The sequence below is a fragment of the Tachypleus tridentatus genome, chromosome 5, assembly GCF_004210375.1.
Source record: "Tachypleus tridentatus isolate NWPU-2018 chromosome 5, ASM421037v1, whole genome shotgun sequence".
In the NCBI taxonomy this organism is placed as follows: Eukaryota; Metazoa; Arthropoda; class Merostomata; order Xiphosura; family Limulidae; genus Tachypleus; species Tachypleus tridentatus.
The window spans coordinates 8,496,116-8,568,204 of record NC_134829.1 but is presented as its reverse complement, the minus strand read 5'-3'; the positions used below and the strand labels follow the sequence as shown (position 1 = coordinate 8,568,204).

The window sequence follows — 72,089 nt, the reverse complement described above, 5'->3', positions numbered from 1 at the left end:
TGTGCAATGAATAAAAGGTTCTATATTAGTAAGTCCAGTTTGATACAGGTGTGTAATTAATAAAAGGTTCTATATTAGTAAGTCCAGTTCGATACAGTTGTGTAATGAATGAAAAGTTCTATATTAGTAGTTCCAGTTTGATACAGGTGTGTAATTAATGAAAGGTTTTATATTAGTAAATCCAGTTTGATACAGGTGTGTAATGAATAAAAGTTTCTCTATTAGTAAGTCCAGTTTGATACAGGTGTGCAATGAATAAAGGTTCTATATTAGTAAGTCCAGTTTGATACAGGTGTGTAATGAATAAAAGGTTCTATATTAGTAAGTCCAGTTTGATACAGGTGTGTAATGAATAAAAGGTTCTATATTAGTAAGTCCAGTTTGATACAGGTGTGTAATGAATGAAAGGTTCTATATTAGTAAATCCAGTTTGATACAGGTGTGTAATGAATAAAAGTTTCTATATTAGTAAGTCCAGTTTGATACAGGTGTGTAATTAATAAAAGGTTCTATATTAGTAAGTCCAGTTTGATACAGTTGTGTAATGAATGAAACGTTCTATATTAGTAGTTCCAGTTTGATACAGGTGTGTAATGAATGAAAGGTTTTATATTAGTAAATCCAGTTTGATACAGGTATGTAATGAATAAAAGTTTCTCTATTAGTAAGTCCAGTTTGATACAGGTGTGCAATGAATAAAAGGTTCTATATTAGTAAGTCCAGTTTGATACAGGTGTGTAATGAATAAAAGGTTCTATATTAGTAAGTCCAGTTCGATACAGTTGTGTAATGAATGAAACGTTCTATATTAGTAAATCCAGTTTGATACAGGTGTGTAATGAATGAAAGGTTCTATATTAGTAAATCCAGTTTGATACAGGTATGTAATGAATAAAAGGTTCTATATTAGTAAGTCCAGTTTGATACAGGTGTAATGAATGAAAGGTTCTATATTAGTAAATCCAGTTTGATACAGGTGTGTAATGAATAAAAGTTTCTATATTAGTAAGTCCAGTTTGATACAGGTGTGTAATGAATAAAAGGTTCTATATTAGTAAGTCCAGTTTGATACAGGTGTGTAATGAATAAAAGGTTCTATATTAGTAAGTCCAGTTCGATACAGTTGTGTAATGAATGAAAGGTTCTATATTAGTAAATCCAGTTTGATACAGGTATGTAATGAATAAAAGTTTCTATATTAGTAAGTCCAGTTTGATACAGGTGTGTAATGAATAAAAGGTTCTATATTAGTAAGTCCAGTTTGATACAGGTTGTGTAATGAATGAAAGTTTCTATATTAGTAGTTCCAGTTTGATACAGGTGTGTAATGAATGAAAGGTTCTATATTAGTAAGTCCAGTTTGATACAGGTGTGTAATGAATAAAAGGTTCTATATTAGTAAGTCCAGTTTGATACAGGTGTGTAATGAATAAAAGGTTCTATATTAGTAAGTCCAGTTTGATACAGTTGTGTAATGAATGAAAGGTTCTATATTAGTAAGTCCAGTTTGATACAGGTGTGTAATGAATGAAAGGTTCTATATTAGTAAATCCAGTTTGATACAGGTGTGTAATGAATAAAAGTTTCTATATTAGTAAGTCCAGTTTGATACAGGTGTGTAATGAATAAAAGGTTCTATATTAGTAAGTCCAGTTTGATACAGTTGTGTAATGAATGAAAGGTTCTATATTAGTAAATCCAGTTTGATACAGGTATGTAATGAATAAAAGTTTCTATATTAGTAAGTCCAGTTTGATACAGGTGTGTAATGAATAAAAGGTTCTATATTAGTAAGTCCAGTTTGATACAGGTGTGTAATGAATGAAAGGTTCTATATTAGTAAGTCCAGTTTGATACAGGTGTGTAATGAATGAAAGGTTTTATATTAGTAAATCCAGTTTGATACAGGTATGTAATGAATAAAAGTTTCTCTATTAGTAAGTCCAGTTTGATACAGGTGTGCAATGAATAAAAGGTTCTATATTAGTAAGTCCAGTTTGATACAGGTGTGTAATTAATGAAAGGTTTTATATTAGTAAATCCAGTTTGATACAGGTGTGTAATGAATAAAAGGTTCTATATTAGTAAGTCCAGTTTGATACAGGTGTGTAATGAATAAAAGTTTCTATATTAGTAAGTCCAGTTTGATACAGGTGTGTAATGAATAAAAGGTTCTATATTAGTAGTCCAGTTCCAGTTTGATACAGGTGTGTAATGAATGAAAGGTTCTATATTAGTAAATCCAGTTTGATACAGGTGTGTAATGAATAAAAGGTTCTATATTAGTAAGTCCAGTTTGATACAGGTGTGTAATGAATGAAAGGTTCTATATTAGTAAATCCAGTTTGATACAGGTGTGTAATGAATAAAAGTTTCTATATTAGTAAGTCCAGTTTGATACAGGTGTGTAATGAATAAAAGGTTCTATATTAGTAAGTCCAGTTTGATACAGTTGTGTAATGAATGAAAGGTTCTATATTAGTAGTTCCAGTTTGATACAGGTTGTGTAATGAATGAAAGGTTCTATATTAGTAAGTCCAGTTTGATACAGGTGTGTAATGAATGAAAGTTTCTATATTAGTAGTTCCAGTTTGATACAGTTGTGTAATGAATGAAAGGTTCTATATTAGTAAGTCCAGTTCGATACAGGTGTGTAATGAATGAAAGATTCTATATTAGTAAGTCCAGTTCGATACAGTTGTGTAATGAATGAAAGCTTCTATATTAGTAAATCCAGTTTGATACAGGTATGCAATGAATACAAGACTCTATATTAGTAAGTCCAGTTTGATACAGGTGTGTAATTAATAAAAGGTTCTATATTAGTAAATCCAGTTTGATACAGGTATGTAATGAATAAAAGTTTCTCTATTAGTAAGTCAAGTTTGATACAGGTGTGCAATGAATAAAAGGTTCTATATTAGTAAGTCCAGTTTGATACAGGTGTGTAATTAATAAAAGGTTCGATATTAGTAAGTCCGGTTCGATGCAGTTGTGTAATGAATGAAACGTTCTATATTAGTAGTTCCAGTTCGATGCAGTTGTGTAATAAATGAAACGTTTTTTTTTTGTAGTTCCAGTTTGATACAGGTGTGTAATTAATGAAAGGTTTTATATTAGTAAATCCAGTTTGATACAGGTATGCAATGAATAAAAGTTTCTATTAGTAAATCCAGTTTGATACAGGTATGCAATGAATACAAGATTCTATATTAGTAAGTCCAGTTTGATACAGGTGTGTAATGAATGAAAGGTTCTATATTAGTAAATCCAGTTTGATACAGGTATGTAATGAATAAAAGTTTCTCTATTAGTAAGTCAAGTTTGATACAGGTGTGCAATGAATAAAAGGTTCTATATTAGTAAGTCCAGTTTGATACAGGTGTGTAATGAATGAAAAGTTCTATATTAGTAGTTCCAGTTTGATACAGGTATGTAATTAATGAAAGGTTTTATATTAGTAAATCCAGTTTGATACAGGTATGTAATGAATAAAAGTTTCTCTATTAGTAAGTCCAGTTTGATACAGGTGTGCAATGAATAAAAGGTTCTATATTAGTAAATCCAGTTTGATACAGGTATGCAATGAATACAAGATTCTATATTAGTAAGTCCAGTTTGATACAGGTGGGTAATTAATAAAAGGTTCTATATTAGTAAATCCAGTTTGATACAGGTATGTAATGAATAAAAGTTTCTCTATTAGTAAGTCAAGTTTGATACAGGTGTGCAATGAATAAAAGGTTCTATATTAGTAAGTCCAGTTTGATACAGGTGTGTAATTAATAAAAGGTTCTGATATTAGTAAGTCCAGTTCGATGCAGTTGTGTAATGAATGAAACGTTCTATATTAGTAGTTCCAGTTTGATACAGGTGTGTAATTAATGAAAGGTTTTATATTAGTAAATCCTGTTTGATACAGGTATGTAATGAATAAAAGTTTCTCTATTAGTAAGTCCAAGTTTGATAAAGGTGTGCAATGAATAAAAGGTTCTATATTAGTAGTTCCAGTTTGATACAGGTATGTAATTAATGAAAGGTTTTATATTAGTAAATCCAGTTTGATACAGGTGTGTAATGAATAAAAGGTTCTATATTAGTAAGTCCAGTTCGATACAGTTGTGTAATGAATGAAAGGTTCTATATTAGTAAATCCAGTTTGATACAGGTGTGTAATGAATAAAAGTTTCTATATTAGTAAGTCCAGTTTGATACAGGTGTGCAATAAATAAAAGGTTCTATATTAGTATTTCCAGTTCGATACAGTTGTGTAATGAATGAAACGTTCTATATTAGTAGTTCCAGTTTGATACAGGTGTGTAATTAATGAAAGGTTTTATATTAGTAAATCCAGTTTGATACAGGTATGTAATGAATAAAAGGTTCTATATTAGTAAGTCCAGTTCGATACAGTTGTGTAATGAATGAAAGGTTCTATATTAGTAAATCCAGTTTGATACAGGTGTGTAATGAATAAAAGTTTCTCTATTAGTAAGTCTAATTTGATACAGGTGTGCAATGAATAAAAGGTTCTATATTAGTAAGTCCAGTTTGATACAGGTGTGTAATTAATAAAAGATTCTATATTAGTAAGTCCAGTTTGATACAGGTATGTAATGAATAAAAGTTTCTATATTAGTAAGTCCAGTTTGATACAGGTGTGTAATGAATAAAAGGTTCTATATTAGTAAGTCCAGTTTGATACAGGTGTGTAATGAATAAAAGGTTCTATATTAGTAAGTCCAGTTTGATACAGTTGTGTAATGAATGAAAGGTTCTATATTAGTAAATCCAGTTTGATACAGGTGTGTAATGAATAAAAGGTTCTATATTAGTAAGTCCAGTTTGATACAGGTGTGTAATGAATAAAAGGTTCTATATTAGTAAGTCCAGTTTGATACAGTTGTGTAATGAATGAAAAGTTCTATATTAGTAGTTCCAGTTTGATACAGGTATGTAATGAATGAAAGGTTTTATATTAGTAAATCCAGTTTGATACAGGTGTGTAATGAATAAAAGTTTCTATTAGTAAGTCCAGTTTGATACAGGTGTGCAATGAATAAAAGGTTCTATATTAGTAGTTCCAGTTTGATACAGGTGTGTAATTAATGAAAGGTTTTATATTAGTAAATCCAGTTTGATACAGGTGTGTAATGAATAAAAGGTTCTATATTAGTAAGTCCAGTTTGATACAGTTGTGTAATGAATGAAAGGTTCTATATTAGTAAATCCAGTTTGATACAGGTGTGTAATGAATAAAAGTTTCTATATTAGTAAGTCCAGTTTGATACAGGTGTGTAATGAATAAAAGGTTCTATATTAGTAAGTCCAGTTCGATACAGTTGTGTAATGAATGAAACGTTCTATATTAGTAGTTCCAGTTTGATACAGGTGTGTAATTAATGAAAGGTTTTATATTAGTAAATCCAGTTTGATACAGGTATGTAATGAATAAAAGTTTCTCTATTAGTAAGTCCAGTTTGATACAGGTGTGCAATGAATAAAAGGTTCTATATTAGTAAGTCCAGTTTGATACAGGTGTGTAATTAATAAAAGGTTCTATATTAGTAAGTCCAGTTTGATACAGTTGTGTAATGAATGAAACGTTCTATATTAGTAGTTCCAGTTTGATACAGGTGTGTAATTAATGAAAGGTTCTATATTAGTAAATCCAGTTTGATACAGGTATGTAATGAATAAAAGGTTCTATATTAGTAAGTCCAGTTTGATACAGGTGTGTAATGAATGAAAGGTTCTATATTAGTAAATCCAGTTTGATACAGGTGTGTAATGAATAAAAGTTTCTCTATTAGTAAGTCCAGTTTGATACAGGTGTGCAATGAATAAAAGGTTCTATATTAGTAAGTCCAGTTTGATACAGGTGTGTAATGAATAAAAGGTTCTATATTAGTAAGTCCAGTTTGATACAGTTGTGTAATGAATGAAAGGTTCTATATTAGTAAATCCAGTTTGATACAGGTATGTAATGAATAAAAGTTTCTATATTAGTAAGTCCAGTTTGATACAGGTGTGCAATGAATAAAAGGTTCTATATTAGTAAGTCCAGTTTGATACAGTTGTGTAATGAATGAAAGTTTCTATATTAGTAGTTCCAGTTCGATACAGTTGTGTAATGAATGAAAGGTTCTATATTAGTAAATCCAGTTTGATACAGGTGTGTAATGAATAAAAGGTTCTATATTAGTAAGTCCAGTTTGATACAGGTGTGTAATTAATAAAAGGTTCTATATTAGTAAGTCCAGTTTGATACAGTTGTGTAATGAATGAAAAGTTCTATATTAGTAGTTCCAGTTTGATACAGGTGTGTAATGAATGAAAGGTTCTATATTAGTAAATCCAGTTTGATACAGGTGTGTAATGAATAAAAGTTTCTATATTAGTAAGTCCAGTTTGATACAGGTGTGTAATGAATAAAAGGTTCTATATTAGTAAGTCCAGTTTGATACAGTTGTGTAATGAATGAAAGGTTCTATATTAGTAGTTCCAGTTTGATACAGGTGTGTAATGAATAAAAGTTTCTATATTAGTAAGTCCAGTTTGATACAGGTGTGTAATGAATAAAAGGTTCTATATTAGTAAGTCCAGTTTGATACAGGTATGTAATGAATGAAAGATTCTATATTAGTAAGTCCAGTTTGATACAGGTGTGTAATTAATGAAAGGTTTTATATTAGTAAATCCAGTTTGATACAGGTATGTAATGAATAAAAGTTTCTCTATTAGTAAGTCCAGTTTGATACAGGTGTGCAATGAATAAAAGGTTCTATATTAGTAGATCCAGTTTGATACAGGTATGTAATTAATGAAAGGTTTTATATTAGTAAATCCAGTTTGATACAGGTGTGTAATGAATAAAAGGTTCTATATTAGTAAGTCCAGTTTGATACAGTTGTGTAATGAATGAAAGGTTCTATATTAGTAAATCCAGTTTGATACAGGTGTGTAATGAATAAAAGGTTTCTATATTAGTAAGTCCAGTTTGATACAGGTGTGCAATAAATAAAAGGTTTTCCAGTTCGATACAGTTGTGTAATAAATGAAACGTTCTATATTAGTAGTTCCAGTTTGATACAGGTGTGTAATGAATAAAAGGTTCTATATTAGTAAGTCCAGTTCGATACAGTTGTGTAATGAATGAAAGGTTCTATATTAGTAAATCCAGTTTGATACAGGTGTGTAATGAATAAAAGTTTCTATATTAGTAAGTCCAGTTTGATACAGGTGTGTAATGAATAAAAGGTTCTATATTAGTAAGTCCAGTTTGATACAGTTGTGTAATGAATGAAACGTTCTATATTAGTAGTTCCAGTTTGATACAGGTGTGTAATGAATGAAAGGTTCTATATTAGTAAGTCCAGTTTGATACAGGTGTGTAATGAATGAAAGTTTCTATATTAGTAAGTCCAGTTTGATACAGGTTGTGTAATGAATGAAAGGTTCTATATTAGTAAGTCCAGTTTGATACAGTTGTGTAATGAATGAAAGATTCTATATTAGTAAGTCCAGTTTGATACAGGTGTGTAATGAATGAAAGGTTCTATATTAGTAAATCCAGTTTGATACAGGTATGTAATGAATACAAGTTCTATATTAGTAAGTCCAGTTTGATACAGGTGTGTAATTAATAAAAGGTTCTATATTAGTAAATCCAGTTTGATACAGGTATGTAATGAATAAAAGTTTCTATATTAGTAAGTCCAGTTTGATACAGGTGTGCAATGAATAAAAGGTTCTATATTAGTAAGTCCAGTTTGATACAGGTGTGTAATTAATAAAAGGTTCTATATTAGTAAGTCCAGTTCGATACAGTTGTGTAATGAATGAAACGTTCTATATTAGTAGTTCCAGTTTGATACAGGTGTGTAATGAATGAAAGGTTTTATATTAGTAATTTGATACAGGTGTGTAATTAATGAAAGGTTTTATATTAGTAAATCCAGTTTGATACAGGTATGTAATGAATAAAAGGTTCTATATTAGTAAGTCCAGTTTGATACAGTTGTGTAATGAATGAAAGGTTCTATATTAGTAAATCCAGTTTGATACAGGTGTGTAATGAATAAAAGTTTCTATATTAGTAAGTCCAGTTTGATACAGGTGTGCAATGAATAAAAGGTTCTATATTAGTAAGTCCAGTTTGATACAGGTGTGTAATGAATGAAACGTTCTATATTAGTAGTTCCAGTTTGATACAGGTGTAATAATTAATGAAAGGTTTTATATTAGTAAATCCAGTTTGATACAGGTATGTAATGAATAAAAGGTTCTATATTAGTAAGTCCAGTTTGATACAGGTGTGTAATGAATGAAAGGTTCTATATTAGTAAATCCAGTTTGATACAGGTGTGTAATGAATAAAAGTTTCTATATTAGTAAGTCCAGTTTGATACAGGTGTGCAATGAATAAAAGGTTCTATATTAGTAAGTCCAGTTTGATACAGGTGTGTAATTAATAAAAGATTCGATATTAGTAAGTCCAGTTTGATACAGGTGTGTAATGAATAAAAGTTTCTCTATTAGTAAGTCAAATTTGATACAGGTGTGTAATGAATAAAAGGTTCTATATTAGTAAGTCCAGTTTGATACAGGTGTGTAATTAATAAAAGGTTCGATATTAGTAAGTCCAGTTCGATGCAGTTGTGTAATGAATGAAACGTTCTATATTAGTAGTTCCAGTTTGATACAGGTGTGTAATTAATGAAAGGTTTTATATTAGTAAATCCAGTTTGATACAGGTGTGTAATGAATAAAAGTTTCTCTATTAGTAAGTCAAGTTTGATAAAGGTGTGCAATGAATAAAAGGTTCTATATTAGTAGTTCCAGTTTGATACAGGTATGTAATTAATGAAAGGTTTTATATTAGTAAATCCAGTTTGATACAGGTGTGTAATGAATAAAAGGTTCTATATTAGTAAGTCCAGTTCGATACAGTTGTGTAATGAATGAAAGGTTCTATATTAGTAAATCCAGTTTGATACAGGTGTGTAATGAATAAAAGTTTCTCTATTAGTAAGTCCAGTTTGATACAGGTGTGTAATTAATAAAAGGTTCGATATTAGTAAGTCCAGTTCGATGCAGTTGTGTAATAAATGAAACGTTCTATATTAGTAGTTCCAGTTTGATACAGGTGTGTAATTAATGAAAGGTTTTATATTAGTAAATCCAGTTTGATATAGGTATGTAATGAATAAAAGTTTCTCTATTAGTAAGTCCAGTTTGATACAGGTGTGCAATGAATAAAAGGTTTTATATTAGTAAGTCCAGTTTGATACAAATGTGTAATTAATAAAAGGTTCGATATTAGTAAGTCCAGTTCGATGCAGTTGTGTAATGAATGAAACGTTCTATATTAGTAGTTCCAGTTTGATACAGGTGTGTAATTAATGAAAGGTTTCATATTAGTAAATCCAGTTTGATACAGGTATGTAATGAATAAAAGGTTCTATATTAGTAAGTCCAGTTCGATACAATTGTGTAATGAATGAAAGGTTCTATATTAGTAAATCCAGTTTGATACAGGTGTGTAATGAATAAAAGTTTCTCTATTAGTAAGTCAAATTTGATACAGGTGTGCAATGAATAAAAGGTTCTATATTAGTAAGTCCAGTTTGATACAGGTGTGTAATTAATAAAAGGTTCGATATTAGTAAGTCCAGTTCGATGCAGTTGTGTAATGAATGAAACGTTCTATATTACTAAATCCAGTTTGATACAGGTATGCAATGAATAAAAGTTTCTCTATTAGTAAGTCAAGTTTGATACAGGTGTGCAATGAATAAAAGGTTCTATATTAGTATTTCCAGTTCGATACAGTTGTGTAATGAATGAAAGTTTCTATATTAGTTGTTCCAGTTCGATGCAGTTGTGTAATGAATGAAACGTTCTATATTACTAAATCCAGTTTGATACAGGTATGCAATGAATAAAAGGTTCTATATTAGTAAGTCCAGTTTGATACAGGTGTGTAATTAATAAAAGGTTCGATATTAGTAAGTCCAGTTCGATGCAGTTGTGTAATGAATGAAAAGTTCTATATTAGTAGTTCCAGTTTGATACAGGTATGTAATTAATGAAAGGTTCTATATTAGTAAATCCAGTTTGATACAGGTGTGTAATGAATAAAAGTTTCTCTATTAGTAAGTCCAGTTTGATACAGGTGTGCAATAAATAAAAGGTTCTATATTAGTAAGTCCAGTTTGATACAGTTGTGTAATGAATGAAACGTTCTATATTAGTAGTTCCAGTTTGATACAGGTATGTAATGAATAAAAGTTTCTATATTAGTAAGTCCAGTTTGATACAGGTGTGCAATGAATAAAAGGTTCTATATTAGTAATTCCAGTTTGATACAGGTATGTAATGAATGAAAGATTCTATATGAGTAAGTCCAGTTTGATACAGGTGTGTAATTAATTAAAGGTTTTATATTAGTAAATCCAGTTTGATACAGGTATGTAATGAATAAAAGATTCTCTATTAGTAAGTCCAGTTTGATACAGGTGTGCAATGAATAAAAGGTTCTATATTAGTAGATCCAGTTTGATACAGGTATGTAATTAATGAAAGGTTTTATATTAGTAAATCCAGTTTGATACAGGTGTGTAATGAATAAAAGGTTCTATATTAGTAAGTCCAGTTCGATACAGTTGTGTAATGAATGAAAGGTTCTATATTAGTAAATCCAGTTTGATACAGGTGTGTAATGAATAAAAGTTTCTCTATTAGTAAGTCCAGTTTGATACAGGTGTGCAATAAATAAAAGGTTTTCCAGTTCGATACAGTTGTGTAATGAATGAAACGTTCTATATTAGTAAGTCCAGTTTGATACAGGTGTGTAATGAATAAAAGGTTCTATATTAGTAAGTCCAGTTTGATACAGTTGTGTAATGAATGAAAGGTTCTATATTAGTAAATCCAGTTTGATACAGGTGTGTAATGAATAAAAGTTTCTCTATTAGTAAGTCCAGTTTGATACAGGTGTGCAATGAATAAAAGGTTCTATATTAGTATTTCCAGTTCGATACAGTTGTGTAATGAATGAAACGTTCTATATTAGTAGTTCCAGTTCGATACAGTTGTGTAATGAATGAAGGGTTCTATATTAGTAAGTCCAGTTTGATACAGTTGTGTAATGAATGAAAGTTTCTATATTAGTTGTTCCAGTTTGATACAGTTGTGTAATGAATGAAAGGTTCTATATTAGTAAGTCCAGTTTGATACAGTTGTGTAATGAATGAAAGGTTCTATATTAGTAAGTCTAGTTCGATACAGTTGTGTAATGAATGAAAGCTTCTATATTAGTAAATCCAGTTTGATACAGGTACGCAATGAATACAAGACTCTATATGAGTAAGTCCAGTTTGATACAGGTGTGTAATTAATAAAAGGTTCTATATTAGTAAATCCAGTTTGATACAGGTATGTAATGAATAAAAGTTTCTCTATTAGTAAGTCAAGTTTGATACAGGTGTGCAATGAATAAAAGGTTCTATATTAGTAAGTCCAGTTTGATACAGGTGTGTAATTAATAAAAGGTTCGATATTAGTAAGTCCGGTTCGATGCAGTTGTGTAATGAATGAAACGTTCTATATTAGTAGTTCCAGTTCGATGCAGTTGTGTAATAAATGAAACGTTTTTTTTTTGTAGTTCCAGTTTGATACAGGTGTGTAATTAATGAAAGGTTTTATATTAGTAAATCCAGTTTGATACAGGTATGCAATGAATAAAAGTTTGATTCTATATTAGTAAGTCCAGTTTGATACAGGTGTGTAATGAATGAAAGGTTCTATATTAGTAAATCCAGTTTGATACAGGTATGTAATGAATAAAAGTTTCTATTAGTAAGTCAAGTTTGATACAGGTGTGCAATGAATAAAAGGTTCTATATTAGTAAGTCCAGTTTGATACAGGTGTGTAATGAATGAAAAGTTCTATATTAGTAGTTCCAGTTTGATACAGGTATGTAATTAATGAAAGGTTTTATATTAGTAAATCCAGTTTGATACAGGTATGTAATGAATAAAAGTTTCTATATTAGTAAGTCCAGTTTGATACAGGTGTGCAATGAATAAAAGGTTCTATATTAGTAAATCCAGTTTGATACAGGTATGCAATGAATACAAGATTCTATATGAGTAAGTCCAGTTTGATACAGGTGGGTAATTAATAAAAGGTTCTATATTAGTAAATCCAGTTTGATACAGGTATGTAATGAATAAAAGTTTCTCTATTAGTAAGTCAAATTTGATACAGGTGTGCAATGAATAAAAGGTTCTATATTAGTAAGTCCAGTTTGATACAGGTGTGTAATTAATAAAAGGTTCTGATATTAGTAAGTCCAGTTCGATGCAGTTGTGTAATGAATGAAACGTTCTATATTAGTAGTTCCAGTTTGATACAGGTGTGTAATTAATGAAAGGTTTTATATTAGTAAATCCAGTTTGATACAGGTATGTAATGAATAAAAGTTTCTCTATTAGTAAGTCCAGTTTGATAAAGGTGTGCAATGAATAAAAGGTTCTATATTAGTAGTTCCAGTTTGATACAGGTATGTAATTAATGAAAGGTTTTATATTAGTAAATCCAGTTTGATACAGGTGTGTAATGAATAAAAGGTTCTATATTAGTAAGTCCAGTTTGATACAGGTGTGTAATGAATGAAAGGTTCTATATTAGTAAATCCAGTTTGATACAGGTGTGTAATGAATAAAAGTTTCTCTATTAGTAAGTCCAGTTTGATACAGGTGTGCAATGAATAAAAGGTTCTATATTAGTAAATCCAGTTTGATACAGGTGTGTAATGAATGAAAGTTTCTATATTAGTAGTCCAGTTTGATACAGGTGTGTAATTAATGAAAGGTTCTATATTAGTAAATCCAGTTTGATACAGGTATGTAATGAATAAAAGGTTCTATATTAGTAAGTCCAGTTTGATACAGGTGTGTAATGAATGAAAGGTTCTATATTAGTAAATCCAGTTTGATACAGGTGTGTAATGAATAAAAGTTTCTATATTAGTAAGTCCAGTTTGATACAGGTGTGCAATGAATAAAAGGTTCTATATTAGTAAGTCCAGTTTGATACAGGTGTGTAATTAATAAAAGATTCTATATTAGTAAGTCCAGTTTGATACAGGTATGTAATGAATAAAAGTTTCTATATTAGTAAATCCAGTTTGATACAGGTGTGCAATGAATAAAAGGTTCTATATTAGTAAGTCCAGTTTGATACAGGTGTGTAATTAATAAAAGGTTCTATATTAGTATTTCCAGTTCGATACAGTTGTGTAATGAATGAAAGTTTCTATATTAGTTGTTCCAGTTCGATGCAGTTGTGTAATGAATGAAACGTTCTATATTACTAAATCCAGTTTGATACAGGTATGCAATGAATAAAAGGTTCTATATTAGTAAGTCCAGTTTGATACAGGTGTGTAATGAATAAAAGGTTCTATATTAGTAAGTCCAGTTTGATACAGGTGTGTAATGAATGAAAAGTTCTATATTAGTAGTTCCAGTTTGATACAGGTATGTAATTAATGAAAGGTTCTATATTAGTAAATCCAGTTTGATACAGGTGTGTAATGAATAAAAGTTTCTCTATTAGTAAGTCCAGTTTGATACAGGTGTGCAATAAATAAAAGGTTCTATATTAGTATTTCCAGTTCGATACAGTTGTGTAATGAATGAAACGTTCTATATTAGTAGTTCCAGTTTGATACAGGTATGTAATGAATAAAAGTTTCTATATTAGTAAGTCCAGTTTGATACAGGTGTGCAATGAATAAAAGGTTCTATATTAGTAAGTCCAGTTTGATACAGGTGTGTAATGAATAAAAGGTTCTATATTAGTAAGTCCAGTTTGATACAGGTGTGTAATTAATGAAAGGTTTTATATTAGTAAATCCAGTTTGATACAGGTATGTAATGAATAAAAGTTTCTCTATTAGTAAGTCAAGTTTGATAAAGGTGTGCAATGAATAAAAGGTTCTATATTAGTAGATCCAGTTTGATACAGGTATGTAATTAATGAAAGGTTTTATATTAGTAAATCCAGTTTGATACAGGTGTGTAATGAATAAAAGGTTCTATATTAGTAAGTCCAGTTCGATACAGTTGTGTAATGAATGAAAGGTTCTATATTAGTAAATCCAGTTTGATACAGGTGTGTAATGAATAAAAGTTTCTCTATTAGTAAGTCCAGTTTGATACAGGTGTGTAATGAATAAAAGGTTCTATATTAGTAAGTCCAGTTTGATACAGGTGTGTAATGAATGAAACGTTCTATATTAGTAGTTCCAGTTTGATACAGGTGTGTAATGAATAAAAGGTTCTATATTAGTAAGTCCAGTTTGATACAGGTGTGTAATGAATGAAAGGTTCTATATTAGTAAATCCAGTTTGATACAGGTGTGTAATGAATAAAAGTTTCTATATTAGTAAGTCCAGTTTGATACAGGTGTGCAATGAATAAAAGGTTCTATATTAGTAAGTCCAGTTCGATACAGTTGTGTAATGAATGAAACGTTCTATATTAGTAGTTCCAGTTTGATACAGGTGTGTAATGAATGAAAGGTTCTATATTAGTAAGTCCAGTTTGATACAGGTGTGTAATGAATGAAAGTTTCTATATTAGTAAGTCCAGTTTGATACAGTTGTGTAATGAATGAAAGGTTCTATATTAGTAAGTCCAGTTTGATACAGGTGTGTAATGAATGAAAGGTTCTATATTAGTAAGTCCAGTTTGATACAGGTGTGTAATGAATGAAAGGTTCTATATTAGTAAATCCAGTTTGATACAGGTATGTAATGAATAAAAGGTTCTATATTAGTAAGTCCAGTTTGATACAGGTGTGTAATTAATAAAAGGTTCTATATTAGTAAATCCAGTTTGATACAGGTATGTAATGAATAAAAGTTTCTATATTAGTAAGTCCAGTTTGATACAGGTGTGCAATGAATAAAAGGTTCTATATTAGTAAGTCCAGTTTGATACAGGTGTGTAATTAATAAAAGGTTCTATATTAGTAAGTCCAGTTCGATACAGTTGTGTAATGAATGAAACGTTCTATATTAGTAGTTCCAGTTCGATACAGTTGTGTAATGAATGAAAGGTTTTATATTAGTAGTTCCAGTTTGATACAGGTGTGTAATGAATGAAAGGTTTTATATTAGTAAATCCAGTTTGATACAGGTATGTAATGAATAAAAGGTTCTATATTAGTAAGTCCAGTTTGATACAGGTGTGTAATGAATGAAAGGTTCTATATTAGTAAATCCAGTTTGATACAGGTATGTAATGAATAAAAGTTTCTATATTAGTAAGTCCAGTTTGATACAGGTGTGCAATGAATAAAAGGTTCTATATTAGTAAGTCCAGTTTGATACAGGTGTGTAATGAATGAAAAGTTCTATATTAGTAGTTCCAGTTTGATACAGGTGTGTAATTAATGAAAGGTTTTATATTAGTAAATCCAGTTTGATACAGGTATGTAATGAATAAAAGTTTCTATATTAGTAAGTCCAGTTTGATACAGGTGTGTAATGAATAAAAGGTTCTATATTAGTAAATCCAGTTTGATACAGGTATGTAATGAATAAAAGATTCTATATTAGTAAGTCCAGTTTGATACAGGTGTGTAATGAATAAAAGGTTCTATATTAGTAAATCCAGTTTGATACAGGTATGTAATGAATAAAAGTTTCTATATTAGTAAGTCCAGTTTGATACAGGTGTGCAATGAATAAAAGGTTCTATATTAGTAAGTCCAGTTTGATACAGGTGTGTAATTAATAAAAGGTTCTATATTAGTAAGTCCAGTTCGATACAGTTGTGTAATGAATGAAACGTTCTATATTAGTAGTTCCAGTTTGATACAGGTGTGTAATTAATGAAAGGTTTTATATTAGTAAATCCAGTTTGATACAGGTATGTAATGAATAAAAGTTTCTATATTAGTAAGTCCAGTTTGATACAGGTGTGCAATGAATAAAAGGTTCTATATTAGTAGTTCCAGTTTGATACAGGTGTGTAATTAATGAAAGGTTTTATATTAGTAAATCCAGTTTGATACAGGTGTGTAATGAATAAAAGGTTCTATATTAGTAAGTCCAGTTTGATACAGGTGTGTAATGAATGAAAGGTTCTATATTAGTAAATCCAGTTTGATACAGGTATGTAATGAATAAAAGTTTCTCTATTAGTAAGTCCAGTTTGATACAGGTGTGCAATGAATAAAAGGTTCTATATTAGTAGTCCAGTTTGATACAGGTGTGTAATGAATGAAAGGTTCTATATTAGTAAATCCAGTTTGATACAGGTGTGTAATGAATAAAAGGTTCTATATTAGTAAGTCCAGTTTGATACAGTTGTGTAATGAATGAAAGGTTCTATATTAGTAAATCCAGTTTGATACAGGTGTGTAATGAATAAAAGTTTCTATATTAGTAAGTCCAGTTTGATACAGGTGTGCAATGAATAAAAGGTTTTCCAGTTCCAGTTTGATACAGGTGTGTAATGAATGAAAGGTTCTATATTAGTAGTTCCAGTTTGATACAGGTGTGTAATGAATAAAAGGTTCTATATTAGTAAGTCCAGTTTGATACAGTTGTGTAATGAATGAAAGGTTCTATATTAGTAAATCCAGTTTGATACAGGTGTGTAATGAATAAAAGTTTCTATATTAGTAAGTCCAGTTTGATACAGGTGTGCAATGAATAAAAGGTTCTATATTAGTAAGTCCAGTTTGATACAGTTGTGTAATGAATGAAAGGTTCTATATTAGTAGTTCCAGTTTGATACAGGTGTGTAATGAATGAAAGGTTCTATATTAGTAAGTCCAGTTTGATACAGGTGTGTAATGAATGAAAGTTTCTATATTAGTAGTTCCAGTTTGATACAGTTGTGTAATGAATGAAAGGTTCTATATTAGTAAGTCCAGTTTGATACAGTTGTGTAATGAATGAAAGGTTCTATATTAGTAAGTCCAGTTTGATACAGTTGTGTAATGAATGAAAGGTTCTATATTAGTAAATCCAGTTTGATACAGGTATGCAATGAATACAAGACTTCTATATGAGTAAGTCCAGTTTGATACAGGTGTGTAATTAATAAAAGGTTCTATATTAGTAAATCCAGTTTGATACAGGTATGTAATGAATAAAAGTTTCTCTATTAGTAAGTCCAGTTTGATACAGGTGTGCAATGAATAAAAGGTTCTATATTAGTAAGTCCAGTTTGATACAGGTGTGTAATTAATAAAAGGTTCTATATTAGTAAGTCCAGTTCGATACAGTTGTGTAATGAATGAAACGTTCTATATTAGTAGTTCCAGTTTGATACAGTTGTGTAATGAATGAAACGGTTTTATATTAGTAGTTCCAGTTTGATACAGGTGTGTAATTAATGAAAGGTTTTATATTAGTAAATCCAGTTTGATACAGGTATGTAATGAATAAAAGGTTCTATATTAGTAAGTCCAGTTTGATACAGGTGTGTAATGAATGAAAGGTTCTATATTAGTAAATCCAGTTTGATACAGGTGTGTAATGAATAAAAGTTTCTATATTAGTAAGTCCAGTTTGATACAGGTGTGTAATGAATAAAAGGTTCTATATTAGTAAGTCCAGTTTGATACAGGTGTGTAATGAATAAAAGGTTCTATATTAGTAGTCCAGTTTGATACAGGTGTGTAATGAATGAAAGGTTCTATATTAGTAAATCCAGTTTGATACAGGTATGTAATGAATAAAAGATTCTATATTAGTAAGTCCAGTTTGATACAGGTGTGTAATGAATAAAAGGTTCTATATTAGTAAATCCAGTTTGATACAGGTATGTAATGAATAAAAGTTTCTCTATTAGTAAGTCAAGTTTGATACAGGTGTGCAATGAATAAAAGGTTCTATATTAGTAAGTCCAGTTTGATACAGGTGTGTAATTAATAAAAGGTTCTATATTAGTAAGTCCAGTTCGATGCAGTTGTGTAATGAATGAAACGTTCTATATTAGTAGTTCCAGTTTGATACAGGTGTGTAATTAATGAAAGGTTTTATATTAGTAAATCCAGTTTGATACAGGTATGTAATGAATAAAAGTTTCTCTATTAGTAAGTCCAGTTTGATACAGGTGTGCAATGAATAAAAGGTTCTATATTAGTAGTTCCAGTTTGATACAGGTATGTAATTAATGAAAGGTTTTATATTAGTAAATCCAGTTTGATACAGGTGTGTAATGAATAAAAGGTTCTATATTAGTAAGTCCAGTTTGATACAGTTGTGTAATGAATGAAAGGTTCTATATTAGTAAATCCAGTTTGATACAGGTGTGTAATGAATAAAAGTTTCTCTATTAGTAAGTCCAGTTTGATACAGGTGTGCAATGAATAAAAGGTTCTATATTAGTAGTTCCAGTTCGATACAGTTGTGTAATGAATGAAACGTTCTATATTAGTAGTTCCAGTTTGATACAGGTGTGTAATTAATGAAAGGTTTTATATTAGTAAATCCAGTTTGATACAGGTATGTAATGAATAAAAGGTTCTATATTAGTAAGTCCAGTTTGATACAGTTGTGTAATGAATGAAAGGTTCTATATTAGTAAATCCAGTTTGATACAGGTGTGTAATGAATAAAAGTTTCTCTATTAGTAAGTCCAGTTTGATACAGGTGTGCAATGAATAAAAGGTTCTATATTAGTAAGTCCAGTTTGATACAGGTGTGTAATTAATAAAAGGTTCTATATTAGTAAGTCCAGTTTGATACAGGTATGTAATGAATAAAAGTTTCTATATTAGTAAATCCAGTTTGATACAGGTGTGCAATGAATAAAAGGTTCTATATTAGTAAATCCAGTTTGATACAGGTGTGTAATGAATAAAAGTTTCTATATTAGTAAGTCCAGTTTGATACAGGTGTGCAATGAATAAAAGGTTCTATATTAGTAAGTCCAGTTTGATACAGTTGTGTAATGAATGAAACGTTCTATATTAGTAGTTCCAGTTTGATACAGGTGTGTAATTAATGAAAGGTTTTATATTAGTAAATCCAGTTTGATACAGGTATGTAATGAATAAAAGTTTCTATATTAGTAAGTCCAGTTTGATAAAGGTGTGCAATGAATAAATGGTTCTATATTAGTAGATCCAGTTTGATACAGGTGTGTAATGAATAAAAGGTTCTATATTAGTAAGTCCAGTTCGATACAGTTGTGTAATGAACGAAAGGTTCTATATTAGTAAATCCAGTTTGATACAGGTGTGCAATAAATAAAAGGTTCTATATTAGTAAGTCCAGTTTGATACAGTTGTGTAATGAATGAAAGGTTCTATATTAGTAAGTCCAGTTTGATACAGGTATGTAATGAATAAAAGTTTCTATATTAGTAAGTCCAGTTTGATACAGGTGTGTAATGTAAAAGGTTCTATATTAGTAAATCCAGTTTGATACAGGTGTGTAATTAATAAAAGGTTCGATATTAGTAGTTCCAGTTTGATACAGGTGTGTAATTAATGAAAGGTTTTATATTAGTAAATCCTGTTTGATACAGGTATGTAATGAATAAAAGTTTCTCTATTAGTAAGTCCAGTTTGATACAGGTGTGCAATGAATAAAAGGTTCTATATTAGTAGTTCCAGTTTGATACAGGTGTGTAATGAATAAAAGTTTCTATATTAGTAAGTCCAGTTTGATACAGGTGTGTAATGAATAAAAGGTTCTATATTAGTAAGTCCAGTTTGATACAGTTGTGTAATGAATGAAAGGTTCTATATTAGTAGTTCCAGTTTGATACAGGTGTGTAATGAATAAAAGGTTCTATATTAGTAAGTCCAGTTTGATACAGGTGTGTAATGAATAAAAGGTTCTATATTAGTAAATCCAGTTTGATACAGGTGTGCAATGAATAAAAGGTTCTATATTAGTAAGTCCAGTTTGATACAGGTGTGTAATGAATAAAAGGTTCTATATTAGTAAGTCCAGTTTGATACAGTTGTGTAATGAATGAAAAGTTCTATATTAGTAGTTCCAGTTTGATACAGGTGTGTAATTAATGAAAGGTTTTATATTAGTAAATCCAGTTTGATACAGGTGTGTAATGAATAAAAGTTTCTATATTAGTAAGTCCAGTTTGATACAGGTGTGCAATGAATAAAAGGTTCTATATTAGTAGTTCCAGTTTGATACAGGTGTGTAATGAATGAAAGGTTCTATATTAGTAAGTCCAGTTTGATACAGGTGTGTAATGAATAAAAGGTTCTATATTAGTAAGTCCAGTTTGATACAGTTGTGTAATGAATGAAAGGTTCTATATTAGTAAATCCAGTTTGATACAGGTGTGTAATGAATAAAAGTTTCTATATTAGTAAGTCCAGTTTGATACAGGTGTGTAATGAATAAAAGGTTCTATATTAGTAAGTCCAGTTTGATACAGGTGTGTAATGAATGAAAGTTTCTATATTAGTAGTTCCAGTTTGATACAGGTGTGTAATGAATGAAAGGTTCTATATTAGTAAATCCAGTTTGATACAGGTATGCAATGAATAAAAGGTTCTATATTAGTAAGTCCAGTTTGATACAGGTGTGTAATGAATAAAAGGTTCTATATTAGTAAGTCCAGTTTGATACAGTTGTGTAATGAATGAAAAGTTCTATATTAGTAGTTCCAGTTTGATACAGGTGTGTAATTAATGAAAGGTTCTATATTAGTAAATCCAGTTTGATACAGGTGTGTAATGAATAAAAGTTTCTATATTAGTAAGTCCAGTTTGATACAGGTGTGCAATGAATAAAAGGTTCTATATTAGTAAGTCCAGTTTGATACAGTTGTGTAATGAATGAAAGGTTCTATATTAGTAGTTCCAGTTTGATACAGGTATGTAATGAATAAAAGTTTCTATATTAGTAAGTCCAGTTTGATACAGGTGTGTAATGAATAAAAGGTTCTATATTAGTAAGTCCAGTTTGATACAGGTATGCAATGAATGAAAGATTCTATATTAGTAAGTCCAGTTTGATACAGGTGTGTAATTAATGAAAGGTTTTATATTAGTAAATCCAGTTTGATACAGGTATGTAATGAATAAAAGTTTCTCTATTAGTAAGTCAAGTTTGATAAAGGTGTGCAATGAATAAAAGGTTCTATATTAGTAGATCCAGTTTGATACAGGTATGTAATTAATGAAAGGTTTTATATTAGTAAATCCAGTTTGATACAGGTGTGTAATGAATAAAAGGTTCTATATTAGTAAGTCCAGTTCGATACAGTTGTGTAATGAATGAAAGGTTCTATATTAGTAAATCCAGTTTGATACAGGTGTGTAATGAATAAAAGTTTCTCTATTAGTAAGTCCAGTTTGATACAGGTGTGCAATAAATAAAAGGTTTTCCAGTTCGATACAGTTGTGTAATGAATGAAACGTTCTATATTAGTTGTTCCAGTTTGATACAGGTGTGTAATGAATAAAAGGTTCTATATTAGTAAGTCCAGTTCGATACAGTTGTGTAATGAATGAAAGGTTCTATATTAGTAAATCCAGTTTGATACAGGTGTGTAATGAATAAAAGTTTCTCTATTAGTAAGTCCAGTTTGATACAGGTGTGCAATAAATAAAAGGTTCTATATTAGTATTTCCAGTTCGATACAGTTGTGTAATGAATGAAACGTTCTATATTAGTAGTTCCAGTTCGATACAGTTGTGTAATGAATGAAGGGTTCTATATTAGTAAGTCCAGTTTGATACAGTTGTGTAATGAATGAAAGTTTCTATATTAGTTGTTCCAGTTTGATACAGTTGTGTAATGAATGAAAGGTTCTATATTAGTAAGTCTAGTTCGATACAGTTGTGTAATGAATGAAAGATTCTATATTAGTAAGTCTAGTTCGATACAGTTGTCTAATGAATGAAAGCTTCTATATTAGTAAATCCAGTTTGATACAGGTACGCAATGAATACAAGACTCTATATGAGTAAGTCCAGTTTGATACAGGTGTGTTATTAATAAAAGGTTCTATATTAGTAAATCCAGTTTGATACAGGTATGTAATGAATAAAAGTTTCTCTATTAGTAAGTCAAGTTTGATACAGGTGTGCAATGAATAAAAGGTTCTATATTAGTAAGTCCAGTTTGATACAGGTGTGTAATTAATAAAAGGTTCGATATTAGTAAGTCCGGTTCGATGCAGTTGTGTAATGAATGAAACGTTCTATATTAGTAGTTCCAGTTTGATACAGGTGTGTAATAAATGAAACGTTTTTTTTTGTAGTTCCAGTTTGATACAGGTGTGTAATTAATGAAAGGTTTTATATTAGTAAATCCAGTTTGATACAGGTATGCAATGAATACAAGATTCGATATGAGTAAGTCCAGTTTGATACATGTGTGTAATGAATGAAAGGTTCTATATTAGTAAATCCAGTTTGATACAGGTATGTAATGAATAAAAGTTTCTCTATTAGTAAGTCAAGTTTGATACAGGTGTGCAATGAATAAAAGGTTCTATATTAGTAAGTCCAGTTTGATACAGGTGTGTAATGAATGAAAAGTTCTATATTAGTAGTTCCAGTTTGATACAGGTATGTAATTAATGAAAGGTTTTATATTAGTAAATCCAGTTTGATACAGGTATGTAATGAATAAAAGTTTCTCTTTTTGTAAGTCCAGTTTGATACAGGTGTGCAATGAATAAAAGGTTCTATATTAGTAAATCCAGTTTGATACAGGTATGCAATGAATACAAGATTCTATATGAGTAAGTCCAGTTTGATACAGGTGGGTAATTAATAAAAGGTTCTATATTAGTAAATCCAGTTTGATACAGGTATGTAATGAATAAAAGTTTCTCTATTAGTAAGTCAAGTTTGATACAGGTGTGCAATGAATAAAAGGTTCTATATTAGTAAGTCCAGTTTGATACAGGTGTGTAATTAATAAAAGGTTCGATATTAGTAAGTCCAGTTCGATGCAGTTGTGTAATGAATGAAACGTTCTATATTAGTAGTTCCAGTTTGATACAGGTGTGTAATTAATGAAAGGTTTTATATTAGTAAATCCAGTTTGATACAGGTATGTAATGAATAAAAGTTTCTCTATTAGTAAGTCAAGTTTGATAAAGGTGTGCAATGAATAAAAGGTTCTATATTAGTAGTTCCAGTTTGATACAGGTATGTAATTAATGAAAGGTTTTATATTAGTAAATCCAGTTTGATACAGGTGTGTAATGAATAAAAGGTTCTATATTAGTAAGTCCAGTTCGATACAGTTGTGTAATGAATGAAAGGTTCTATATTAGTAAATCCAGTTTGATACAGGTGTGTAATGAATAAAAGTTTCTCTATTAGTAAGTCCAGTTTGATACAGGTGTGCAATAAATAAAAGGTTCTATATTAGTAGTTCCAGTTCGATACAGTTGTGTAATGAATGAAACGTTCTATATTAGTAGTTCCAGTTTGATACAGGTGTGTAATTAATGAAAGGTTTTATATTAGTAAATCCAGTTTGACAGGTATGTAATGAATAAAAGGTTCTATATTAGTAAGTCCAGTTCGATACAGTTGTGTAATGAATGAAAGGTTCTATATTAGTAAATCCAGTTTGATACAGGTGTGTAATGAATAAAAGTTTCTCTATTAGTAAGTCTAGTTTGAAACAGGTGTGCAATGAATAAAAGGTTCTATATTAGTAAGTCCAGTTTGATACAGGTGTGTAATTAATAAAAGATTCGATATTAGTAAGTCCAGTTTGATACAGGTATGTAATGAATAAAAGTTTCTCTATTAGTAAATCAAGTTTGATAAAGGTGTGCAATGAATAAAAGGTTCTATATTAGTAAATCCAGTTTGATACAGGTGTGTAATGAATAAAAGTTTCTCTATTAGTAAGTCCAGTTTGATACAGGTGTGCAACAAATAAAAGGTTCTATATTAGTATTTCCAGTTCGATACAGTTGTGTAATGAATGAAACGTTCTATATTAGTAGTTCCAGTTTGATACAGGTGTGTAATTAATGAAAGGTTTTATATTAGTAAATCCAGTTTGATATAGGTATGTAATGAATAAAAGTTTCTCTACTAGTAAGTCCAGTTTGATAAAGGTGTGCAATGAATAAATGGTTCTATATTAGTAGATCCAGTTTGATACAGGTGTGTAATGAATAAAAGGTTCTATATTAGTAAGTCCAGTTCGATACAGTTGTGTAATGAACGAAAGGTTCTATATTAGTAAATCCAGTTTGATACAGGTGTGCAATAAATAAAAGGTTCTATATTATTATTTCCAGTTCGATACAGTTGTGTAATAAATGAAACGTTCTATATTAGTAGTTCCACTTTGATACAGGTATGTAATGAATAAAAGTTTCTCTACTAGTAAGTCCAGTTTGATACAGGTGTGTAATGAATAAAAGGTTCTATATTAGTAAATCCAGTTTGATACAGGTGTGTAATTAATAAAAGGTTCGATATTAGTAGTTCCAGTTTGATACAGGTGTGTAATTAATGAAAGGTTTTATATTAGTAAATCCAGTTTGATACAGGTGTGTAATGAATAAAAGTTTCTCTATTAGTAAGTGAAGTTTGATAAAGGTGTGCAATGAATAAAAGGTTCTATATTAGTAGTTCCAGTTTGATACAGGTGTGTAATGAATAAAAGTTTCTCTATTAGTAAGTCCAGTTTGATACAGGTGTGCAATGAATAAAAGGTTCTATATTAGTAAGTCCAGTTTGATACAGGTGTGTAATGAATGAAAGGTTCTATATTAGTAGTCCAGTTTGATACAGGTGTGTAATTAATAAAAGGTTCGATATTAGTAAGTCCAGTTCGATGCAGTTGTGTAATGAATGAAACGTTCTATATTACTAAATCCAGTTTGATACAGGTATGCAATGAATAAAAGGTTCTATATTAGTAAGTCCAGTTTGATACAGGTGTGTAATTAATAAAAGGTTCGATATTAGTAAGTCCAGTTCGATGCAGTTGTGTAATGAATGAAAAGTTCTATATTAGTAGTTCCAGTTTGATACAGGTATGGAATTAATGAAAGGTTTTATATTAGTAAATCCAGTTTGATACAGGTGTGTAATGAATAAAAGTTTCTCTATTAGTAAGTCAAGTTTGATAAAGGTGTGCAATGAATAAAAGGTTCTATATTAGTAGTTCCAGTTTGATACAGGTATGTAATTAATGAAAGGTTTTATATTAGTAAATCCAGTTTGATACAGGTGTGTAATGAATAAAAGGTTCTATATTAGTAAGTCCAGTTCGATACAGTTGTGTAATGAATGAAAGGTTCTATATTAGTAAATCCAGTTTGATACAGGTGTGTAATGAATAAAAGTTTCTCTATTAGTAAGTCCAGTTTGATACAGGTGTGTAATTAATAAAAGGTTCTATATTAGTAATTCCAGTTCGATACAGTTGTGTAATGAATGAAAGGTTCTATATTAGTAGTTCCAGTTTGATACAGGTGTGTAATTAATGAAAGGTTTTATATTAGTAAATCCAGTTTGATATAGGTATGTAATGAATAAAAGTTTCTCTATTAGTAAGTCCAGTTTGATACAGGTGTGCAATGAATAAAAGGTTCTATATTAGTAAGTCCAGTTTGATACAGGTGTGTAATTAATAAAAGGTTCTATATTAGTAAGTCCAGTTCGATGCAGTTGTGTAATGAATGAAACGTTCTATATTAGTAGTTCCAGTTTGATACAGGTGTGTAATTAATGAAAGGTTTCATATTAGTAAATCCAGTTTGATACAGGTATGTAATGAATAAAAGGTTCTATATTAGTAAGTCCAGTTTGATACAGGTGTGTAATGAATGAAAGGTTCTATATTAGTAAATCCAGTTTGATACAGGTGTGTAATGAATAAAAGTTTCTCTATTAGTAAGTCAAGTTTGATACAGGTGTGCAATGAATAAAAGGTTCTATATTAGTAAGTCCAGTTTGATACAGGTGTGTAATTAATAAAAGGTTCGATATTAGTAAGTCCAGTTCGATGCAGTTGTGTAATGAATGAAACGTTCTATATTACTAAATCCAGTTTGATACAGGTATGCAATGAATAAAAGTTTCTCTATTAGTAAGTCCAGTTTGATACAGGTGTGCAATGAATAAAAGGTTCTATATTAGTATTTCCAGTTCGATACAGTTGTGTAATGAATGAAAGTTTCTATATTAGTTGTTCCAGTTCGATGCAGTTGTGTAATGAATGAAACGTTCTATATTACTAAATCCAGTTTGATACAGGTATGCAATGAATAAAAGGTTCTATATTAGTAAGTCCAGTTTGATACAGGTGTGTAATTAATAAAAGGTTCGATATTAGTAAGTCCAGTTCGATGCAGTTGTGTAATGAATGAAAAGTTCTATATTAGTAGTTCCAGTTTGATACAGGTATGTAATTAATGAAAGGTTCTATATTAGTAAATCCAGTTTGATACAGGTGTGTAATGAATAAAAGTTTCTCTATTAGTAAGTCCAGTTTGATACAGGTGTGCAATAAATAAAAGGTTCTATATTAGTATTTCCAGTTTGATACAGTTGTGTAATGAATGAAACGTTCTATATTAGTAGTTCCAGTTTGATACAGGTATGTAATGAATAAAAGTTTCTCTATTAGTAAGTCCAGTTTGATACAGGTGTGCAATAAATAAAAGGTTCTATATTACTAATTCCAGTTTGATACAGGTATGCAATGAATGCAAGATTCTATATGAGTAAGTCCAGTTTGATACAGGTGTGTAATTAATTAAAGGTTTTATATTAGTAAATCCAGTTTGATACAGGTATGTAATGAATAAAAGATTCTCTATTAGTAAGTCAAGTTTGATAAAGGTGTGCAATGAATAAAAGGTTCTATATTAGTAGATCCAGTTTGATACAGGTATGTAATTAATGAAAGGTTTTATATTAGTAAATCCAGTTTGATACAGGTGTGTAATGAATAAAAGGTTCTATATTAGTAAGTCCAGTTCGATACAGTTGTGTAATGAATGAAAGGTTCTATATTAGTAAATCCAGTTGATACAGGTGTGTAATGAATAAAAGTTTCTCTATTAGTAAGTCCAGTTTGATACAGGTGTGCAATAAATAAAAGGTTTTCCAGTTCGATACAGTTGTGTAATGAATGAAACGTTCTATATTAGTTGTTCCAGTTTGATACAGGTGTGTAATGAATGAAAGGTTCTATATTAGTAAGTCCAGTTCGATACAGTTGTGTAATGAATGAAAGGTTCTATATTAGTAATTCCAGTTTGATACAGGTGTGTAATGAATAAAAGGTTCTATATTAGTAAATCCAGTTTGATACAGGTATGCAATGAATACAAGATTCTATATTAGTAAGTCCAGTTTGATACAGGTGTGTAATTAATAAAAGGTTCTATATTAGTAAATCCAGTTTGATACAGGTATGTAATGAATAAAAGTTTCTCTATTAGTAAGTCAAGTTTGATACAGGTGTGCAATGAATAAAAGGTTCTATATTAGTAAGTCCAGTTTGATACAGGTGTGTAATTAATAAAAGGTTCTATATTAGTAAGTCCAGTTCGATACAGTTGTGTAATGAATGAAACGTTCTATATTAGTAGTTCCAGTTTGATACAGGTGTGTAATGAATGAAAGGTTCTATATTAGTAGTTCCAGTTTGATACAGGTGTGTAATTAATGAAAGGTTCTATATTAGTAAATCCAGTTTGATACAGGTATGTAATGAATAAAAGTTTCTATATTAGTAAATCCAGTTTGATACAGGTATGCAATGAATAAAAGGTTCTATATTAGTAAGTCCAGTTTGATACAGGTGTGTAATGAATGAAAGGTTCTATATTAGTAAATCCAGTTTGATACAGGTATGTAATGAATAAAAGTTTCTATATTAGTAGTCCAGTTTGATACAGGTGTGTAATTAATGAAAGGTTCTATATTAGTAAATCCAGTTTGATACAGGTATGTAATGAATAAAAGTTTCTCTATTAGTAAGTCCAGTTTGATACAGGTGTGTGTAATGAATAAAAGGTTCTATATTAGTAAGTCCAGTTCGATACAGTTGTGTAATGAATGAAACGTTCTATATTAGTAGTTCCAGTTTGATACAGGTGTGTAATTAATGAAAGGTTTTATATTAGTAAATCCAGTTTGATATAGGTATGTAATGAATAAAAGTTTCTCTATTAGTAAGTCCAGTTTGATACAGGTGTGCAATGAATAAAAGGTTCTATATTAGTAAATCCAGTTTGATATAGGTATGTAATGAATAAAAGATTCTATATTAGTAAGTCCAGTTTGATACAGGTGTGTAATGAATAAAAGGTTCTATATTAGTAAATCCAGTTTGATACAGGTATGTAATGAATAAAAGTTTCTCTATTAGTAAGTCCAGTTTGATACAGGTGTGCAATGAATAAAAGGTTCTATATTAGTAGTTCCAGTTTGATACAGGTATGTAATGAATGAAAGGTTCTATATTAGTAAGTCCAGTTTGATACAGGTGTGTAATGAATGAAAGGTTCTATATTAGTAAATCCAGTTTGATACAGGTGTGTAATGAATAAAAGTTTCTCTATTAGTAAGTCCAGTTTGATACAGGTGTGCAATAAATAAAAGGTTCTATATTAGTAGTTCCAGTTTGATACAGGTGTGTAATTAATGAAAGGTTTTATATTAGTAAATCCAGTTTGACAGGTATGTAATGAATAAAAGGTTCTATATTAGTAAGTCCAGTTTGATACAGGTGTGTAATGAATGAAAGGTTCTATATTAGTAAATCCAGTTTGATACAGGTGTGTAATGAATAAAAGTTTCTCTATTAGTAAGTCCAATTTGATACAGGTGTGCAATGAATAAAAGGTTCTATATTAGTAAGTCCAGTTTGATACAGGTGTGTAATTAATAAAAGGTTCCATATTAGTAAGTCCAGTTTGATACAGGTATGTAATGAATAAAAGTTTCTATATTAGTAAGTCCAGTTTGATACAGGTGTGCAATGAATAAAAGGTTCTATATTAGTAAATCCAGTTTGATACAGGTGTGTAATGAATAAAAGTTTCTATATTAGTAAGTCCAGTTTGATACAGGTGTGCAATGAATAAAAGGTTCTATATTAGTAAGTCCAGTTCGATACAGTTGTGTAATGAATGAAACGTTCTATATTAGTAGTTCCAGTTTGATACAGGTGTGTAATTAATGAAAGGTTTTATATTAGTAAATCCAGTTTGATACAGGTATGTAATGAATAAAAGTTTCTATATTAGTAAGTCCAGTTTGATACAGGTGTGCAATGAATAAAAGGTTCTATATTAGTAGTTCCAGTTTGATACAGGTATGTAATGAATGAAAGGTTTTATATTAGTAAATCCAGTTTGATACAGGTGTGTAATGAATAAAAGGTTCTATATTAGTAAGTCCAGTTTGATACAGGTGTGTAATGAATGAAAGGTTCTATATTAGTAAATCCAGTTTGATACAGGTGTGTAATGAATAAAAGTTTCTATATTAGTAAGTCCAGTTTGATACAGGTGTGCAATGAATAAAAGGTTCTATATTAGTAAGTCCAGTTTGATACAGGTGTGTAATTAATAAAAGGTTCTATATTAGTAAGTCCAGTTTGATACAGGTGTGTAATGAATAAAAGTTTCTATATTAGTAAGTCCAGTTTGATACAGGTGTGTAATGAATAAAAGGTTCTATATTAGTAAATCCAGTTTGATACAGGTGTGTAATGAATAAAAGTTTCTATATTAGTAAGTCCAGTTTGATACAGGTGTGCAATGAATAAAAGGTTCTATATTAGTAAGTCCAGTTCGATACAGTTGTGTAATGAATGAAACGTTCTATATTAGTAGTTCCAGTTTGATACAGGTGTGTAATTAATGAAAGGTTTTATATTAGTAAATCCAGTTTGATATAGGTATGTAATGAATAAAAGTTTCTCTACTAGTAAGTCCAGTTTGATAAAGGTGTGCAATGAATAAAAGGTTCTATATTAGTAGATCCAGTTTGATACAGGTGTGTAATGAATAAAAGGTTCTATATTAGTAAGTCCAGTTCGATACAGTTGTGTAATGAATGAAAGGTTCTATATTAGTAAATCCAGTTTGATACAGGTGTGTAATGAATAAAAGTTTCTATATTAGTAAGTCCAGTTTGATACAGGTGTGTAATGAATAAAAGGTTCTATATTAGTAAGTCCAGTTTGATACAGGTTGTGTAATGAATGAAACGTTCTATATTAGTAGTTCCAGTTTGATACAGGTATGTAATGAATAAAAGGTTCTATATTAGTAAATCCAGTTTGATACAGGTATGCAATGAATACAAGATTCTATATTAGTAAGTCCAGTTTGATACAGGTGTGTAATGAATAAAAGGTTCTATATTAGTAAGTCCAGTTTGATACAGGTTGTGTAATGAATAAAAGGTTCTATATTAGTAAATCCAGTTTGATACAGGTGTGTAATGAATAAAAGGTTCTATATTAGTAAGTCCAGTTTGATACAGGTGTGTAATTAATAAAAGGTTCTATATTAGTAAGTCCAGTTCTACAGTTGTGTAATGAATGAAAAGTTCTATATTAGTAGTTCCAGTTTGATACAGGTATTGAATTAATGAAAGGTTTTATATTAGTAAATCCAGTTTGATACAGGTGTGTAATGAATAAAAGGTTCTATATTAGTAAGTCCAGTTTGATACAGTTGTGTAATGAATGAAAGGTTCTATATTAGTAAATCCAGTTTGATACAGGTGTGTAATGAATAAAAGTTTCTATATTAGTAAGTCCAGTTTGATACAGGTGTGCAATGAATAAAAGGTTCTATATTAGTAAGTCCAGTTTGATACAGGTGTGTAATGAATGAAAGGTTCTATATTAGTAGTTCCAGTTTGATACAGGTGTGTAATGAATGAAAGGTTCTATATTAGTAAGTCCAGTTTGATACAGGTGTGTAATGAATGAAAGTTTCTATATTAGTAAGTCCAGTTTGATACAGGTGTGTAATGAATAAAAGGTTCTATATTAGTAAGTCCAGTTTGATACAGGTGTGTAATGAATGAAAGTTTCTATATTAGTAGTTCCAGTTTGATACAGGTGTGTAATGAATGAAAGGTTCTATATTAGTAAGTCCAGTTTGATACAGGTGTGTAATGAATGAAAGGTTCTATATTAGTAAATCCAGTTTGATACAGGTATGTAATGAATAAAAGATTCTATATTAGTAAGTCCAGTTTGATACAGGTGTGTAATGAATAAAAGGTTCTATATTAGTAAATCCAGTTTGATACAGGTATGTAATGAATAAAAGTTTCTCTATTAGTAAGTCCAGTTTGATACAGGTGTGCAATGAATAAAAGGTTCTATATTAGTAAGTCCAGTTTGATACAGGTGTGTAATGAATAAAAGGTTCTATATTAGTAAGTCCAGTTTGATACAGGTGTGTAATGAATGAAAGGTTCTATATTAGTAGTTCCAGTTTGATACAGGTGTGTAATGAATAAAAGGTTCTATATTAGTAAGTCCAGTTTGATACAGGTTCTATATTAGTAGTTCCAGTTTGATACAGGTGTGTAATGAATGAAAGGTTTTATATTAGTAAATCCAGTTTGATACAGGTATGTAATGAATAAAAGTTTCTATATTAGTAAGTCCAGTTTGATACAGGTGTGTAATGAATAAAAGGTTCTATATTAGTAAATCCAGTTTGATACAGGTATGTAATGAATAAAAGTTTCTCTATTAGTAAGTCAAGTTTGATACAGGTGTGCAATGAATAAAAGGTTCTATATTAGTAAATCCAGTTTGATACAGGTGTGTAATGAATAAAAGGTTCTATATTAGTAAGTCCAGTTTGATACAGGTGTGCAATGAATAAAAGGTTCTATATTAGTAAATCCAGTTTGATACAGGTATGCAATGAATACAAGATTCTATATTAGTAAGTCCAGTTTGATACAGGTGTGTAATTAATAAAAGGTTCTATATTAGTAAATCCAGTTTGATACAGGTATGTAATGAATAAAAGTTTCTCTATTAGTAAGTCCAGTTTGATACAGGTGTGCAATGAATAAAAGGTTCTATATTAGTAAGTCCAGTTTGATACAGGTGTGTAATTAATAAAAGGTTCTATATTAGTAAGTCCAGTTCGATGCAGTTGTGTAATGAATGAAACGTTCTATATTAGTAGTTCCAGTTTGATACAGGTGTGTAATTAATGAAAGGTTTTATATTAGTAAATCCAGTTTGATACAGGTATGTAATGAATAAAAGTTTCTATATTAGTAAGTCAAGTTTGATACAGGTGTGCAATGAATAAAAGGTTCTATATTAGTAGTTCCAGTTTGATACAGGTGTGAAATGAATAAAAGGTTCTATATTAGTAAGTCCAGTTCGATGCAGTTGTGTAATGAATAAAAGGTTCTATATTAGTAAATCCAGTTTGATACAGGTATGCAATGAATAAAAGGTTCTATATTAGTAAGTCCAGTTTGATACAGGTGTGTAATTAATAAAAGGTTCTATATTAGTAAATCCAGTTTGATACAGGTATGTAATGAATAAAAGTTTCTCTATTAGTAAGTCAAGTTTGATACAGGTGTGCAATGAATAAAAGGTTCTATATTAGTAAGTCCAGTTTGATACAGGTGTGAATAATTTCTATATTAAAGTCCAGTTTGATACAGGTGTGTATATTAGTAAGTCCAGTTCGATACAGTTGTGTAATGAATGAAACGTTCTATATTAGTAGTTCCAGTTTGATACAGGTGTGTAATTAATGAAAGGTTTTATATTAGTAAATCCAGTTTGATACAGGTATGTAATGAATAAAAGTTTCTCTATTAGTAAGTGAAGTTTGATAAAGGTGTGCAATGAATAAAAGGTTCTATATTAGTAGTTCCAGTTTGATACAGGTATGTAATGAATAAAAGGTACTATATTAGTAAGTCCAGTTCGATACAGTTGTGTAATGAATGAAAGGTTCTATATTAGTAAATCCAGTTTGATACAGGTGTGTAATGAATAAAAGTTTCTCTATTAGTAAGTCCAGTTTGATACAGGTGTGCAATAAATAAAAGGTTCTATATTAGTAGTTCCAGTTCGATACAGTTGTGTAATGAATGAAAGGTTCTATATTAGTAAGTCCAGTTCGATGCAGTTGTGTAATGAATGAAACATTCTATATTAGTAGTTCCAGTTTGATACAGGTGTGTAAGTAATGAAAGGTTTTATATTAGTAAATCCAGTTTGATACAGGTATGTAATGAATAAAAGTTTCTCTATTAGTAAGTCAAATTTGATACAGGTGTGCAATGAATAAAAGGTTCTATATTAGTAAGTCCAGTTTGATACAGGTGTGTAATTAATAAAAGGTTCGATATTAGTAAGTCCAGTTCGATGCAGTTGTGTAATGAATGAAACGTTCTATATTACTAAATCCAGTTTGATACAGGTATGCAATGAATAAAAGGTTCTATAATAGTAAGTCCAGTTTGATACAGGTGTGTAATTAGTAAAAGGTTCGATATTAGTAAGTCCAGTTTGATACAGGTATGTAATGAATAAAAGTTTCTCTATTAGTAAGTCAAGTTTGATAAAGGTGTGCAATGAATAAAAGGTTCTATATTAGTAAATCCAGTTTGATACAGGTGTGTAATGAATAAAAGTTTCTCTATTAGTAAGTCCAGTTTGATACAGGTGTGCAATAAATAAAAGGTTCTATATTAGTATTTCCAGTTCGATACAGTTGTGTAATGAATGAAACGTTCTATATTAGTAGTTCCAGTTTGATACAGGTGTGTAATTAATGAAAGGTTTTATATTAGTAAATCCAGTTTGATATAGGTATGTAATGAATAAAAGTTTCTCTATTAGTAAGTCCAGTTTGATACAGGTGTGCAATGAATAAAAGGTTCTATATTACTAATTCCAGTTTGATACAGGTATGCAATGAATACAAGATTCTATATGAGTAAGTCCAGTTTGATACAGGTGTGTAATTAATTAAAGGTTTTATATTAGTAAATCCAGTTTGATACAGGTATGTAATGAATAAAAGTTTCTCTATGAGTAAGTCAAGTTTGATAAAGGTGTGCAATGAATGAAAGGTTCTATATCAGTAAATCCAGTTTGATACAGGTATGCAATGAATACAAGATTCTATATGAGTAAGTCCAGTTTGATACAGGTGGGTAATTAATAAAAGGTTCTATATTAGTAAATCCAGTTTGATACAGGTATGTAATGAATAAAAGTTTCTCTATTAGTAAGTCAAATTTATACAGGTGTGCAATGAATAAAAGGTTCTATATTAGTAAGTCCAGTTTGATACAGGTGTGTAATTAATAAAAGGTTCGATATTAGTAAGTCCAGTTCGATGCAGTTGTGTAATGAATGAAACGTTCTATATTAGTAGTTCCAGTTTGATACAGGTGTGTAATTAATGAAAGGTTTTATATTAGTAAATCCTGTTTGATACAGGTATGTAATGAATAAAAGTTTCTCTATTAGTAAGTGAAGTTTGATAAAGGTGTGCAATGAATAAAAGGTTCTATATTAGTAGTTCCAGTTTGATACAGGTGTGTAATGAATAAAAGGTTCTATATTAGTAAGTCCAGTTCGATGCAGTTGTGTAATAAATGAAACGTTTTTTTTTGTAGTTCCAGTTTGATACAGGTGTGTAATTAATGAAAGGTTTTATATTAGTAAATCCAGTTTGATATAGGTATGTAATGAATAAAAGTTTCTCTATTAGTAAATCCAGTTTGATATAGGTATGTAATGAATAAAAGTTTCTCTATTAGTAAATCCAGTTTGATACAGGTATGCAATGAATACAAGATTCTATATGAGTAAGTCCAGTTTGATACATGTGTGTAATTAATAAAAGGTTCTATATTAGTAAATCCAGTTTGATACAGGTATGTAATGAATAAAAGTTTCTCTATTAGTAAGTCAAGTTTGATACAGGTGTGCAATGAATAAAAGGTTCTATATTAGTAAGTCCAATTTGATACAGGTGTGTAATTAATAAAAGGTTCGATATTAGTAAGTCCAGTTCGATGCAGTTGTGTAATGAATGAAAAATTCTATATTAGTAGTTCCAGTTTGATACAGGTATGTAATTAATGAAAGGTTTTATATTAGTAAATCCAGTTTGATACAGGTATGTAATGAATAAAAGTTTCTCTATGAGTAAGTCAAGTTTGATAAAGGTGTGCAATGAATGAAAGGTTCTATATTAGTAAATCCAGTTTGATACAGGTGTGTAATGAATAAAAGGTTCTATATTAGTAAGTCCAGTTTGATACAGGTGTGCAATGAATAAAAGGTTCTATATTAGTAAATCCAGTTTGATACAGGTATGCAATGAATACAAGATTCTATATGAGTAAGTCCAGTTTGATACAGGTGGGTAATTAATAAAAGGTTCTATATTAGTAAATCCAGTTTGATACAGTTATGTAATGAATGAAAGGTTTTATATTAGTAAATCCAGTTTGATACAGGTGTGTAATGAATAAAAGTTTCTCTATTAGTAAGTCCAGTTTGATACAGGTGGGTAATTAATAAAAGGTTCTATATTAGTAAATCCAGTTTGATACAGGTATGTAATGAATAAAATTTCTCTATTAGTAAGTCAAATTTGATACAGGTGTGCAATGAATAAAAGGTTCTATATTAGTAGTTCCAGTTTGATACAGGTGTGTAATGAATAAAAGGTTCTATATTAGTAAGTCCAGTTTGATACAGGTGTGTAATTAATAAAATGTTCGATATTAGTAAGTCCAGTTCGATGCAGTTGTGTAATGAATGAAACGTTCTATATTAGTAGTTCCAGTTCGATACAGTTGTGTAATGAATGAAACGTTCTATATTAGTAGTTCCAGTTTGATACAGGTGTGTAATTAATGAAAGGTTTTATATTAGTAAATCCAGTTTGATATAGGTATGTAATGAATAAAAGTTTCTCTATTAGTAAGTCCAGTTTGATACAGGTGTGCAATGAATAAAAGGTTCTATATTAGTAAATCCAGTTTGATACAGGTATGCAATGAATACAAGATTCTATATGAGTAAGTCCAGTTTGATACAGGTGTGTAATGAATGAAAGGTTCTATATTAGTAAATCCAGTTTGATACAGGTGTGTAATGAATAAAAGTTTCTCTATTAGTAAGTCCAGTTTGATACAGGTGTGCAATAAATAAAAGGTTCTATATTAGTAGTTCCAGTTCGATACAGTTGTGTAATGAATGAAAGGTTCTATATTAGTAAGTCCAGTTCGATGCAGTTGTGTAATGAATGAAACGTTCTATATTAGTAGTTCCAGTTTGATACAGGTGTGTAAGTAATGAAAGGTTTTATATTAGTAAATCCAGTTTGATACAGGTATGTAATGAATAAAAGTTTCTCTATTAGTAAGTCAAATTTGATACAGGTGTGCAATGAATATAAGGTTCTATATTAGTAAGTCCAGTTTGATACAGGTGTGTGATTAATAAAAGGTTCGATATTAGTAAGTCCAGTTAGATGCAGTTGTGTAATGAATGAAACGTTCTATATTACTAAATCCAGTTTGATACAGGTATGCAATGAATAAAAGGTTCTATATTAGTAAGTCCAGTTTGATACAGGTGTGTAATTAATAAAAGGTTCGATATTAGTAAGTCCAGTTTGATACAGGTATGTAATGAATAAAAGTTTCTCTATTAGTAAGTCAAGTTTGATAAAGGTGTTCAATGAATAAAAGGTTCTATATTAGTAAATCCAGTTTGATACAGGTGTGTAATGAATAAAAGTTTCTCTATTAGTAAGTCCAGTTTGATACAGGTGTGCAATAAATAAAAGGTTCTATATTAGTATTTCCAGTTCGATACAGTTGTGTAATGAATGAAACGTTCTATATTAGTAGTTCCAGTTTGATACAGGTGTGTAATTAATGAAAGGTTTTATATTAGTAAATCCAGTTTGATATAGGTATGTAATGAATAAAAGTTTCTCTATTAGTAAGTCCAGTTTGATACAGGTGTGCAATGAATAAAAGGTTCTATATTAGTAAATCCAGTTTGATACAGGTATGCAATGAATACAAGATTCTATATGAGTAAGTCCAGTTTGATACAGGTGTGTAATTAATTAAAGGTTTTATATTAGTAAATCCAGTTTGATACAGATATGTAATGAATAAAAGTTTCTTTATTAGTAAGTCAAGTTTGATAAAGGTGTGCAAAAAGAATAAGATCCAGGTTCTATATTAGTAGATCCAGTTTGATACAGGTATGTAATTAATGAAAGGTTTGAAGGGTATATTAGTAAGTCCAGTTTGATACAGGTGTGTAATGAATGAAAGTTTCTATATTAGTAGTTCCAGTTTGATACAGTTGTGTAATGAATGAAAGGTTCTATATTAGTAAGTTTAGTTCGATACAGTTGTGTAATGAATGAAAGGTTCTATATTAGTAAATCCAGTTTGATACAGGTACGCAATGAATACAAGTTTCTCTATTAGTAAATCCAGTTTGATACAGGTATACAATGAATACAAGATTCTATATGAGTAAGTCCAGTTTGATACATGTGTGTAATTAATAAAAGGTTCTATATTAGTAAATCCTGTTTGATACAGGTATGTATTGAATAAAAGTTTCTCTATTAGTAAGTCAAGTTTGATACAGGTGTGCAATGAATAAAAGGTTCTATATTAGTAAGTCCAGTTTGATACAGGTGTGTAATTAATAAAAGGTTCGATATTAGTAAGTCCAGTTCGATGCAGTTGTGTAATGAATTAAAAGTTCTATATTAGTAGTTCCAGTTTGATACAGGTATGTAATTAATGAAAGGTTTTATATTAGTAAATCCAGTTTGATACAGGTATGTAATGAATAAAAGTTTCTCTATTAGTAAGTCAAGTTTGATAAAGGTGTGCAATGAATAAAAGGTTCTATATTAGTAGTTCCAGTTTGATACAGGTATGTAATTAATGAAAGGTTTTATATTAGTAAATCCAGTTTGATACAGTTGTGTAATGAATGAAAGTTTCTATATTAGTAAATCCAGTTTAATACAGGTATGTAATGAATAAAAGTTTCTCTATTAGTAAGTCAAGTTTGATACAGGTGTGCAATGAATAAAAGGTTCTATATTAGTAAGTCCAGTTTGATACAGGTGCGTAATTAATGAAAGGTTTTATATTAGTAAATCCAGTTTGATATAGGTATGTAATGAATAAAAGTTTCTCTATTAGTAAATCCAGTTTGATACAGGTATACAATGAATACAAGATTCTATATGAGTAAGTCCAGTTTGATACATGTGTGTAATTAATAAAAGGTTCTATATTAGTAAATCCAGTTTGATACAGGTATGTAATTAATGAAAGGTTTTATATTAGTAAATCCAGTTTGATACAGGTGTGTAATGAATGAAACGTTCTATATTAGTAGTTCCTGTTCGATACAGTTGTGTAATGAATGAAGGGTTCTATATTAGTAAGTCCAGTTTGATACAGTTGTGTAATGAATGAAAGTTTCTATATTAGTTGTTCCAGTTTGATACAGTTGTGTAATGAATGAAAGATTCTATATTAGTAAGTTTAGTTCGATACAGTTGTGTAATGAATGAAAGGTTCTATATTAGTAAGTCTAGTTCGATACAGTTGTGTAATGAACGAAAGCTTCTATATTAGTAAATCCAGTTTGATACAGGTACGCAATGAATACAAGTTTCTCTATTAGTAAATCCAGTTTGATACAGGTATACAATGAATACAAGATTCTATATGAGTAAGTCCAGTTTGATACATGTGTGTAATTAATAAAAGGTTCTATATTAGTAAATCCTGTTTGATACAGGTATGTAATGAATAAAAGTTTCTCTATTAGTAAGTCAAGTTTGATACAGGTGTGCAATGAATAAAAGGTTCTATATTAGTAAGTCCAGTTTGATACAGGTGTGTAATTAATAAAAGGTTCGATATTAGTAAGTCCAGTTCGATGCAGTTGTGTAATGAATTAAAAGTTCTATATTAGTAGTTCCAGTTTGATACAGGTATGTAATTAATGAAAGGTTTTATATTAGTAAATCCAGTTTGATACAGGTGTGCAATGAATAAAAGGTTCTATATTAGTAAGTCCAGTTTGATACAGGTGTGTAATTAATAAAAGGTTCGATATTAGTAAGTCCAGTTCGATGCAGTTGTGTAATGAATTAAAAGTTCTATATTAGTAGTTCCAGTTTGATACAGGTATGTAATTAATGAAAGGTTTTATATTAGTAAATCCAGTTTGATACAGGTATGTAATGAATAAAAGTTTCTCTATTAGTAAGTCAAGTTTGATAAAGGTGTGCAATGAATAAAAGGTTCTATATTAGTAGTTCCAGTTTGATACAGGTATGTAATTAATGAAAGGTTTTATATTAGTAAATCCAGTTTGATACAGGTGTGTAATGAATAAAAGGTTCTATATTAGTAAGTCCAGTTCGATACAGTTGTGTAATGAATGAAAGGTTCTATATTAGTAAATCCAGTTTGATACAGGTGTGTAATGAATAAAAGTTTCTCTATTAGTAAGTCCAGTTTGATACAGGTGTGCAATGAATAAAAGGTTCTATATTAGTAAATCCAGTTCGATGCAGTTGTGTAATAAATGAAACGTTCTTTATTAGTAGTTCCAGTTTGATACAGGTGTGTAATTAATGAAAGGTTTTATATTAGTAAATCCAGTTTGATATAGGTATGTAATGAATAAAAGTTTCTCTATTAGTAAGTCAAATTTGATACAGGTGTGCAATGAATAAAAGGTTCTATATTAGTAAGTCCAGTTTGATACAGGTGTGTAATTAATAAAAGGTTCTATATTAGTAAATCCAGTTTGATACAGGTATGTAATGAATAAAAGTTTCTCTATTAGTAAGTCAAATTTGATACAGGTGTGCAATGAATAAAAGGTTCTATATTAGTAAGTCCAGTTTGATACAGGTGTGTAATTAATAAAAGGTTCGATATTAGTAAGTCCAGTTCGATGCAGTTGTGTAATGAATGAAACGTTCTATATTAGTAGTTCCAGTTTGATACAGGTGTGTAATTAATGAAAGGTTTTATATTAGTAAATCCTGTTTGATACAGGTATGTAATGAATAAAAGTTTCTCTATTAGTAAGTGAAGTTTGATAAAGGTGTGCAATGAATAAAAGGTTCTATATTAGTAGTTCCAGTTTGATACAGGTATGTAATTAATGAAAAGTTTTATATTAGTAAATCCAGTTTGATACAGGTGTGTAATGAATAAAAGGTTCTATATTAGTAAGTCCAGTTCGATACAGTTGTGTAATGAATGAAAGGTTCTATATTAGTAAATCCAGTTTGATACAGGTGTGTAATGAATAAAAGTTTCTCTATTAGTAAGTCCAGTTTGATACAGGTGTGCAATAAATAAAAGGTTCTATATTAGTATTTCCAGTTCGATACAGTTGTGTAATGAATGAAACGTTCTATATTAGTAGTTCCAGTTCGATACAGTTGTGTAATGAATGAAACGTTCTATATTAGTAGTTCCAGTTCGATACAGTTGTGTAATGAATGAAAGTTTCTATATTAGTTGTTCCAGTTCGATACAGTTGTGTAATGAATGAAAGGTTGTATATTAGTAGTTCCAGTTCGATACAGTTGTGTAATGAATGAAAGGTTCTATATTAGTAAGTCCAGTTCGATACAGTTGTGTAATGAATGAAAGGTTCTATATTAGTAAGTCTAGTTCGATACAGTTGTGTAATGAATGAAAGGTTCTATATTAGTAAGTCTAGTTCGATATAGTTGTCAAATGAATGAAAATTTCTCTCTTAGTACGCCAATGTGATACAACTGTTTCGTGAATGAAGGATTCGGTAAGATTTTGTTACTGATGAAATGTAATTATTTTCTATGTGTCTCATGTCAATGAATATTTGAAATAAATTTCATCATTTCTCGAATCTTGTGAAATGCAATTCATGCAATGTAAGTACATTTTAAAATTATTTCTCATCCTAATATCTGTGGAAGAATGGCGCTATGGTAAAACAAATTGTAGCTACTATTAAGACTTACCAGCTGTGGGACCCAACAAACTACAAAGAAGACGCAGAGGATTACCATAAATTTAGCAAATGAAATCTCTTCTGGGGTAGTATGGTTGTATGAAAGTTCTCTGCTATCTTTTCGTATAGTCGTCCTTCCTATTCGGGCCATGCATTTCTTTCCCATTCTACAGAGGACCCGTACTACGGCAAGGTTGCAGTACACGATTACAAGGCAGAGGACGAGCCCGAATACAAACATGAGATAAGCATACACTTTGTCCTTCGATTTAGTGGCGAAACGGTATCGAATACACATGAATCTCTTGTCTGCGGCGTTGCTGTCGTAGTAGACTCCGAAACCCAGAAACGGCAAACAGACAAGTAACAGAACGACGATCCACAACGAGAAAATAGCTTGTTTGATTCTGGTGTAGGTGACATGCTGAAAATGTAAAGCCACCACTATTTTAAGTGAACATAGGTTAAGCAATTGTTAACACTTTTGTTAAAGAACTAACACAACTAATGAACGTTTGTGATTTCGACGTACATAAACCAAAAGCCAATGCTATTTTTAAAGATATTTATATGTGTTCATATAATTTGTTACATGACGTAACTTGGTTTTAAATTCACACTCTATTGGGTTGAAAGAACTTGCAAACAACCTTAAACTGGGTTGTTGTTGTTATACTTAACATACGTAAAAATGTTTAAACTCCTAGGAAAGAGATTGTACAAGGCTAATAATTTCTATACACTAACAACATTTTAGTTAACTATTAAATGTTAGAAAGATAGACAATACTAAATGCTAGGAAAGCGATTACGTAGACACCTATTTAACGTTAGTAAGATAACCTGAATTCTTATAAACATAGGCAACTATTAAGTAATAGATAGATACATAATACAGTTACAACAGAAAGTGTTCGTACCCCTGCGTCGCGAGTAGTTTCTCCTCAAAACGTATCAAGAGTAGGGTAATGAAAGTAAAGTATATTATACATATACTAACACACATCTACATAAATTTGTATGTAAATTGAACGACAAATAAACTGTTTATAAACAAATAACCAAACATAGGACGGGCAGAAAGTGTTCGTACGTTTACTTTGATGGTCAGTTGTGTAGCCTTTTAGGTGAATTACTTGGCACAATCTCTCCTCATAGCCCTCCATGATCGTTTGACAGTACTCGACTGGTATTTTCCTCCATTCTTCTTCACAGAAGGCCTCCAACTCTTGCAAGTTTTTCGGATGACGCTGATGAACCCTGGTCTTCAACTCATGCCAAACATTTTCAATTGGGTTGAGATCGGGTGTCTAGTTCTGGAATGGTATTATGTAGTTCATTCGCCAAACTAAAAACTTTTACGGAAATATCAGTTTTTTAAGACGTTCTGAACTGTACGAACACTTTCTGCTCCTTCTATTTTTGGTTATTTGTTTATAAACAATTTACTTGTCGTTTAATTTAGAAAAAAAATTATGTAGATGTGTGATGTTATAATAATTATAATATATTATACTTCTATTAGCCTACTCATGATACGCTTTTAAATTATGAGCAAAAATACCACTTGGGACGCAGGTGTACGAACACTTTCTGTCGTAACTGTAAAAGATGTACATTTACTAAATTTTAGAGGCCTGGCATGGCCAAACGCGTAAGGCGTGCGACTCGTAATCCGACGGTCGCGGATTCGCGCCCGCGTCGCGCCAAACATGCTCGCCCTCCCAACCGTGGGGGCGTTATAATGTGACGGTCAATCCCACTATTCGTTGGTACAAGTGTAGCCCAAGAGTTGGCGGTGGGTGGTGATGGCTAGCTGCGATTGCGGCCCTATGTTCCTTGATGGAATCTAATGGTCATAACTAACTAACTACTAAAGTTTAGAGGCAAATAGTAATAAAAGATAGACTAATACTAACTTTGAGAAAAATAGAAATCTGTTTAATGTTAAAAAGATAACTAAATCTTACAAACGTAGACAACTATTAAATCATAGAAAGATACTCAATAAGTAAATCTTAGAAGCGTAGATAACTATCAAAACTTAGAAAGGCTACATAATTGCAAAATCGGAAAAAGATAGACAATTACTAAATCTTAGAAAAATAGTTATTTATAAAAAAATCTTAAAAAGGCTAAACAGCTACTAAATCTTACAAGAATAGACAACAAATATACCTTAGAAAAACAGACAACTGCTAAATGTTAGAAAGACAAGACAACTGCTAAAGCTTAGAAAGATTTATTGGTAACCTTTCCTATAGAAATGGCTGAGAGCGTTGAAACTGGGGAGTCATCAAGGCATAAGAGGTCATTGTTCTATTAGGTTCAAGGTATTGTTTGATATAAAAATCAGCAATAGTCAGTTTATTCAAAAATTTTCAAAAATAAATTTACAATATCATACAATATTTAAAACTTATATGTTCAACAAAACGGTTATTGTATAAAACTTTTATTAATTTGTGGCAATTTAATTTACACAAGTTTTACAAATGTGGACTTTCATTCATATATTTAATCACTATTATTACTGTAACAGTGCTTCTGTAGGTTATCAGTGTCTATATTTAATTATGTTAAAATCATTATTTTAACACCTCTTCTAAAATAATAGACTTACTGTATCCATCCATTTTCTATATAACCATTGATAATATCCAAATGTATACAAAACTTGTGAATGTATGAAATACATTTCTAAATTGTCTTTCAGACAATGTTCTGTAAGACACTTAATGTTTCACATATAACCAATAATCATCCTACAGCTTAATATAATAAACGAATTAATCACTGTATTCTCAAGACAGTTGGTATTAGCACTCTAATTAAAATAAAGTACTAATACCCATACCAGCAGTCTTGATAATATGTTTTTACTTTAAGTGGATTTCTCCTCATCACGAATGAATTACTGATTATTAACTTTCAGACTGTCTATCATGTAATACAGATACTAATTTTTACATGTCCCTTGATATCAGATAGGGGTTTCATTAGTCCATAAAACTAATGAACTCATGCCTAATATCAAACTAGAATATGCATATAGACAGTTATTGTGACAATACATGATCAGATATAAAGCTTTCTATAGGCTACAGCACCTTAAAAATGTTGATACCATCAACATACAGTTTATCAAGGGTGTATTAGTTCTTTGTTGACCAAAACTGTGTGGTTTGCACGGTATGTACTGTAATTAAAACTTAGTTCAAAGAAATATGAGTAAAGTGTGTTCACAGTCTGTAATCAAAATAAACTGTAAATCATGTTATTTTTGAAAACAATTCAGTGCTCCCAACGAACCGCAATTTAGTGGCAACTTTTGAAACTCTCACCTCGTCATATTTGATGATACTTCCTTTGCCCTCTTGAGCAACCAATCAGCGTGAGGCAGCATCTTTTGGGCGCGAAAGTTTTCGACTTATTACTTACAACTACTAAAATTTACCAAGATAGACATCTTGCAAATATTAAAAATATAATAAAACTACGAAATCTTAGAGAGATCGATAGCTTTCAAATCAAAGTTACACAACTAATAATTCTTATAAAGATAGACAACTGCTAAATCCTGAAAAGAGAAATAACTACTAAATCTTATAAAGGCTAGAAGGTTACTAAATAGTAGAAACATAGACTACTAAATGATAAAAAGGTTGATGACTGACAAATCTTAGGAAGCTTAGACAATTATTAAATATTAGAGACAAACAACTACTAAATATGAGAAAGGCTAACTAAAGTTTGATAATTAGGTAACTACAAAATTTTATAGATATACAAATATTAAATCTGAGACAAATACACAACTACTAAACCATATAAAACAAATAAATACTAGAGAGAAAGACATTTACTTGATCATAGAAGAAGAAACAATTACAAGTCTCAGAAAGTGAAACAACTACCAAATCTGATAAAACCAGACTAGGAGTAAAAGCTAGAAAAATTGGCAAAGACTAGATCTAAGAAAAATAAACACCTTCTAAGTCAGAGAAAAATACTTATGTTCTACATCTAAGACAGACAATTACGGAATATTAGAAAAGGAGACAACAAGTCTTAGAAGGACATACGACTACAAAACGTTAAAAACACGCTACAACACCAATAACTTTTAGACTGACAGACAACTACAAAAAGGTAACTATTAAATGTTACCAAGGGTAGACAATTACTAAATCTCAGCCTGGCAAGGCCAGGTGGTTAGGGCGCTCAACTCGCGATTTGGAGGTCTCGGGTTTCAATCCCCGTTCCACCAAACATGCTCGCTCAGTCCCACTATTCGTTGATGAAAAGAGTATTGCAAGCGAGTGTTGATGACTAGATGCCTTACTTCTAGTCTTTCACTGTTAAATTAGGGGCAGCTAATGCAGATTGCTTTCGTGTACCTTTACGCAAAATTAAAAACCAAAGAAATAAACAATTATACTAAATCTTAAATAAGATAGAAAGATAGTAAATTTCGAATTTATAGTCAATTACTGTATGTGACGAGTAAAAAAGACAGAAAAGTACTAAATTTCAAAAGAGATACACGAAATCTTAGAAAACTAATATCTTACAAAAATACAGATACTTAGTTTACACTAGAAAGATAGACGTGCATGAAATACAAACATGACAACTAAGAAAACTCAGAAAACTAAATATTTAGTAACACTAAGGAACTTGCAAATTACTAAAATTTAGAAAAAAATTGTTTACTGAAACCAAGAAATATAGAAAAATGCTAAACTTAGCAAACTAGTCATTTAGAAATACTTAAAAGGCTATATTGTTACTAAAAGATAGAAAACTAGTCAATTACTAAAACTTAAAATGCTAGACCATTAATAAACAAGAGAAAATTAGTCAAATACTAAATCGTAAAAGGCTATACTGCTAAAATTTGTCCTCTTGTTCGAACATATGGAGAAAGAAAGGAAAAATTTGTAGATGAATTTCAATAATCTCAAGAAATATATTTTGATGAATCTATAGTGCAGTACAATGGATACCACAACTTATGAGAGGAAAGCAGATCAGGTTCGTGTTCAAACTGCGGTGTTTGAATGAAGCAATGAAAGTCTCATTAAGTTTGAAATTATCAGGGTGCAACATAGTTAGGAAGTTGACATAATGGGAAAGGAACTTCTGTACTGGTCAGTTTATTTGATGATCGTCCTCCCAAAATTGCTAAAATGCCATTAATGCTGTATTTTAATAACGTATTTACTTGTCTGCCATTATTAACAGAGTTAAAACCAGAAGACATAGGATTAGAGTAACTTTGTGTGACAATAAAATCACTAATAATTACATCTACGAAATCAGTGCAACAGTTCTCACTGTTAAAAACTTGGTTTAATGGAGAGACAGCTCTGTGGTTTTGATCTTACACAATAAAAAACAGTAATCAACCTTTGAAAAAATGAAACTTTATTTAAACCAACCAGTACCTGCTATCCAAGATTATGGGAGAAACAGATCTGGTGGACCAAAGCATATTTAAAGAAGATGGGATTCCAATTGAAATGGTGGGGGAACTCTTTTCGTGGATGTTTGAGGCTGTAATTTGTATCTTTTGACTAATTCATTGTTAGACAGATATCTAGCAATGTTAATCTACTTTACTTTCCTGCTCACGCTAGTACAGCGGTATGTTTCCGAATTTACAATGTTAAAATCAGCGGTTCGATTCCCCTCGGTGGGCTCAGCAGATAGCCCGACGTGGCTTTGCTATAAGAAAACACTGTTAAACACACTTTCCTTTCCAAGGTACATTGCGCAATCTTTACTTCAACAAGTGTTCTAGAACCGGGCCACCAAAATCCTTTATTTTTTTTGCTAGAAGATGCACTAATAGTTAATGTAGCAGAAAATCAATATGGAAGTGTGAGAAATGTAACGTTCAATTGTGAATTGAGTATTTCAATGAATATAATATACAATGCAAATGAGTAAACTTTTGGTAAAAAAAAAAGAACATTTCATTTTCTAATAATTGTCTAAAACAAATGTTTTGTTTGGAATGTTATTTTTTTATATCCAATAAAGTTTTGGCTATACACGAAATGTTTTGCATGTCCACAACTTAGTTCTTCATATGCCGAGTGTTCTCGGAATAGGACAATTTTTTTTTAATTTCGCGCAAAGTTACTCGAGGGCTATCTGCGCTAGCCGTTCCTAATTTAGCAGTGTAAGACTAGAGAGAAGGCAGCTTGTCATCACCACCCACCGCCAACCCTTGGGCTACTCTTTTACCAACGAATAGTGGAATTGACCGTCACATTTTAACGTACCCACGGCTGGGAGGGCGAACATGTTGGGCGCGACCGAGATTGGAACCCGCGACCCTCGGATTAGGAGTCGAACGCCTTAACACGCTTGGCCATGCCTGGTCCCGGAATAGGATAAGGTCTACAACATCAATATAGAACTTCAAAATGAAAGTACATATTCGAACCTAAGAAGAGTCAAAGTACAACATTCTAGCGTTATATCTAAAACATTAATACGAGTAAATTGAGCACTAATGGGATAACATAACCTTCACCATACAGTTCAGGCAACCTAATTTTAACTTAAATGAATTATTGTAACATACATTTTCAGAACAAACGGGACAAATGGTAATCACACAAAGTCTACCACCCAACATTCTGCGTTCGTGTCTTATTACCGCAGAAATACGACACGTGCTAGAAGGAAGTGTCAATCAAATCTTGCCAAATATGAATAGTTGAACTGTTGGTTTTGGGTGCTTTAACAAACTGTATTCCTTTTGTTCTATTTTATCAAAATTAAGAACATTTATTTTTGGAATTTTGCACAAAGCTACTCGAGGGCTATCTGTGCTAGCCGTCCCTAATTTAGCAGTGTAAGACTAAAGGGAAGGCAGCTAGTCATCACCACCCACCGCCAACTCTTAAGCTACTCTTTTACCAAGGAATAGTGGGATTGACCGTCACATTATAACGCCCCCACGACTGGGAGGGCGAGCATTTTTTGCGCGACGCGGGCACGAACCCGCGACCCTCGAATTACGAGTCGCACGCCTTACGCGCTAGTCCATGCCAGGCCCTAGAACATTTATACAGGTAGTATTTGTTCAACTTTGAAAGTTGTGAAGCAAAAATTTGAGGACTCCTATTATAATGTACGAGGGCTGTTCAAAAAATACGCGGACTGTTTGAATTGCGCGACTCCAGTGTCGCTAGGTTTGCACAGATCAGCTAATTACGACGCCATTTCCCGATTGCAGATATCTTCATTTGTGTATTAGCTACGCGGTTTTAAGTGAAGTGCGATTTTTTCGTTTGGCGGATTTCAAAATGAATGACCTGAAGGAGCAACGACTTGCTGTGAAATTTTGTGTTAAACTTGGAAAATCTGCGACTGAAATTTTTGCTATGCTTAACACGGCTTACGGTGATGTTGCTATGAAGCGTACGGCATGTTTCAAGTGGCATGAACGTTTTCAGGATGGTCGACAGTCCATTGAAGATGATGAGTGTCCTGGACGTCCTTCCACGTCAACTGACTACCCACACGTCGACAAAATCAACACTCTGGTGCGGGCAAGTCGACGTCTGACTGTCAGGAAGCTTGCTGAAGAGTGTGGAATATCAGTTGGATCTTGTTACGAGATTTTGACCGAAAAATTGAAGATGCACCGCGTTGCTGCGAAATTCAGCCCTCAGAACTCGTGAGTTTTTGGCCAAACACTCGATCACTGTTCTTCCCCACCCCCCTACTCACCTGACCTTGCTCTTTGCGATTTTTTCTTGTTCCCCAAACTCAAAAGACCTTTGAAAGGAAGAAGATTTGAGACGATTCCCGAGATTAAGGCAAATGCGACGAAGGAGCTGGAGGACATTAAAAAAGAAGCGTTCCAGGACTGTTTCAACAAGTGGAAACACCGTTGGGATAAATAAGTGTGTGCGTTGGGGAGGAGAGTACTTTGAAGGGGTCCCAGACCTGTAACTTCTAAATAAAGTACATTTTGTTTTATGACGTCAGTCCGCGTATTTTTTGAACAGACCTCGTATAAAAACGATAATGTATTCCATAAGCTTAAAATTTGTCATTTTTAGGCTTAATGGTTTTTTGTTTCGCCAACTTTCGGCGTTTAAACTGTAATTTTTAATATTTTATATTATTATTACTTTCACCTATTATTTCTACACCTAATAATTTGGTGCTTGGGCAATATTTAATTATTCTAATGATTTCTGTTAAAAGTTGTTTTTATCAAAACGTACCAACAATATTAAAACGGTACGAGCTTCGTTAGAAGACACACACAGGGTAGAAGTAAGTTTAGTGAAACGAGAAGGACTGATGCGAGTGCGCAATACATAAAATTGAATAAGCTTAGCAGTAACTCTTACATAGTGTCAGATTTATTAGATCATTAGGACTTTCTAAGTTATTACCGTACATAATCAGATACGTTGCCAAGATGGCTGGTTTCCAGATATTTCTCTGTGGTGTGTTATTTCTGGAGCATTGTCAGCAAAATACTAATTGCGAACACTTCACCGTTTTTGATATGACACCAGAATTATTTGCAATAAGTCCTCGGGCTACGTGTTTATTAGTTAACGTTGGTCGTGCAACAAGAGAGAGATTGTAAGCTGTTACAATACTAGAAATATGTTAAATTTATAGATTATAATACTGAACAAAGAGTACTCAAAGTATGTAAACATTATAGGTTACAAAAACTGACTACATTGTAGTGAAAAATAACTAATTGTAAGGGCTATAACATTATCTAAACTTTACTAATAATATCATAACTGTGCAAACTAGAATACTGACTAGACATTACGAAAAAGATATGAACTCTGATGGTTAGAATAATGAATAAAATGACTCGAAATTATACTAATTGTAAGGAGTATCAATACTAAATTAATAACACTGAAAATAAGATAACTGTGCGGGTTACAGTAGTGATCAAACTATACTGAAAAGTTACTGACTGTACGAGATAGAGTCCTAATAAATTGAACTGAAAATATACTAAATAGGTAGTCGTTAAATATATTAACTTTAAGGATTACAATTCGAAATAAACAATGAAAAGATGTTTATCTTATTAGGTATAGATTTTAATAATTATAAAACAAAATTTCTACAGTGTTATACTATACTTATTAATGGTTACAATAATAACATTAAACTGTGCAGAAATGTATTAAATGTTACAATAATTACAATACTAAGTAATACTGAAAGTCAGCTGTTAAAATAGTCATACTATTAAATACTAATAAACAATTAAGATATTTTAGTATTGTTTAGTATTATAAAAATTTACTTTTACAATAGCTACGATACTAAAATCTACAGAACAATATTAAAAGTTACAATAGTTACAATACTAAACATTATATGGTCCGGCATGGCCAAGTGTGTTAAAGCGTGCGACTCGTAATCTGAGGGTCGCGGATTCGCATCCCCCTAGCCAAACATGCTCGCCCTTTAAGCCGTGGGGGCGTTATAATGTGACGGTCAATCCTGCTATTCGTTGGTAAAAGAGTAGCTCAAGAGTTGGCGGTGGGTGGTGATGACTAGCTACCTTCCCTCTAGTCTTACACTGCTAAATTAGGAATGGCTAGCGCAGATAGTCCTCGAGTAGCTTTGCGCGAAATTAAAAAAAAACAACTAAACATTATATAAATATATTAGACATTATAACAGTTAATTTGATAAAAACAATACTAAACAGTACTGAATATCAACTGTAACAATACTAAACAGTACTGAATGGTATCAACTGTTACATGGCCAAGCGTGTTAAGGCGTGCGACTCGTAATCTGAGGGTCGCGGGTTCGCATCTTGGTCGCACCAAATATGCTCGCCCTTTCAGCCGTGGAGGCTTATAATGTGACGGTCAATCCCACTATTCGTTAGTAAAAGAGTAGCCCAAGAGTTGGCGGTGGGTGGTGATGACTAGCTGCCTTCCCTCTAGTCTTATACTGCAAAATTAGGGACGGATAGCGCAGATATCCCTCGAGTAGCTTTGTGGGAAATTCAAAAACAAACTAAACAGTACTGAAAGGTATCAACTGTTACAATACTAAACAATACTGATGATATTAACTGCTAGAATAGTTACAATACTAAACAATACTGATGATATTAACTGCTAGAATAGTTACAATACTAAATAATACTGATGATATTAACTGCTAAAATAGTTACAATACTAAATAATACTGATGATATTAACTGCTAGAATAGTTACAATATTAAACAGTATTGAAGATATTAACTTTTGCAGCTGTAATTTGTACTGATAAATATAGACTGTTACAATACTAAATTGTAACGAAAGGTATCAAGGGGTACAATAGCTATAATACTAAACTGTACTGAAAGCTATTGCTTGTTATAATAGTTATAATATTAACAAGTACTGAAGGTCATTAAGTGTTACAATACTAAAACTGTACTAAGAGATATTATTTGTTAGAGTTACAGTAGTGAAAACATCAATTTTTATAGACTACAATATCGATTAACTAGTATTCAATGGATGTGAAATCTGTGACAAAAATATTACAGTATATTTCTTGTATGTGCAGCGCATCCATATTACCTTCAAGTAACGATACATACGATACTATTCTTGTTCAAGTTAAGGTAGAAGAAAATTTTTGTTTGGGGTTTTTCTTCTGAGCAGTACTAAGCACTGTTTGGATTGGGTAGATCTTATCTATTTGCTTGTGTACAGGAATGTATATCGTTTATTGTTTTCGATTTATTAATTATTACATATTTTCTTGTATAGAAGACTGTATATTGTTTATTGTTTTGGGCTGGTCAGTTCTTACATATTTTCTTGCATACAAGAATGTATATGGTTCATTGTTTAGGATTTGTCAAGTATTACATACTTTCTTGGGTAAAAGATTGTACATGGTTTATTGTTTTGGGCTGGTCAGTTCTTACCTATTTTCTTCTATATGGGAATGTATGGGAAAGAATTATTAGTGTTGATGCTACTTGTTTTAAATTAAAACGTTATTAGCATTGTTGCTACTTATATTAAAGTTGAAGTATTATTAATGTTGATGCTACTAGTTTTAAACTGAAGCATTAATAGTATTGTTGGTATTTTTTAATTGTGAAGTATTTGCAGTGTTGATGGCACCTGAGAAAAATTAGCAACAATACTATTAATACTCCAAGATGAAGTATTTGTAATGATGACGTTACTTGTTTTAAACTTAAAGTTTTATTATTTCTACTTAAATTTGTTTTAAAGTATTAATATTATTAAATTTATCTTTTATTTGTAAAGCATCAGCTATGTTTATGTTAATAATATCTGAATGTAAATTGTATATTTTGATAAATCTTTTCGAACTTTACTCTATTTTTGAACCTAAAAGATTATTAGTTTTGGCTGTTCGTTATATTATGTACCCACGATGTCATAAACAACTGGTATTTGTCTAAGTGACAATAATATAGCTATAAATAGAATTGAAGGTTACTGTTGACAGCTTTGTAAGAAACAGACTAATACAGCCAATACATACGTCTGTGTTTGTGTGATGATGATGAAAACAGTGGTAAAGAAAAGGATTGTCATTTTAAAACTATTAATAAATATTAGTATGCTCTACTTGAATTGTCAAAATAATATAAATATGCCATTTACTTCAGCAAAGAATTGTAAGGTTTAGTTGAAATTACATGGACAGTTGCTGCATTTAAAATCATAATATACAATTTATCATTACAGTGCAGTAAGACTAACATGCAAACTTTTGTGTTTAGTGAATATTATCATAGTAGTAGTATTTATAGTAGGAGCAATGTGTTAATGGTTTGTGTACTTGTCTTCTTGACCCTTTACCTCGTGAACCTAAAACTACTTTCTTGACCCATTACCATGAGAAACTAAAACTGTTTTCGTGACCAATTATCATGAAAAATTAAAAACTGTTATCATGATCCATTATCACGAGAAACTAAATATGTTGTCGCGACTCATTATCATGAGATAATAAAAAATATAATACCCATTAATATAAGAAACGAAAACTGTTAATATCACTCATAACCATGAGGGTAGACAATCAGCATAAACTTTGTTAACGTGAATCGACACCCATTACGAAGTCTTTATGGTTCTTCCATCCAAACAGATTCTAATTAAATAACTTTAGGCATGAAATACTGTAAGAAAATAATCATACCAAAACCAATAATTTAATCTGTAATGTCTCACACCACCTGTCATAACCTTTCACAAAACCATTTTGTGTCTTTATTTTGGAAATAAACTTCGAACATTATATCTTGTTCTTTTCTTTAAAAACACTCTAACCGTTTAATCTTTCTGCATGTGTTGATCATAACTTACAACTTCATAGTCACTGTTATATATATGTAAAAGACAAGTAAAAATGGCGATCTTCCGGAACGAAGCAGACCTGTTGACATCCGCCGGACACAGTCTGGAATAAGTGAATACTCTGGAGTAGTCTCTATGTTGAAACCTCAAGTAAACACGAGTCGTTTTTGTTGACAAGGGAACAACTCTGGTGTCAGAAATAAATACTGTAACAAGTGTAGTTGTTATACTCACGGTCGTAGCGAACAAACATCAACCCTTATAATAGTTCTTAACTTATACGGCTGCCTTTACTAACTAATATTTTTATCCATACTACATAGAAATTACTAACAAGCTTTAATCTTATGTTTCTTCTCCTCAAAACAATTAGGTTGTCTTCAATAGGACCAAACACTGATATTTTGTCCCCAGCGGTAAGTCTACTGATTTATAATGCCAAAATTAGTGGTTTGATTCCACTCGGTGGACTCAGCAGATAGCCCGATGTGGCTTTGCTATAAGAAAACACCAACTTACCTACCCGCCGACCCACTGATATTTTCATCAGGAATACCCAGACTAAAATATTTCTAAACATCTCCGAAAATGCGGTCTTTTGAGAAACTCCTCTCAACACGTTAGCAGATTTGTAGCCGAAAAACTCGATATAAACTAGTTATTAGTCAGTATCTAGCACCTAATTAAAACTAGTCGTAAGTGACAATATAAACTACAATGAAGTAAAACAACTTTAGCAAGTGGTTAACATGTCAAATGAAGCTATTATCACAGATAGAATGAATATCAGTTATAAATACTATAATAATGGGTTAGATAAGGAACAAAAGAACTGAAATAATAACCAAGGATATAAGACATAATTCCTGTAACTAGTAGCTTCGATAAATAAAGTAAAGGGTGGTTGGATATGATAAAAATAGCGTAAAAAGCACGTTCGATATTAGATAAAATTAAAGTGATTAGTATATTAGCCAAAAATATGGTGTAAATTAACTTAATATCACACAAAAATAATAAGTAGCAAGGATATCAGAATAAATGATTAACAAGTAAGTGGAATATCAGATGTAAATACTGTAAAATAGTATCCTGGATATCAGAAGAATAGTTTAACAAGTAACTAAGATATATCAGATGTAAATACTTTAAAATAGTATCCTGGATATCAGAAGAATAGTTCAACAAGTAACTAAGATATATCAGATGTAAATACTGTAAAATAGTATCCTGGATATCAGAAGAAAAGATTAACAAGTAATTGGGATATCAAGCTTGAATGTCAAGCATAAATAACATAACACATTCTTTGGATAGAGACATAGAATACTGAATCATATAGCTCGAATATCAAATAAAATACAATAATTAATACATTGGTTAACTAACGTTAAAATGCAAAAGATAACTTGGATATTACATGTAAATAGTGTAAGATATGACTCGGATGTAAGTAACAATTTTACAATTATGCTTAATACATCATACAAATAACAATTCGATAGGATATCACACATCTTTCTATGATAAAACAAGTTTAACTAGTACAAAAGACAAAATAAAGTGACAACTCGATTAAATACCACACAAAAATAGTTTGACAACTAAATTTCATACAATTAAAAAGATTAAAAATAGCTTTCATATTAGAAACAGTTGTGTGACAAATAGCTTTCATATTATTAAAATAAATTAAAAATAACTCATATAGTAGAAACAACTGTGTAACAAGTAGCTTTGATACTATTAAAACATTAAAAATGCCTTAGATATTAAAAAACTGTGTAACAAGTAGCTTTGATATTATTAAAATATATTAAAAATACCTTAGATATTTGAAATATCTTTGGGACAAGTAGCTACTTGTTACATCTTATTAAAATATATTAAGAATACCTTATGTATTAGAAATAATTGTGTGACAAGAAGCTTTGATATTGTTGAAATAGATCAGTAATACCATATGTACTAGAAGCATCTGAATGACAAGTAGCTTTGATATCATTAAATTATATAACAGTACCTTAGATATCAGAAACAACAGTGTGACAAGAAGTCTGATATTATTAAAATAGATTAAAATACCTTAGGTATAAGAAAAACAATATAACAAGTAGCTAGGATATTATTAAAATACATTAAAATATCTAAGATATCAGAAACGAATGTGTGATATATTAAAAAACATTACATACCAAAAACAACTGTGTAACAAGTAGCTTTGATATCATTAAATTAGATAACAATACCTCAGATATTAGAAACAACTGTATGACAAGTAGTTTTGATATAATTAAAATAGATAAAAAACACATTAGATATTAGAAATGAAAGTGTGACAAGTAGCTTTTATACCATTAAATTATCATTTGTTATCATTAGCTTAGATAACAATACCTTAGATTTAAGAAACAACTATGTGACGAGTAGTTTGATGTTATTAAAATAGATTAAAAATACCTTAGATATTTAGAACAAATGTGTGACAAGCAGCTTGAATATCATTAAAATAGATTAAAAACACCTAAGATATTAGAAAGAAATGTGTGAAAAGTAGTTTTTGAATTAATAAAAGAGATTAAAAATACCTTAGATACTAGAAACAAGTGTGTGACAAGTAGATTTTATATTATTAAAATATATTAAAAATACCTTAAATATTAGAAACCACTGTGTAACAAGTAGCTTAGATATTATTAAAATGGATAAAAATACCACAGATGTAAAAAGAAATCTGTGACAAGCAGATTCAATATTATTAAAATAGATTAAAAATGCCATAGATATCAGAAACAACACTGTTACAAGTAGCTTGGGTACTATTGAAATAGATAAAAATAGTTTTGATACTTGAGACAACTGTGTGACAAGTAGCTTTGATATTATTAAAATACATTAACAGTAGTTAAGATATGTTACAAGTAAATTTGATATTAATAAAATAGATTAAAATATCTAAGATATTAGAAACAACTGTGTGAAAAATAGCTTTGATATTATTAAAATAGATTAACAATACCTTAGATATTTGAAACAACTATGTTACAAGTAGCTTTGATATAATAACAATATATCAAACAAAACCTCAGATATTAGAACAAACTATGTAGCAAATTCCTTTGATCTTATTAAAACAAATTAAAAATAAGTTAGATACTTGAAACATCTTTGTAACAAGAAATTTTGATATTATTAAAATCGATTAAAATACCTTAGATATTAGAGAAAAGTGAATTACAAACAGCTATGATATTATTAAAATAGATAAAAATAACACATAAAAAACAAATTTTGACAAGCAGCTTGGATATTCTTAAAGTGGATAAAAATACCCCAGACATAAAAGACAAATCTGTGACAAGTAGCTTAGATATTATTAAAATAGATTTAAAACGCCATAAATATTAAAAAAAGCATAAAAAGTAGCTTGGATACTATTTAAATAGATTAAAAATACCTTAGATATTAGAAACAACTGGGTGATAAGTAGCTTGGGTACTATTAAGATAGATTAAAAATATTTTACATATTTGAGACAACTGTGTGACATTAAGCTTTGATATTATTAAAATACATTAAACATACCTTAGATATTACAAAGTAGAGTTTATATTATTCAAATTGATTAAAAATACCTTAGATATTAGGAAACGTGTGATAGAAGCAACTTGGATAAAATAAAAATATATCAAAAATACCTCAGATATTAGAAACAACTGTGTAGCAAATAGCTTTGATATTATTAAAATAGATAAAAATACCCTAGTTATAAAAACAACTGTGTGACAAGCAGCTTGGTTATTATTAAAGTAGATTAAAAATACCTAAAATATTACAAAATATAATGGATGTTATAGAAATTAGTTTAAAATAATTTAAATAATTTAACAACTGTTTGACAAGTAGCATTGATATTATTAAAATAGATCAAAATACATCATATATTAGAATCAATTTTTTGACAAGTACCTTTGACATCATTAAAACATATTTAAAATACCTTAGACATTTGAAACAACTGTTTGACAAGTAGCTTTGATATTATTAAGATAGTTCAATAATACCTTAGATAGTTGAAACAACTGTGTAACAAGTTGCTTGAATATTATTAAAATAGGTTAAAAATACCTCAGATATAAAAAACAACTGCCTGACAAGCAGCTTAGGTATTATTAAAATAAATTAAAACATCTTTTATATTAGAAACAACAGTGCAACAAATAGATTTAGTATTATTAAAATAAATTAAAAATACCTTATATATTAGAAGCATGTAGCTTTGATATCATTAAATTAGATAACAATTCCTTGGATATTAGAAATGAATGTGTGGCAAGTAGCTACTTGTTATATATTATTAAAATATATTAGAAATACGTTAGATATTAGAAACATCTGAATAACAAGTAGCTTTGTTATCATTAGCTTAGATAACAATACCTTAGATATTAGAAACAACTGCATGACAAGTAGTTTTGATATAATTAAAATAGATAAAAAACACATTAGATATTAGAAATGAAAGTGTGACAAGTAGCTTTGATATTATTAAAATAGATCTTAAATACCTTATATATTAGAAACATGTGACTGACAAGTAACTTTGATATAATTAAATTATCATTTGTTATCATTAGCTTAGATAACAATACCTTAGATTTAAGAAACAACTATGTGACGAGTAGTTTGCTGTTATTAAAATAGATTAAAAACACCTTAGATGTTAGAAAGAAATGTGTGAAAAGTAGTTTTCGAATTAATAAAAGAGATTAAAAATACCTTAGATATTAGAAACAAGTGTGTGACAAGTAGCTTTTATATTATTAAAACATATTAAAAATACCTTAAATATTAGAAACCACTGTGTAACAAGTAGTTTAAATATTATTAAAATAGATTAAAAATACCTTAGATATCAGAAACAAATGTGTGACAAGTAGCTTTGATATTATTAAGATAGTTCAATAATGCTTTAGATAGTTGAAACAACCGTGTAACAAGTTGCTTGAATATTATTAAAATAGGTTAAAAATACCTCAGATATAAAAAACAACTGCCTGACAAGCAGCTTAGATATTATTAAAATAAATTAAAACACCTTTTATATTGGAAACAACAGTGTGACAAGTAGCTTCAGTATTATTAAAATAAATTAAAAATATCTTAGACATTAGAAACGAATGTGTGACAAGTAGCTTTGATATTATTATGATAGCTCAAAAACACCTTAGATAGTTGAAACAACTGTGTCACAAGTAGTTTTGATAAAATAAAAATATATCAAAATACCTCAGATATTAGAAACAACTGTAGCAAATATCTTTCATGTTATTAAAATAGATTACAAATAACTTAGATATTTGAAAGATCTGTTTGACAAGTAGCTATTTGTGACATATTAGTAAATTATATCAAAAATATCTTAGATATTAGAAACATCCGAGTCTCAAGTAGCTTTCATATCTTTAAATCAGGTACAATACCTTAGATATAAGAAACAACTGTGTGACAATCAGCTTGGATATTATTAAAATAGATTAAAAACACCTTACATATTAAAAACAAAAGTGTGACAAGTAGCTTGAATACTATTAAAATAGATTAAAAATACGTTAGATATTTGAGACAACTATGTGGCAAGTAGCTCTTATATTGTTAAAATACATTAAAAATATCTTAGATATCAGAAACAACTGGATGAAAATTGCTTGGATGTTATTAAAATAGATTAAAAATACCTTAGATATTTAAAACAAATGTGTAACAAGTATCTAGGATATTATTCAAATGAATTAAAATACTTCATATAATAGAACAACCTGTGTGACAAATTGCTTTGATATTCTTAAAATATATTTAAAATACCTTAGATTATAGAAACTACTGTGTGATAAGTAGCTTTGATATTAGTAAAATAGATATTAATACCGTACTATGATATATGAAACAGGAAAATAAAATACAAGCAGCTTTGATACAAGGCATGTATGATATCCTTGAATTTCAATGTTAACAGTCACCTTTGTTAAAAGACATTTGTAATATCCTCGGTTTCCATACCGTTACACTCAGTTCTGTTACAAGACAAAAACTATAGCTTTAATTTTAAGAGTACTTCAACACCTTACTAAAAAGGCATCCCACACCTATTAAGTATAACCCAATGTGAAACGTTTAAGATATATTTCATAACTCAGTATAAACCACCACAAATGATCGCTGTTCCAATCCAGTAATTTCATTCAGTATATATATTTGTATCATGTCACTAATTAACATTAACTTACATTTAGAAAAAAAGCTATGTATTTAGAATATATCTAAATATGGACCTAGTAATTATTATAATTAATTAGGTATAGGTTGTTGTTTGTTTTTCTTTTTTTACATTTCTACTTTAGAAAGATTATTTCTTCATTTGAATATTTTTGCTCTTAACGATATTTCGGTCTTCATCCCAACAGTGCCTCCTGCGGTTGGACCAGGTAAAGAGATCTGGCTTAGTCCTCAATACGGATATTCAGCTAATTTTGCAATATTTCTATAATTAAGATTCACAGTAATATGTTGTGAGGTCAAAACAACCTACAGGTCACACTGCATGTCATTAAAAGGTATGATAATTTACTGATTTTCCACTTTCTGTAGCTCGAACTATGGTAATCAAAACTGCACAAATTTTTCATTAAATGTGCTCTATTCGATCATCACTTTACATGCCAAATTTCAACGTTATTCATTAAGATATACAATGTCCAAATATGACTTTTTTCCTTTTTTTTCCTTCGCACCAATAGTACGAAAATATTATGTGATAGGAAACATACTTATCTTTCTTGTACTTATTTCAAACTTGGTACACCGATAGATCTTCAGAACCTACAATTAGGTGTCACATTTGGTCTAGAAATAACCACATGTGCAAAATTATTTTTAAACAACCGCAAAATGTTGACGTGAGCAAACATTTTGCGCATGCCTATGCAAAAATTCATGTGAGTTATAGGTTCAATATTTTTACTACAGCTTCACCTAAAAATAATTGGGGCCCGGTTTTAGTATGTGTGTTTTTCATTCGCATTAAAGACGGCTGATTTAGAGCATCAAAGTACGACTTGCAGATACGTAAGTATTGGTTAGGCAAAGGCAACTAGATTAGAATTTTTATCAGCACAAGTTATTAAAAGAATCATTCTAGTGTACGGTTATTATTCATTGTCAACTTTTAAGTAGAGAGCTGCTGAAGTTTACGAAATTCTTCCAATTAAAGAGAGTTTAACATTACATAATATTAGCTAAAGGAAACAGAATAAATAATGACGTTTCATACAGGTGAATCAAGTACACGTGGTGATGACAAGAACCTATTTTTTTCCTAGGATTATTATAAAGGAAGTTATTAACCCTATTTTAGAGAAGAGAAATATAACCATACACTTTGAAAAACCTTATCAGTTCTGTAAAGTATAGGTCTGTTCCAAATAATGTTGCGATCGGAAAGCTAATGTTGTCTTATTTGCTGTGGTTTGTTGGCGTGCATTGACAAAAAGTCTTGCTATATAATCAAAAACACCTTAGGTGTGAGAAAAGGTGTGGTAAAAAAATCGAGAGCGAGCAACTTAAAGGTGGTGGTGAAACAGGTAGCTACACTTCTATAATTAATAGGACTTTTACGGCAAATATCTATTCATTACTTCTAGAAGTGAAAGGCAAAGTGTTGAAAAAAAATGGAGCATGTAACTTAAAAAAATGAAATTAAAATTATTGGTCAAACTGGTATATTATACTTACATAATTGATAATAATTTTATGGCAAATATCTATTCATTACTTCTAGAAGTCGCAATTTTACTAAATTCAAGTTTTCGAAATGTCTTTCTTTTGTGACAAAATGTGAAGTAGTTTCTTATGTAAGATAATATTATATTACTTTATAATTTTGTTTATTGTTCATTATTACAGTTTTATTCTGAATAATTGCTATATCTTAATATATGTACTTTCGACTTGCTTAAACTTCCTGAAATGTACAAACTTCGCGAGAAATTATAAGAATTAAAGCCAAAGATACAGTTCACAGCAAATCTGTTCAAATAATGAAACAATGCATTTCAATACTTATTGGTAGAAACAAAAAGTATACTTAATTAACTTTGTTTTCTTGTTAAGATACTTTTTAATTTCATTTGAAGTGGAAAGCAATCAAAGAAATCATTGATACTCGAAGCTTACTCTAATCAAGAAAGCATTGATACTCGAGCTAATTCTAACTTCTGACACAATAAATAAATGAAATATTTTTAAAAGCCTAAAATGTAACACTATAAGACTCTAGAAAGTTCCATAAAAACACTTAGAAAGGAAAGTTACTTATTCAAGACTTAATTAACAGGCACCAAATTCTTCCAATCTGTATTGTTGATGTTATATTAGGTTGAGGAATAATTGGTGAGCGTTTTTAAATAATTTCATCCAAGCATTACATGCAAGACTATACAATACTTCAATGCATGAACACATTACACCCAAAACATTTATTATGATACTTTATTTCATGTAATACCTAGGTATATAGTATGCATTGTTTTAAACGAAATTGCAAGAAATTAAATGCGAAAAGCAGATGGTGTCGAAAATGCTCGATTTTGTCCACTTGACATTCCATTTAATGAGCTGAAAATGAAAGCAAAAATTAAAGACATATGAAAATCAAACACACCATCTATTAGAGCAAAAAATTATCTACCAAATGACATGAAATATTTTGCGAAAGCGTTTCATTTATGAATATATTTTTTAACTTGAAAAAACGCTCACGAATTATTCCTCAACCCAATATTTTAACACGTCGCTAAGAAGACAATCACAAATATTTCTAAAGTCAGTTATGACTGTTGCTTAAGAAAAATCCACGATGTATCGCTGATATCTTCCAGCCTATATTGTTCAACGGGTATCTTTAATACTTTAGTATAAACACATCCAAAAACTATCACTAACAGTACATATCACTTAAGATATATGTCAATACGTCACTAAGAAGATAACCAAAATATAAATAACATTACGCAGTGTTTTTACACATAAAATCTTGTTGACGCGTCCCACTTTTAATTTCATATTACTTTTTAACAGAAAAAAAAAATGTTACAAGATATAGTGACGTTATTAACTTCATAGAAATTTTTGTTGTTGACATCGATTACAAACTGAATGAGTAGTTTCGAGCCTCACCTTCTGGTACTGAAAGGGTCTGGTCAGTGCCAGCCACCGCTCTACAGCCATAACGATGGCCACGCAGCCAGAGGACAGGCCGAAAGTTCGGAGTAGCACTCGTAACATACAGAACCAGCGGGGAATGATCAGTTCTGACCACAGGTAAAGCTGGGTATACATCAGTGCTGACGAGCCAACAAGAGCAAGAAGGTCGTTCCAAACAAGACATCTCACCATCAGCGTCTGTTTCCTGTTCCTGATCGTTTCGTTCCGAGCCAGCATAACCAAAGAGCAAATGTTGCTACTAATTCCGAAGACGTAGAAAAAAGTCAACAAGACTTGGTTGATTATTGAAAGGTGGCGGGTAGGATCAGTCAAATGTTTAGTGTCATTCCAGAAGCTGGTTACGTTCTCCATTTTCATCGAAGGATGTGGTTCCTCTCACGTACGGATAAGAAACAGTGAAAAGCTTCTTTCAAGAAGCTCACCAGTAACTATGACATTCTTACATCACATTTCGCTCATAACTAACAATTATGACTCGTGGTCCAAAGAAAGAGTCTGTCACAACAAAAAGCAGCGTGTACTAGGCGCTACAGGTGCGCAACAGAAATAGTTTTACACATCGTCGTGTACATTAAGTAATGCATTAACTTGCTTCTAGAGGGCAGCACGAACAAATACCATCAAATATACATTTCAACAATGACTTTTTTTCTCTCTTAAATTTGGAATGTTTTCCAACACTAAACAGGCAAGCAAGCAAACAGGATTTGTTTTACACCAACTTTAGGTAGATATTACAGTTGATAAATATCTTCCGTATAAATAAAAATGTTACTGAGTGAATAAAGTAAAAATTAATATTTTGCAATAGTTTAAATTAGAGATAAGTAAGTACTCAGCTATTTAAATATAAAGGTTGACACGAATTTTAAAATCGAGGGCTAAATCTCGGAAACGCTTTCCTTCGTAGTGTGCTTCCCATTAGGTACTATTTCAAAAGGATACTAACAAATTACTGAAATACTGTTTCTTGGTAATAAGAAAGTACCATTTTATATTTGTAACATATTTTAAAAAGAGATTACAGTAAGAGGACAACAATTATAATTTTTGTTTCTGTATATCATTAAAGAAAGAAAACAACAAAGAGGTTAACGACATAGAATATTAGCGAATGTTCACATTTTTCTCTGACGTTAGTTTTAATATGAAATAAAATAATGATTATTAGTTGTTAAATTACGCATATTTATATTATTAAAGAGACCAAAAGATTTTGAGGTTCATGACGTAGGATATTAGCAAATGTTCACATTTTTTTTCTGATGTTCGTTTTAATATGAAATATAATAATGATTAGTTGTTAAATTACGCACATCTATATTATTAAAGAGGCCAAAAGATTTTGAGGTTCATGACGTAGGATATTAGCGAATGTTCACATTTTTTTCTGATGTTCGTTTTAATATGAAATATAATAATGATTATTAGTTGTTAAATTACGCATATCTATATTATTAGTTAGTTTAATTATCACCATTAGATTCCATCCAGGAACATAGGGCCGCAATCACTTGCGGATTCTTCAACAAGTATTTAAGTGAGTAGGTTGTTAGCCCACTGCACCGAGCCGTCCCTAATTTAGCAGTGTAAGATTAGAGGGAAGGCAGCTAGTCATCACCACCCACCGCCAACTCTTGTGCTACTCTTTTACCCTAGAAAGAAAATGTGAAAATGTGTTATTAGTTGTTAAATTACGCATATATATATTATTAAGGAACCCAAGAGACTTTGAGTTTCATGACGTAGGATATTGGCGAATGTTCACATTTTTTCTCTGACGTTACTTCTAATTAAATGTAACAATGCTTTACAGTTGCTAAATTACACATATCTATATTACTAAAGAAGTCGAGGGGCTTTCAAATTCATGACAAAGGATACTGGCAAATGTTCACATTTTTCTCTGACATTTGTTCTAAAACAGTGGCTCTTAACCTGGGTTCAATCGAACCCCAGGGGTTCGGCGGAGGTCAAGACACACACACAGTGTGTGTGTCCGTTCCGTTCGCCCTACTCGTATGATTCGTGACGTCATGCTCCACTTGGCCATCATTGGTTGCGGCTGATCACGTCACATCACTTGGTCTTAATATCTGTGCTGCAGGGAACTTCGTGCGCTTAGCAGTCGACTTGTGACTGTAGTAATTGTGCGTCATTTGTGATTTTTTCCTAATCTTTCAATTCCTTCATACTAACTATGTCTAGCAAAAACAGAAAGTGGTCGGACGAATATGTACAATATGGATTCACGTGTATAACGGAACATGATGAGAGTCAGCGTCCTCAGTGCAACATTTTGGCAATGGGCGTTATGTGGCGAGGCTGGCGTCGGCCGCTCATTCCCGTCACCTGTTGGACCAGGGGGACATTCCGTTGGGGGACCAGCGTGTGCCTGTGGAGCTGGCCGGCCAAAACATTAAGTGGGTGACACTCCAGTCGGCAACATTTGAGATGTCCCACGACGTCATCAAGGACGTGTTGATGGCTTATCAATGTCTATGCGCCTGTCTTGTCAAGGAGCAGGTTGCCTTCTTCTCGGGCTTGGACAGGTTCATGGTTACACAGGCCAATATCTTCCTTGGTGGCGACTTCAACTTCGTTTTGGATCATCCCCTCGACAAAATTGGGGGTGATCCTCTTTCTGGTGATCAGTATATGTGGTCTTTGCGTGAGGAGCTGTCGGATTTCGACTTCTCCAATGTCTGGTGGGCACTGCATGGGTCTGCTTTTGTGGCTACCTGGACCAGTCAGGGCGTTTCTTGTCGCCTTGACAGGTTCTATGTGACACCTGGCCTTCAGCAGAGCCTCGGCGGTGCTGCTGTTCATTGGGTTGGGGATGTCTCATTTCACGTGTGTGATCATCCGACGTTTCTCACTACATTCTGGGATTCTGTTCCCGTTTTTCCCTCCTTGCCCTTGTTTGGGAGCTCTGTTCTCTCGAGTCTGTCACTGGGTCTTGGTAGGCGGGTCTCAAGAAGACCTGTGCCTCCTTGCTGAGGCAAGCTGGCATGTGGCTTTCGCGGGCCTCGGGTACTATCGCCGTTTATTTTCGGCTTCATCCGTGGACGAGGGGTTGTGGGACGACATTTCTCGGTTCCTGTCCTCCCTCGATCCTTCCTCTCACGAACAGCTGGTGACACCTTGGATGAGTGTTGGTCGGCCATTCGGTCCAAGTTGCTTGGTAAGTGTCCTGGGCCAGTTGGGCTGCTGGTGGAATTTTACAGCAACGTGTGGCATGTTGTCGGACCCTCCTTCGTCCGACTTTTTAACGACTGTCTGGCTGTGGGGTCTCTGCCACCGGGAACGCTGGATGGGCTGATTACACTTATTTGTAAGGATCCCAGCCAGTCTTAAGATCTTTTCTTGTGGCGACCCATTCCTCTCCTGAACGTGGATGCGAAGATTAGTTCTAAGGCCCTGTGTGCTCGTTTGAGTGCGATCATGCCTTTTTTGATCGGCTGCAATCACAGATCGGGATATCTTTGCGGTCTTCGTGTTCCTCGATCAAAGCAAAGCTTTCAATCGACTCCACCATGGATTTCTGTGGTTCATTCTGGGGAAGTGTGGCTTTCCTCCAGTTTTTCTATGCTACGGGCAAGCCTTGTACATGGCAGCATCGAGCAGGCTCTTGGTTATCAGGTACCTGACATCCTCCTTTCCCATCTTGCAGGGTGTTCATTAGGGCTGCCCGTTGTCCTCAACACCCTGCTCTGCCGTGGGACCTGGTTGGTGGCCGCGTTGCACTGCACCATGTTGATCGCTACCTCAAAGCTTTCAACTGGCGTGTGGTGCGTAACATCCTGCCGGTGAGGGAGCGTACCTACATGTGGAACTCATGTACAATTGAGTTGTGTCCCGTGTGTCACGCCCAAGTGGAATCTGTCTTGCACAGATTGGTCCTCTGTCCGACGTCAGTAGAGATCTGGGAAAGGGTTGCGGGCCTTTTCTGGGTCCAGTCACTCTCGGCGGAGACCATCCTATGCCATGTACCTGTCCCTGTTCCCTTCACCTTTCAGTACACTATTACCTTCTTCAAGTACGTTTTCTGGCTTGCTCGGAATGACTTGGTCTTCGAGCAGGCTCCGGTGTCGTACTTTTCGATACTGGGTAGGGTCAGATATCGGCTGTTACTCCGCCTAGAGGTGTACTATCAGCGCCTGGGTTCCGGGACGTTTTACCATCTCTGGCGGCTGGACGTCTCGCTCCTTTGTGCGTTGGTGGGGTGTCGGATGGAGATCGGCTTCTGAGCTGCCCTGCCTCCACTCTCGCTTCTTGTGTTTTTTTTTTTGCTTGTTTGTTTGTATATATTTCATGTTTTTTTTCATTTGTAAATATTATTGTTTGTATATATTTCATTTTTTTCCATTTGTACATATTAATGTTTTTTGCTTGTTTATATTTCACGTCTTGCCTTTTTGTCCTGTTTTTTGTTGTAAATAAATTCAAAATGAGAGCGAAAGAGCTGTCTGAGGCCTTCAAAAATAAAATTGTAGCAGCTTATGAGTCTGGTAAGGGATTTAAAAAAGATCCCAAAATATTTTGAAATCATCCATTCCACTGCCCGGAAAATAGTCAACATGTGGAGGGCTTTTACAACAACTGCCAACATGCCCAGCTCTGGTTGTCTTAGCAAGTTCACCCCGAGAGCAGATCACAAGATGCTAAAAGAGGTCTCCAAACATCCTAACATGTATCACGGGACCTACAGCAGGCTCTGGGTACTGTTGATGTGAAAGTGCATGCCTCTACAATCAGAATAAGACTGCACAAGTTTAACTTGCATGGGAGGTGTGCAAGGAGGAAACCTTTGCTCTCTAAGACAAACATCAAGGCCAGACTAAAGTTTGCCAGAGAGAATGTAGACAAAGACCAGGTCTTCTGGAATAAGGTTCTTTGGACAGATGAGTCCAAAATTGAATTATTTGGACACCAGAACAGAGGACATGTTTGGCATAAACCAAATACAGCATTCCAGGAAAAGAACCTCATACCAACTGTGGAGCATGGAGGTGGAAGTGTCATGGTTTGGGGCTACTTTGCTGCAGCAGGACCTGGACAGCTCACAATCATAGAATCCACCATGAATTCTACTGTGTATCAGAGGGTGTTTGAGGATCATGTGAGACCATCTGTACGAAAATTAAAGCTGAAGTGGAACTGGACCCTGCAACACGACAATGACATACCAGTAAATCCACCAAGGACTGGCTGAAAACTAAGAAATGGAGAGTCCCGGAATGGCCGAGTCAAAGCCCAGATCTTAATCCCATTGAGATTCTGTGGGGTGACTTGAAACGAGCAAGTTTCTTGTACATGCAAGAAACCCCTCAAACATCTCACAGCTGACAGAATTCTACATTGAGGAGTGGGCCACACTTTCTTCAGACCAATGTAAGAGACTGGTAGATGGCTACAAGATGCGTCTCACTGCAGATATTTCAGCCAAAGGGGGTAACACTAGCTATTAGGGGGTAGGGTGTCCGAACTTTTTCCTCAGTTAGAACATGCATGTTTGTAGAATTACATTTACAGGAGATCTTAAAGTATTTTCTCAGTTTTAATTGTTTAGTTATATTCCTATAATCTCTTAGTATTGTTCAAATTTAGATTAAATATCTATGTATCCAAAAATGTTGCAAAAATATACAGGCTTTCATAGGGTGTCCTAACTTTTTCACATGACTGTATCTACATTATTAGAGAGGCCAAGAGACTTAGAGGTTCATGACGATGGATATTTGGAATGTTCCCATTTTTTCTCTGACGTTAGTTCTAATATCGAACGTAACTATGCATATTAGTTGTTTAATTACACATATTTATAATATTAAAGAGGTCAAGATAATTTGAGGTTCATGTCGTCTGGTATTGGCGAATGTTCACATTTTTTTTCTGACGTACGCTGTAATATTAAATTTAACAGTTGTTGGTTTTTGAATTACGCATATCTATATTACTAATGCGACAAAGAGACTTTGAGATTCATGACGTAGGATATTGTCGAATGCTCACAATTATTCTTCTGACAAACTCTGTAATATTAAATATAGCAATAGTAATTAGTTGTTACATTACGCATATTATTAAAGAGGACAAGATACTTTGTGGTTCATGACGTAGGATACTGACAAATGATCATATTTTTTCTCTGACGTTCGTTTTAATATCAAATGTAAGAATTATTATTATGTGTTAAATTACGCAATCTGTATTATTAAAGAGGACTAGAGCATTTGAGCTTCAATATGCAGGATATTGACGATTTTTCACTTTTTTATCTAGTGTGCGCTGTAGTATTAAATGTAACAATGGTTAGCAGTTGTTAAATTACGCATATCCATATTATTAACAAGGCGAAGAGAGTTTGAAGTTCATGACGTGTTATATTGTCGAATGTTCACATTTTTTCGTGTTTCGTACTCTGTAATATTAAATATAACAATGGTTATTAGTTTTTAAATTACGCTTATCTATATTATTAAAGAGAGCAAGAGACTTTGAGGTTCATGACATGGGATTTGGAGAATGTTCACATTTTTCTCTGGCGTACATCATAATATCGAATGTAACAATGGGTATTCAAAAAGGCAAGAACAAAGTTTCACTTTATGATCCCATTATTTAATGGAAGAAATTTTCCATGCTGAAATCGTTAATCATTTCCAATTGATAAATAAAGAATATATACTTGCCTTATATATATATATGCAGGGGCGTAGATTCTGGGGGGATGGAGGGATGTATATCCCTCCTTCATTTTAGGTGGGGGTATGGTGCATACCATCACCCCCCTATAGTCTGTTTAATTGTTTTATTGCATCACAGGCCTACAAATTGTGTGTTTGTTCTTGTGATTCTCGTGTTCTTACCAATCAAATTACATAATTAGGCCTAGATGTAGGCTTTTTCAGTAGCCGAAATGTACATCTTTAATATAGGCGTGCTTCTAAGCTTTTCGATCTAAGCGATAGTTCGTATCAGTCAGTAGGCTTAAGTATATATGCAAATATCGTAGCAACAAGGTTCCACTGTGACTGCATGTTTACAGCTTTCAGGTTCACGTAATCAGAGATTACCAATTTGCAAATTGAACAGTCCACATAAGTGGTTGCAAAAATCATCCTCCCCATCGGGTGTAAAAAATCTACGCCTCTGTATATATGTATGCTTTTTTATTTTTGCTAGCGTTTGCCTTCATCTTGTTCGGTAAGTCTGAGTCCTTACAACGTTAAAATGTAGGTTTAGGTGCTTGCGTATAAAACTGCTAAATGAGGAAATGTCTCTTCTAACTAATTAAGAAATACCAGCCACTGATTTGGGTAAAATGTATTTTAATGTCAGAAAACTAGCTGAAAGATAGCAATGACGGAAGTTTCGACACAATTGGCAAATTTTCTTATTTACTTTGATTGTGCGCGTTATACGCTAAAGAAGCGTCGTTTTGTTGTAAGTTTTACAGTGACAAAATACCATAACCTTTAATTTGCAAGAGAAATTGTTTGTGTAAATGGGAACTTTGAATAGTTTTACTGTTTCTTTTTCTAGTTCTTGTATTCTAGCCGTTTTATTACATTAAAGCGAAGTGAACATTGAGACGGAAATGTTTTTAAAATAGTTGTATTTGTAAAATATATTATTATCTAGCTATATAAAATTGTCTAAGTTGTTTTGACCCTGAAAATATATAATGTAGAACATATATGAATATTAGATAAACTGATCTAATCAGACATTAAATCTATACAATCCAAATTTTAATATTCGACAAGTGTTAAGAAATGATACGGTGTGAATGAAACTGATTAATCACATCATACAATCGTTACACGTTATGTGTCTGCTACTATCACATATCATAAATGTGGTACAGTATATATTTACTACTTTTAAACTTGGTTATATGTCACATGTTAACTACAATTGCGTAATACGTTAGAACCTATATTGATTGGTGTTCGGTGTATCCTACTATTCTTTAATATTTTTTAGCTACTACTATATATAAACCATTGTCTGACAATTCTCCAGTTTGTGAGCAGATTGTGATGTAATACTGAATAAAAAATATTGGAATATATTTAATTCCGTTTCCAAACTTAACCTAATACTAAGTTATCCTAAAACTAGGCAAAATTACTATATTGTACACACACCACTGTAGTGATTTCTGACAGTAGCGTGATGGGCTTGAAGTGTAGATACATTCAAATTTTCCTTTCAAAAGAAGCTTGTCTTTTCTGAAACATGTCTCTCAAAATTAAAGTCAAGATAAATGACATGTGTCATGAGGCCAAAACATCCTACAGGACAGTCAGTGTGTTATTAACAGCATTGATAATTTATCGATGTTAACTTCAAAGTTATTCATAAATTTGACCAAATTTTAGGAGCACGCCTACACAATATGTCACGTGAGCTATCGGTCTTAAATGTTTATTACAGCTTCACCTTTAAGTAGATGTGAACTGTGTTTAGTTTTTGTAATTCGGCTTAAAGACAGCTGATTTAGCGCAGCAGAATTAAACGGTGTAAAGACATTCACTTAAGTAATTATTGGTTAGGCCACGCAAAATATATTATCAGTATCTTGATCTAGTTTCAAAAGAATCACACAGGTAAACGGTTATTATTCATTATTCGATGTCAACTTTCAAGCGCGAATTTGCTAAATTTTATGGTCTTTTACGTAAAAAGCATTTAACGTCACGTGATATTAACTTAAGCAACTAGTTTAAATAAAGACGTTTGATACGACTGAATACATGGACATTGCCCTGAAAAGGACCAAATAAAATTCAGTTCACAGTCATAAATATCAATCTGCCAAGAATATAAGTACGGGGAGGAGGAAGAGGTCATAGAGAACCTGACCCTCCAGGGTATGTACCCAAACACCGACGACATTCATTCATTCATTTGAACTGAGTGCATTCTGTTGGTGACATGAAACTGATAATCTAGTTTCCCTAGGATTACTATAAAGAAATTTATTAACACTGTTTTAAAGAAGAGAAATATAACCATATATTTTAAAGAATATTATTAATTCTGTAAAGTACAGGTCTGTTCCAAATAATAGGGTGGAGATCTTAAAGCTAATGTCTAACTATCGAGTGTCACATTTTATTCGCTGTGGTTTGTCGGCGTATTGACAAAAAGTATTGCTATATAATCAAAAACATCTTAGGTGTGAAAAAGGTGTGGCCAAAAAATAGAGAACAAGTAACTTAAACGAATGAAATCAAAGGTGATGGCGAAACAGGTAGCTACACTTCTATAATTAATAAGAATTTTAAGGCAAATATCCATTCATTACTTCTAGAAGTGAAAAGAAAAGTGTGGAGAAATATGGAG

The 72,089-nt window shown here is 31.4% G+C and overlaps 1 protein-coding gene across 1 annotated transcript; it reads right to left on the bottom strand.

The window, feature by feature from the left end:
• Positions 1-41,023: 41,023 nt before the first annotated feature.
• LOC143251268 (rhodopsin, GQ-coupled-like) lies at positions 41,024-63,282 on the bottom strand. Its single transcript, XM_076502708.1, has 2 exons — positions 62,685-63,282; positions 41,024-41,503 (listed from the first exon to the last, which is right to left on the bottom strand). The coding sequence occupies exons 1-2, from the start codon at positions 63,087-63,089 to the stop codon at positions 41,024-41,026; spliced, it is 885 nt and encodes a 294-aa protein (XP_076358823.1). The 5' UTR covers positions 63,090-63,282.
• Between the last annotated feature and the right edge of the window lie 8,807 nt (positions 63,283-72,089).

What these genes read in the sequence shown, in the direction of transcription:
- LOC143251268 (XM_076502708.1), bottom strand. Translation starts at nt 63,089, where the DNA reads ATGAAAATGGAGAACGTAACCAGCTTCTGGAATGACACTAAACATTTG. An exon ending in GACCCTTTCAGTACCAGAAG is followed by an intron (nt 41,504 to 62,684) that starts GTGAGGCTCGAA and finishes TTACATTTTCAG; the next exon opens with CATGTCACCTACACCAGAAT.